General features: G+C 39.7%; 4 protein-coding genes across 4 annotated transcripts; 3 read left to right on the forward strand and 1 right to left on the reverse strand.

Annotated features, from left to right (window-relative positions):
* The first annotated feature begins 4,968 nt into the window (after positions 1-4,968).
* rpusd1 (RNA pseudouridine synthase domain containing 1) lies at positions 4,969-7,932 on the forward strand. The gene is made up of 6 exons (XM_037689528.1): positions 4,969-5,045; positions 5,428-5,646; positions 5,727-5,850; positions 6,504-6,606; positions 7,019-7,120; positions 7,262-7,932. The coding sequence occupies exons 2-6, from the start codon at positions 5,459-5,461 to the stop codon at positions 7,657-7,659; spliced, it is 915 nt and encodes a 304-aa protein (XP_037545456.1). The 5' UTR covers positions 4,969-5,045; positions 5,428-5,458; the 3' UTR covers positions 7,660-7,932.
* An 854-nt stretch (positions 7,933-8,786) lies between these two features.
* slc25a17 (solute carrier family 25 member 17) lies at positions 8,787-15,197 on the forward strand. Its single transcript, XM_037689529.1, has 9 exons — positions 8,787-8,915; positions 9,292-9,352; positions 9,447-9,513; positions 9,828-9,979; positions 10,135-10,251; positions 10,333-10,481; positions 11,675-11,770; positions 11,907-11,992; positions 15,038-15,197. Exons 1-9 carry the CDS (start codon positions 8,859-8,861, stop codon positions 15,189-15,191), a joined length of 939 nt encoding a protein of 312 aa, XP_037545457.1. The 5' UTR covers positions 8,787-8,858; the 3' UTR covers positions 15,192-15,197.
* Positions 15,198-16,178: 981 nt separating this feature from the next.
* Positions 16,179-25,005, forward strand: znf598 (zinc finger protein 598). The gene is made up of 12 exons (XM_037689530.1): positions 16,179-16,432; positions 17,726-17,838; positions 18,363-18,492; positions 18,927-19,138; positions 19,231-19,448; positions 19,523-19,616; positions 20,963-21,159; positions 21,998-22,073; positions 22,160-23,034; positions 23,821-23,977; positions 24,085-24,232; positions 24,335-25,005. The coding sequence occupies exons 1-12, from the start codon at positions 16,259-16,261 to the stop codon at positions 24,707-24,709; spliced, it is 2,769 nt and encodes a 922-aa protein (XP_037545458.1). The 5' UTR covers positions 16,179-16,258; the 3' UTR covers positions 24,710-25,005.
* A 9,060-nt stretch (positions 25,006-34,065) lies between these two features.
* Positions 34,066-51,807, reverse strand: syngr3a (synaptogyrin 3a). Its single transcript, XM_037689531.1, has 4 exons — positions 51,633-51,807; positions 41,515-41,749; positions 40,989-41,134; positions 34,066-34,583 (listed from the first exon to the last, which is right to left on the reverse strand). The coding sequence occupies exons 1-4, from the start codon at positions 51,732-51,734 to the stop codon at positions 34,374-34,376; spliced, it is 693 nt and encodes a 230-aa protein (XP_037545459.1). The 5' UTR covers positions 51,735-51,807; the 3' UTR covers positions 34,066-34,373.
* Positions 51,808-60,540: the final 8,733 nt, after the last annotated feature.

Consider the following 60,540-nt stretch of genomic DNA (forward strand, 5'->3'; position numbering starts at 1 on the left):
TACGACTTGATGTGAAATAAATAGAAAAGAAACGTTCATGGGCACACGTTGAGATGTCGGCGACTTCCAGCAGAAACATATTTACAGGGATGACTTTATCGACTCAGAAAGCTGGAGAAGCCGTTTGTGTCTCTTGTAACAATCGAGATCTCCGTGTCACATTTAGTGTCATGTCTTGTTTAATAAAGGACATCCAAACAGCCTCGGAGGCGGCTTTTATTTCAAAGTTTTTGTCCTGCAGAACCAAAACCAAAAGCTCACACTTTAACAAAAAAGACATTTTCCTCTCGTGGTAAAATAAAACCAAACGCTGCAATAATTTATCATTTTTTAAAGACTGAAAACTGTAAGTTTCGTAAAACATATATGATTTAAAAAATGTGGACTCTTTTCTATTTTTTATTCTGTTTATTGAATTATACATTATAAATAATAATAATAATAATAATAATAAAACACATTAAGAAGAAGCACAACGACCTAACTTCAAGAAACAGAATTTATTCACATACTGGGATGCTGTGGTGGTTATGAAAAGAAAAGATAAGAATTTAAATATCTATGTTTGTAAACAAAACACCCACAACAACAACAAAAATAAAACTGAATATAAGACACTTACTTGTCCTAAAATACACCATTTTCCATATTTCACGCAACAATAAGCTTGCATAGTTTTTAATATTTATAGCATTAAATGTTAGCTTTAATGGCTCAAAATGTCATTAATTTAGTGGATTTGGTGCATATTTACAGTTGTATTCTGGTCTAACATTAAAATCTGCTCTAAAGAAGGAGAGGACCATTGTGTTTTAATCGCTCTGTGCAGCTTGGACATACTGTATTTTTTATTTAATGGCCAGTTTGCATTCTTGAACAACAAAAGCATAAGAGAGTAGGGCGACTTCTTTCTAATCAGATCTAAAAAAATAAATAAATAAATAAATAAAAAGATCTATTTTTCACTGAAGGAATGTTCTGAACTTAAATCATCTTTGAATGATGTAGCTCTGTTACATTCATTCTGAAAATTTGCTTCTGAAAACTTTAATTCCTCTTTTTTCTGGAGGTAAATCACTTTTTTCAGATGATTACTTCCTCTGGTATCAGATGCTGAACAGCTGGAAGGATGTTTACTGAAACCATTTCTTACTTTTGGACATTCGTTATGATGCATAGACAACTGGGAGCTGCTGATTAACATCTCAAAAGCTCAAACAATACCTCAGCTACAGCTCCAAATCTCAGATGAGTTGAAAAGGAGGTGCTATGGATGCATTCCCATCTACCTGACGGCGGTGCTCGAGTGCCTGACCGCTGAGATCCTGGAGTTGGCAAGAAAACGCGGCTTGTGACAACAGGAGGACCAGGATCGTCCCTTGACACCTGCAGTTCCCTCCGTGGGGACGAGGTGTTCAGCAGGCTGCTGGGAGGAGTGGCCATTGCTCAGGGAGGAGTTCTGCCCGGCATTCAGGCAGTCCTGCTGCCCAAGAGGACCAAGAGGTCTGCTGGGTCCAGGTGGACGGATCGGCATCTGCGGCTATTTTCTTCGGATCTGCTGTGGAATGGACTGCTGCAGATCCTTCCCGCCTACAGACAGCACCTATAACAAGTCTTTAATGAAACCAGGATGATGAGCTATAACAACAATTAATTTCCCTTAGGGATAAATAAAGTATTTTTGAATTTAATTGAATTGAATATGAGTTGTGGGGGACTCTCAGCTACTACCACACCACTGAGCTGTGGCCACTTTGTGTTGGTTCATAGATTTCTTGCAGCAGCCATCGTGAACCATGTCGACTTCAGAATCAGTTCAACTTCTAAGGATTGTCTTCTAAGAGTTTCAATAGCATTCATCCAATTTTTCACAACATATTTTGCTAACACAGCAGACAGGCAGAAGCATTGCTTGATTTTCTGCAGTTCAGCTCCAGACGACTCAAAGCAATCCTCTGAGTGACTCTAGACTAAAAATTAAATCATGAAAACTCTCCAGTCAGATTGTTTCTCTTAAGTTGAATAAAAACAGTTTTGTTTAAAACCCATTTCCTCTGTCTTATTTCTATTAGAATATTTTGATGCTCCTGCCAAACCCTCACTATTTGAACAATTCACTGTCTTTTACTCTGTACAAGTCTTCAGCAATCAGCTCAAAATTTTTAAATTAAAGACGCTAAAAGAGAATATTGACGAAAACCTAATGAACAGTTTTAAGAGGGAGGACTCGATCCAGTTAAAAGGTTTGATTTTCACAAAGGCAAACAATCAAATATTTTTATTCCAATAATTATCCATCCATTTTCTTCTGCTGCGGAACACACGTCCACAAGACTCCAGCTCCTGAGTTGATCCTGAATCATCCCCAGACCACAGAGGGTACAGAACCCCTCAGTGGAACGGGTTTGAAGGACCTGCCCAGACCACCTCAACGGATTATTTTTGATGCATAGGAGCAGCGGCTCTACTCTGAGCTCCCAGCCTGCCTGAGGAGGAAGCTCATATCAGCAGCTTGTCTTCAGGATCTCGTCATACACCAAACCTCACGAAGGTGAGGATTTAATCAGAGATGGACCAGCTCTTGAAAATAATAATGCCTTGTTTGTGCTTTAAGGGCATAAAAACTCTAATGGATTAATTAGATGAACTCATGTGATGACTTAATATTAACAAAACTCTATATACAAAACACATGAATGCACCAAACTGAATACTGACATCATTTACTCAAAAACTGTTGCTATAGTCATTTTATCTTTCGTAGAAGGGATGCAAACAGTTCCCACAGGACTGGATGTGGTTTTGCTTGTCTTCTGATAAATGACGTGTTTCATCCATCCGCTCAGCTCATTTCTGAGTGATGGCAGCAGCAGCGGCGGTGGTGTTGTTGCTGCTCAGAGCCTGCTCCAGCAGGGCTCTCTGGCTGGTGGCAGGAAGGTACAGGAAGGAGTAGATGAGCAGCAGCAGCAGCAGAGCGAGCAGCAGAGGGAGGCCCCAGTCTGAGGTGAATATGGGCTCGTCGCAGCGAGCCTGCAGGAACGACTTGTTAGGCATGGTCCAAGAAATCAGCCTCATTCAGCAACAAATACTGACACCGTGCAAGTGATGTGAGGCTTTTAGGGTTGATCCACACAGCTGAATCCACAAAAAAAACTAAACTGGGTGAGAAGCCTGGATGAACATGAGGCGTTAAAGGCACCTTCATCACGCAGGTAACAAGGTTAAAGCCTTTAAAACATCCAAAGCAGCTTGCAAAAACACACAATCAGCAACATCATCCAGGTGTTTCTTCAATTAGGAAGGAAGAAAAATTTGAAACAGTATTTGCTCCAGTTTTTGTTGGGTTTTTAAAAAATAAAGAGAAAAAGTAGATCCCTCCTGAGCTGATCTGTATCTCTCTGCAGCAGCAGTCGATCTGCAGCCCTTCTCCTCTTCATCTGCTTTCTATTGTTTGGCTGCAACATTTAGGGTCTCCACAGCCGCTGCTCTGTCAGGTGCACGCTCTCATGAGCACACGTGTCAGCCCACGGCCAGATAAAGGCAACAATCTGGCACCTCGCACGTTGGATTATTACACAACAGGTGGGAAACAGAAGTGAGAGAGACAACACCTGATGCAAACCAACTCAAAGTGAAGCCGACCATGATACGAAATGTAACTTATATAATAATTCTGACTCGTCTGAGCCTTTAAACACACTCTGACTTGATGTGATAAAGGGATTTTTTTTCCCAGAACCGTTTGTTCCAGACAGACATCATTAAATATTTCCATCTTTACACCACATGAGGTTAGAGCTTGACCTTGAAATTATGTTTTCCCCTCAGAGATTATGCAGGAACCAGATGGATATTAATGCAAATAATCCCTGCTGTCCGATGATGAACATTTTTAACCCTTTTAAGACCAGTTGAGACCCTGTGAGTTTTCATCTTTCTCTGCTTTATGATTATCTTTCTAGTTTTCCTCAGATGACCTCCCTAACTGCTTTGTCAAATCTTTTATTTTTAATTTATTATGTCGACCCTATGGCTCTAAGTTACTGCTGACCTGTCTTTTTTGTGTGTGTGTTTGTAATAATGCAGGGTTGAAGGTGTTTACAATAATATCTGTGATTGAAAAAATAATGCTGGTAAATTTACAAATCAACACAAGATCAATAATTTGTGTTAAATTTAGATGTAAAAATGCATAAACAGGTCCAGTATTTGACTAAATGTCCCTCAGCAATTTGACTTTATCGGTGGCCAACTTTTTATTCTTTCTGACAGCATCAGTAGCAATACATTTACTTTGAGACCTTTGTGGTGCCACATTTTTTAAGCACAGTTTTGAAAACTCTGTTTATCTCTTTGCTCATTAAACCATCAATTTTATGTTGTTTCTACAACGTCCAAGTTTCAGCTTTGTATCTGATGAAATAAAAAATAAATAAATCCTGAAGTAGTCTTCATTTTAAAGCATTTTATCTACTCAGTCAAATAAACAGTCTTCCTCAGAAAATTATGCTTCGACTACAGTGTTCAACAGGTTGATGAGTTCTTATTTCAATATGGGTGTCTCGACACACAGGGCAACTTTTTAATCTAACGATGTTTAGCTTGTTTTCTGCCATCAGCCTACCAATAAAAAGAATAAAACCAAGCTACTGCAGTGGCTGATATTTAGTTAATGTGAAGTGGTTTATATATAGTTTATTTCTATTTAATCACCATACATACAGCTTTCAAAATTATTCCATTACAGTACTTTTAAAAATAATTGTTGTTTCTTTGGGGATTAAAGGAAATATAAACAGCAAACTGTATCCATTGTAAGAATACTACAATAATATCAGGAAAACTGTATATTGTACTGTAAACTTTTTAAACGTTGTTGTAGCTACTGCCCTCCATGCCAGTTGTTGGCGGTATGATCTTAATTTACAGAGGAGAAGAAGAAATTGTTGCGCAATGCGCATGCGTAGTAGTCGTCTTCGCGATTGGGGAGTTTTGTTTAAAAATCTTGGAATAATTTATCTCAGGTTTTTGTCAGCCAGTCAAAAGTAAGTGACAGCGATAACTTAGACTATTTATTACTGTTTTTTTTTTTCAAATCTAGAATATTCGTATTAAATATTTTTAATTCATGTAAACATCAGCTAGCCAACATAACGTCGAAGCTAACCAGAAGTTGCTCCTTTTACAAAACTCAACAATTTTGGAGAAAATAAATGATGAATAATAAACATTATCACCACATTTATCGCATTTTATACAATAAAATTTGTCCCAAGTCTTCATTACTCTGAACTTGATACTCAAAACAATAGGTTATCAAAAATACAAGTGTTAACTTGTAAGCTTTCCCCTGGTGGTATTGCATACATATTCAGACTTGAGTGCTCAGCTGTGTTGAAATGCTCAGTGATGTTCTCCTCCTGAAAGGTTGTGCAAGCTGCCTGATGATCTGTGCACGATGAGCACGGAGCCTGCGAGCATCGACAGCCTTCGTGTGCTGCACCAGAGTGACGACTTTATTGTGGTGGACAAACACTGGGACATCCGCATTGACAGCAAGCTGTGGTACGTGAAACAGACAGTGCAGATGCAGCTTCAGCACCACTTCCCTCATCTGGCAGACCCCAGCACCTATTATGGATTTAGGTTGGAAATCACCTTTATGCCTCTGTTGGAACAGACTGAATAAAAAGCTGTAGTTGCATCACTTTACTCTTCTTTACAAGGTTCTGTCATCAGTTGGATTTCTCCACCAGCGGAGCTCTTTGTGTCGCCCTCAACAAAGCTGCTGCTGGCCGGGTTTACCGCTGCTTCAAGGACCGCACTGTCACTAAAGCCTACCTCTCCCTGGTGGGAAAACAGAACACGAGCCATGCATTCAACACACTCGCTATCAGAGATCATTGCAATAAAATGTTTTAGTCACATAGGTCAAAATTTCTGTCACTCAGCAAAATGTAGGGCCTAGAAATGCAAATTATTCTCATTAATGCTAAAAATTATGTGTAAAACCATTTAAAAAAGATACATTAGGGATGGTTCAATTTTTTTTTTTTACTGTGCAGCAATATCATAAACATTACCTTTTAGAGAAAATAAAAAGGCCCTTCCTTAATGTAATACTACAGTTTGCACAGGAACATTTAAAGTTGTACTTTTTAGTAAAACTAGAAAATGGAAATAGGGTTGGTATAAAGGGTGCAAAATCCCCCCATCCATTAATTCGTTAACTATGTATTTGGACATGCATATCTGCTGGAATCCACAAAGAGGTGCTGCAGCACTCTCTGTGCCCCTACTTCTCACAGCCTTGTTAACTATTTATAACTGAATAACAGAACTGTTCAGGCAGGTGTGAAACTTTTGTTGTATTTGACCTAAAACATGTCATGGACATTTGATTTAGGATCTCAGAAAACCATTACAATTTGAGTGCAATAAGTCTGCTTTAAATGTTTATTACAAGCACCTGATCAGCTCATTACATTTGTATTGTGTCGCAGCTTCGAGGGTGGGTCGAACAAAAGACCCAAACTCTGGACTTCTCCATTGGCAAGAACTCCACCGAGGGGAAAACACACATGATGTGCATCGAAGGAACAGAAGGTACAGGAACCAGGTTTGCACTTTGTGAGATAACCTTAAACTGACAAAAGATGAAAATCTCAGGTGGCACGGTGGCGCAGTTGGTAGAACTGCCACCTCTCAACGAGAAGGTCGCCGGATCAAATCCCGTCCGAGATGCCATTCTGGGTGGAGTTTGCATGTTCTCTCCGTGCATGTGTGGGTTTTCTCCGGGTACTCCGGTTTCCTCCCACAGACCAAAAACATGCATGTTAGGCTGATTGGTAACTCTAAATTGTGTGAGGGAGAGAGTGAATGGTTGTTTGTCTTGTTTGTCTCTGTGTCCCTGTGATGGACTTCTCATTTGAAATATTTTTGCTTGTGATAAAGTCCATCATTATAAACCCTCAAGAACTTGACATGTTGCTTTATTTTTCCATTATTGTCCCGTCAGGTTGTGAGAACCCCAAGCCGTGCCAGACTGAGCTGACGGTGTTGGAATACGGGCTGTATGATGGAGATCCTGCCACCAAAGTGCTGCTGCAGCCTCTTACTGGTAACCACTCATTTGTTACCAGTCATATAGAATGAATAAAGGCGCGTAGAGCTGTTACAATTTGCAAAAGCGCCAATAAATCAAATCCAGGTAATTGTTAGTTTTCAGTCCTTTCTGGCTTCTCATCTTTATTTGTTTCAGGACGAACCCACCAGTTGAGGGTCCACTGCAGCGCCATCGGCCACCCTATAGTCGGAGACTTCACCTACAGTCTGGGAGCAGACAACTCTCCGTACAGAATGATGCTGCACGCCCACATCCTTCACATTCCCCTGGAGCCCCAGCACCTCTTTGTCACGGCTGAAGACCCCTTTGTCCCAGCTGTCGATCCTAAATGGGTCCCGCAGCGATTGCTACAGACATTAGCAGCCACTGTTGACGCCTTGCTCGAGCACAGAAAGACTAAAGAGAACGAGAGGGTGGAAGGGAGAAGAGATGAGGAGAGGAGGAAACAAAGCAAACATCAGAAGATTCAGGAGGAGAGCGAGGAGCAGAGGAGGGTTTGCCAGGAGTGGCTGAGTGAACGGGCTGGAGACTGATGGAGGATTTTTAACTGTTATTTATTTTTAATTTATTTTTGTGCCAGGAACACAACTCATTCTGATTTAGCTTAATTCTCACAAGCAAGTTAGAATCAATAAGATGCATATATGATGGTTTTATACTATTCAACATTATAATACTTTAATTCTTCTGAAGTTCAGCAAAACAGCTCAGAACCCAAGTCCAGTGATGTTGTGGTGCCTTGCGCATTCATTCAACCTTTATTTATTCAGGTTAGTCTCATTGAGCCTCTAAGACTCGTTTACAAGAGAGACCTGTTTTAAACAAAGAACACCGATGACAACAGTAGATAATCATAAAAAAGCATATAAAATGAACAGTAAGTGGAAGAAATGATATTAAAAAACAAAATGGCTATTGTAAAACAATATAAAATTATGCTCATGGTCATACTAACGAGCCCAAGATTGTATTTATGCTCTTCTTTCTTCTCTTTCAATCCTCAATCGTTCAATCTCATAAGTGTAAAAGACGCCCTCAAACCAATAAACTATATTTTAATGTTGTTCTTATGTACATAATTTGGTTCAACACGTCCAAGAGCTAACAGTCTAACTTGAAAGTAATGTGTGCAAATATTGTACGATGTCACCCCCAGAGTAAAGTAAGGGATAACTACTGCCACATCAAAATAAAGCTTCATAGTTGTGAATTAGACTTGTTTATAACTCCTTCTCACTAGATGTGACAGTCATAAATTGAGTTGACTTCAAAAATTAAGATGTATATCCAATTATATATCTTTTTACCTGGAAGTAGTTTTTTTTTTAATTGCAATCTGTTTTACTAACTTGTATCGAACAAGTGCAAAAACATTATCACCCGCCTTCGACCTGCACTAACGTGTTAGCAAAGCTAAAGTTCGCCGAAACTACATCCCAGTCCAATTTTGCATCTTTAAAATGTTTAAATTTAATAAACCTATTTTGTGAAAAATATACCTTGAGATTAACAAAGAGTGTTTAAAAACATTTTGGTCGGATCAGCACAAAGGCTTTTCTTTGACCGTAGTGCTGCTTGATAACAAAACTTCATTACCCATAATGCCACAGTGTAAACAGCAGGAAGTGAAGTATCAAAAGCTAAACTGGTCGTAGGGAACGTTAGTACATCTGCGAGCCGGCGGGATATTTTCTATAAAGTTTGTATTAAAAACAAAACAACCGAAGTGACAATGAGCTTCGAAGTTTTTTCTTATGAGAGCTTGGTTCATGCTGTGGCAGGAGCAATGGTAAGTTAGCTTTAAATGTAAAATGTATTGTGAGATTTACGCTGTTGTAGCTAAAGCTTAGAGGCTTTCATACAGTCTAATGTCAACCACTGTAAATCTGTAAATGTTACTTCTGTCCTTGATGGTGGGTTCCAGTTGCTAAATAAGCCTCTATCTGCTACACATGCCGATTTCAAGAATATACACATTTAGATCTTAATTTGAATAAACAATGTGTTTTGTGCTTTACTTACTTGGTCAATTTTAAATTACTAGTTGTTATTTCAACGACGTTTTGCACAGATTGAGAAACTCCATACACAGGGTGTATTTTTTTAAATTATTATTATTATTATTATTTTTATTTTTATGAATTGTGACTTTAATCTGTTTTTAGGGAAGTGTGACTGCAATGACTGTATTCTTCCCTCTTGATACAGCCAGATTACGGCTTCAGGGTAAGACATGACAAAAATATTTACAGATAGACTGTATTTGTTTTTTAAAACGCAAGCAATGTAATAAAACTTGTGCCTTTACGATTGTGTTCAGTGGATGAAAACAGGAAAGCTAAATCAACTCCAGCCATCCTGGCAGACATCGTCAAAGAAGAAGGATTGTGAGTAAAATTATGTCAGCTGATCAAGTTTGAAGGATAACAAAAAAAGCAATCTTTGAGCAACACAATGCGCTGCTCAGGGACAATGCTCAGCTACTACCACAACACATTTTAGCTCAATATCTGCAAAACTGACAGAGCTGTGGCCATTTTTGAGTTCACTAAGTTTGCTGTGGCAGCCATCTTCAACCGAGATTGCCTCTAGTAGTTAACATCTGGTGATTCATGAGCCATGTTGCTAATGATTCAGACCAACGAACTGACGCAGACGTGATGGACTCTGAGGCGTCTCTGTGCTTGCGCTCTTCCTGCAGACTCTCTCCCTACAGAGGCTGGTTCCCCGTCATCTGCAGTCTCTGCTGCTCGAACTTTGTCTACTTCTACTGTTTCCACTGCATCAAGGCCGGCTCGCTGAAGGGAAAACAGTCAACTCCCAGCACGGACTTAATCGTAGGCATCGCTGCAGGTGAGACCATCATTACTCGGATCATAAAGTCTAGTGTCCTACTTTTCTTTTTTTAATGGCTGATACGTCAATAAATTATTGTCACGTGTCTTAATTATTTCATCCGCAACACCTTAGTGAGTGTTTGCTTTTCACCAGTCTCCTCGTCTCTCCAGGTGTTGTGAACGTACTGGTTACCACTCCTCTGTGGGTGGTCAACACCAGGCTGAAGCTTCAGGGCTCCAAGTTTCACAACGCAGACATTCGGCCCACCAACTACTCCGGCATTCTGGGTAAATTCACTTCACACCTTCATCAGTATTTCTTTACACGTTTAGTGCAGCATAAACTACGGCCTGGCGTTGTTTTTGCAGACGCTCTTGTGCAGATCAGCCGTCAGGAGGGCGTCGGAGCCCTTTGGAACGGGACCTTCCCGTCTCTGCTGCTGGTGCTGAACCCCGCCATCCAGTTCATGATCTACGAAGGCCTGAAGAGGCAGCTAAGAAGAGAAGTCCCCAGGGAGGTGAGCAGCAGAGAAACCAGCCGTGATTGCATGCTGAGATTATCTGGATGAACAAACACTTCATATGCAGGCTGTAATTGAGTGCACATGACTTTTAACAGACTTAACTAGAGGTTTGAGGTTCATGCTCTGTTTCAAACCATGTGCTTTCTGGCACGCTTTAGATGACAATATTTAAAAAGGCATGGTGTGGTATTTTATTTGAATACTATAATTTCCGGCTTATAAGTCTCACCTTTATGCCTAATTTACATACTCTGGACTTATGCACCGACGCAACTTATTTATGTTTTTTCCCCCGTATTTATGTAGTAGTATGACATATACGAGATATATGCATACAATTTTCACGAGTTCCTCATCTTTCTGACTGTGTAATGTCGTGCATTGAATTTAACAGAAATGTAACGAGAGACGTTATTTATCTTTGACCCATCAAAATGAATGCGGTCATTTATTTTCAGAATCAAAGTTTAACATCAAACATTTACATTAATTTGGCAAAATATGAAAATAATAACAGACAAGTTTCACAGAGAATGGACATCAATCACACGGCGGTGATCGAGGACTTTGCTTCAGATATTTCTAATAACCCAATTTTTGGCTGAGATCTGACGATTTCATTCATTCTGACATGGAAAATATTGGACACTACCATTTTCAGCCACTAGAGGGCCCTCGACCATATGGCAAGCCAAGTGTCTCATTAATAGGTAAAAGTGGCTATTAATGAGACACTTGGCTTGCCATACAAGCCACCTTCATCTCGCTCCAGAACTCCTGGAGCAAATGTCAAATCAGCTGCATTTTGCCACCACCCAGGCAAAATACAGCTGATTTGACCATTAAAGTACATTTATTAAGAAAAAGTTCAACTGAGACACACCTTTACTATAATGTCGAGTAAACAAATAATTGTTTTTAGGTGGTTATCTTGTTAAATTTCGAAGAAATGCACAGCGACTCGTCCCACTGTGCGCTCCCACTTCCGCGTATCGGCTTACGAAATGCAGCTGATTTGACCGTCAAAGTGCATTTATTAAGCAAAAGTTCAACTGAGACACACCTTTACTATAATTTTGAGCAAACAAATAATTGTTTTTAAGTGTTAATCTTGTTAAATTCTTATTAAAATATGGTACATAACTGTTTTCTTTCAAACCACTCTCCTTCTCCTCTCCTTCCCTAAGCTGTCATCACTGGAGGTGTTTGTGATCGGCGCTGTCGCCAAAGCTGTTGCCACCACCGTTACGTACCCTCTACAGACCGTACAGTCCATTCTTAGGGTGGGTTCTGTGTGTCGTTCACATATTTAAAAGAACAAAAAAGTGAATATAATGTTTTGAAAATAGAAGCTTTAAATGTTTATTCCTTTAATTTTATGATTTTTATGATTGTTTGACCCTTTTCCATTAACCTCAGTTTGGTCAGTTCAACGCACCAGCAGACAAGTCCAAGCTGCTGTCCAGCCTGCGGACGATCAAGAGTCTACTTGTCAACAGAGTTAGGTGAGGATTTACACTCAAATTAGTTTTCAAATAAGATTGTTGTGGTTTTTTGCTCCTGGTTTTAGGTTTTTGATTTGAGTTAGCTGTGCAGACACAAAGCAGCAATAAAAGTTGTGTGAACTTGCAAATAACTAATGGGGGATTTCTAATAAAACTCATAAATTTGGGGCAACTCAAAACTGTTTTTTAGCATGATCAGATTTAAAGTGTTTGCTTTTGTTTAACATCTGTACAAATCTGTTTTGCTCCTTGATTACTTAAAAAAGTACAGTAATGAGGAAAAAAGTGCACTCTTGTTTAAGTGCAAGATTTTAGTTACCAAAACAAACAAACAAAAAAATGTCTGCTTATCTGTATTTTAAAATATGGTAATGCAACTTTAGCTTGATATAAAGTAGACCCTCGCTACCTCGCGGTTCGTTTTTCGCGGACTCGCTCTATCGCGGTTTTTCAATATAAGTTTGGACATGACACACAACTGGCTGATCGATGGATGAGCCGCACGATGGGCATGGATTTTTTTAATTTAAAATTAATTATTTAAAATTATTAACACCAGTGTGTAGTCCAATTTGCAGGAGAAGCTTCCTACTGCAGCTGATCAGCTGATTTCCGCTCTGTAGGGGAGAAGTGGGCGTGGCCAAGAGCTGGCAGGAGGCAGAGAGTTGAAATCGTGACATGATGTGCTCTTTTAGAGCGTTTAGAAGCATTGTTAGAGTTTGCAAGAGTGTGGGAAGGGTTTAAAACACCTTAAAAAAACATGTATATATTCAAGGTTCTTTATTGTCATTCGCACCTCATGTGGTACATGTAGTGGAACGAAATTATGTACACAGGGTCCCAGTTACATCCAACAATAAAATGTAAAAGAAAAACAGTAATAAGATCTAAGATATGAACTAAGAAAAATATAAACTAAAAATATGCCAAGCACTAGTAGTATAAAAACAATACGCCAAACAGCAGCACGAACATGAGTCTGTGTGAACAGATGAGCACGCATGAACACAGCAACATGAAACAGATCAGCAGCAACATGAAACAGAGCAGCAGCAACATGAAACAGATCAGCAGCAACATGAAACAGATCAGCAGCAACATGTGATTTTTCACAGTGATTATTCTGGTTAGAGATTCATGAGTCTAACAGCTTCAGGGTAGAAGCTGTTCCTCAGTCTAGTGGTTCTACACTTAATGCTCCTCAACCTCCTTCCTGAGGGGAGCAAATAGTGTGTGTGCTGGGTGAGTGGGGTCCTTCATGATGCAGGTAGCCCTCTTCCTGCATCTGGAGGTGTAGATGTCTGTGATGGTGGGGAGACTGATTCCAACAGATTTCTGTGCAGCCTTCACCACTCTCTGCAAAGCTTTTCTTTCTGCAGCTGTGCAGCCTCCATGCCACACATTGATGCTGGAGCACAGGATGCTCTCCACTGCACACCAGTAGAAGGAGGTGAGGACTGAGCTTCTCAGTCCAGCTTGTCTCAGCCGTCTGAGGAAGTAGAGTCTCTGATGAGCTTTCTTGATCAGGCTGGTGGTTGTTGTTGCTCCAGCTGAGGTTGTCAGGTGCACACCCAAGTACTTGTAACTGGAGACCACTTCCACTGCAGATCCTCTTATGTTCAGGGAGGTGTAGGTGTGTTTGTTCCTTCTGACGTCCACATCCATATATAAATACATGCTTAAATAAACTACTACTTGTACTACTATTCTTACTTCGTGGTTTTTCACTTATTGCGGGGCTTCAGGGTACGGATTCCCCGTGATAAACGAGGGACTACTGAATTATTAATTCAAAACACTAATGTAGAGCAAGATATGTTAAAAACCAAGTCCTCCAAGTCATTTAGTAACTTACAGACTCGTTTTTATCAGTTTTTGTTCTGAATGACCACATCAGTCTCCTGCATCTGTTATGGTGAGATTTTAGTTCACGCTTCTTTAAGGCTCGTTGCGTTCAGAAGGAATTGTTTAGTTCGGCCTAGAGCTGGAGTTTTACTGGATTATAGTAACACCTTGATTCTTTTCTTTATTTGCTGAACTTCCTGCTCCGGTTCTTTCTCCTGCTTCTCTGAACTTCAGCTCTGAAACTGATAGAGACTAAAATACTTTGTTGTACAGAGCAGTGTGTGGTCAACTAGATGACTGCAGGGTGTCCAGGTGCTGTGGCTGTAAAACAAGCCCACATCATCATCTCTCCACCACCGTGCTTTAGACTTGGTACGAGACGCTTGCGTTTTGCTTTATGATCATATTTTTTCCCTTTGGGCTTGTCCGTGCAAACGGTATTGTTCCAAGAGTCGTGTTTGTTCATTTGCAGCTTTGCGAGCGTAAACCGTGTTCTGTTAAGATAAGATAGAACTTTATTGACCCCGCAGGAAATTGTTTAATGAGAAGACGCTCTACAGGCCGCTCTCTGAAGAAAGCTTTTGGCTTTTTCTTGTTGCACCGTCCTAAACTTTGATTTGAAGAGCTTGAGATGGATTTTATGGGATGTACTTTTTAATTTTTAAATTACACAATCTAAACTCAGAGTAAATCTTGTAGAAAACCTACTCCGGGGAAGACTGGAAGCTACTTTTAAATCAAATAAATAATGCTATGTATCGATGTGACAGGTTTTGGTTAATTTAGTGTATTTATCAAAGTTTACAATTCTGTAATAAACCACAGACTTGTTTTATTTAAGATGTACAAAGATTATTGGAAAATGTATTTCTTTTTTTACCATGACTGTGCAGCTTTTTATTGTTGTTTGTATTTATTGTTAGTATCATTGTGTGTTAATATATATAGAAAACAAGTAACTTGATCTCCAGTGCTTTTATACTCGGCACAGATGTTTGGTTAAGCGTGCTTACCTGATGTTCTTTAACTTTTTGTAGCTTACATGAAAAGGATCCCACATAAATGAACACATCAAATTAATTGTGCAAAATTTTTAGACAGTCCAATAAAAACATTGCATTGTTTTGTTTTTAAAGCACCAAATATATCAAGGCCTTTGTCCTATTTAACACAGTTGCTGTGATTCTGTCTCTGCTGTAGGAAGTATGGCGTGTTGGGTCTGTTTAAGGGCCTGGAGGCTAAGCTGCTGCAGACTGTGCTGACTGCCGCCCTCATGTTCCTTCTCTATGAGAAGATCGCCAGCTGCACGTTTAAAGTCATGGGACTGAGCAACGGCCACCACAAGAAACGCTAGCTAACCAGAATCACACAATCATGGACACTTGATTACTTTAAACTACTGTGATAAACATTTGTTTACAGGCTTCATGAGAGAAGTTCAAATGTACCGCACACTTAGAAATGTAATTTCAGGTAAACCACTACTGCTATTTTATATTGATTTTACTTTATTTTAATTATTAAAATAATACATGATTATGTTGCAAATCAGAGGTCTGTCTACATGTGTAAAGCACTTTAGTTTTCCTTTTCTGGTCCATGGACATTTTTCCACCACTGTTGGCCTTTTTTTTTTAGGACTGGGAGTACAAAGGTTAAAAAGGTCCATCATCACTGAGTTCTATTTCCAAATGGTTTCCTGAGACAAGTAAACAAAGAATATTCTTACCCCATTATATAAACAAGTGGTTCACCATCAATATAGCTGAAACATGTTGCAGTATATCAAATCCACACTTTACTCTTAACTTTCTGAAGTATCCAACATTTTTCTTACTATATATTTGAATCTTTTTTTTTTTGTTCATTTAAAGATAAAATGATTAACTCAACTCCCCCAATAATAGAGATGAAACTATAAAAATAATATCTAACAAGGTTAAATCAGGTCAGAGGACCTGTTAGATTTTTCTACCTGGATTATTGGGCATGCATCAGTAAAAATAATTATAATTCTTATCAACCCTGAATTTCATGGATAAACATTTTACCACTTGTGTCGAACCTAACTGTATTTTGCGTAGTAATAATGTAGAAATCTGTTAGTTTAAAAAAAAAAATTAAGGCTTATTTCACTTTATTTAATTATTTTTATGTGTTTCTCCTAGAGCGCAGACGCCGGCGCACACGTGTAACAGTTTGACAGCCGGCGCAGATCTCAGACACGTGGGATGGGACTCAGTACCTCGTAGTGGTACGGAGGTCTGTCCGGCTACATGCCATATAGATCGTTTATGCGTCAGCCGTTACGTGACGCTACAGCCGGCAGTAGCTCACGCTTTCTTATTACGTAACCACCTCATAGACTGGCTCACCCAAACAGTACTAAGTCTGACTAATTCGGTTTTAATTTTCAACGACATGGATTCAACAACCGCCAAAGACTCGGAGAAGACGTGCGTCTTGTGCTGTCAAGAAAACGATATCTTCGCCTTGGGAAAATGCGACCACCCGGTGTGCTACCGCTGCTCCACCAAGATGAGGGTGCTGTGCGACCAGAAGTACTGCGCCGTCTGCCGGGAGGAGCTTGACAAGGTGCGCGTTCCTCCTAGTCTATGCCGAGGCTTGAGCTAGCTGAAGCTAACTAGGCCGCGACGTCAATGTAGCAATCACTATATGGCAAGAAGCAATTTTGATAAATTGTATCTTGACTGACTTAATTGTTAGGGAGAGATTATAGCAGAAAACGGTGTAAACCCCCGAACGGACTACTTTTTGACGCTTTAATTAGCTTAGCCAAGTAAACTAAAGCTAGCTAGCATAAGCTAAATTTGGAAAGTGAATTTAACATTAACCGTATGTCATAACAGGTAACCATAAATTTGCGTTTAACTTTTTAAACTGACTGCTAAAATATTAAACTATAAGAAGTACCAGCCCAACTAAAGTCCAAAAACGATTCATAATTCGTATGATACAGTGGACTTTAGTCAACCTGTCCGCCCAGGTGGTCAGGGACTATTTTATAGGAAGATTACACACAGTCGTCACCTTCACAGTTCAGTGCTAAAAGTCAAGTACTACGTTTAGGACTGGATTTCAGAGTTTATGATATTCATACTTTAAGCATTCAAGGTAAGGTATTCAGCATACACTAGTATCAATAAAATAAAAATTCACTTGGTCTCCAATTTTTAATCAGAAGAGCTCCACGTATCAAATTTGCTTTTAACTTACGGTTTCCCAGGAAGTTGTGATTGACCACACCTATCTGGGAGCTTGTTTTTTAAATTTACTTTCTTTTTCAGCACTCAAAGTTTGACCAACACGTCGCATAACAGGATGTTCATTAGATATTGGAGCTTAAATTTCGAGGCGGATGTTGCTGAACACAAACCCACTCTCCAATGATTGTGGAAAAACTTTTTTTTAATGACAAACTGACTGGAATCTGGTTAGTTTATAACACTAAGGTACAGGTCTGCTACATCTGTTTACAGTCAGAATGAGTCTCTTGGGTCCAGAAGAGGAGATTGCTCATTAAATCATCTTATTTTGAGCTCGGCAGAAGTTTAGGACATTTGCATAAAACCTGAACATCTAATATGTTTTTATTTTATTTTAAAATTATAATTTTACTTTTCAAAAGTGGCATTCACATCCATGAGTGTGAAATAAACCTCCAACCAGAGTTGCAACTAATCAAAAAGTTTAACATTGGTCAATTTAATAGAGCAGAAAATATGCCTCCAGTCCTCTTGATTATTAGTATTGTAAAACTTACCGTGCTATTCGGCAAATTCCCCCTCCTGCAAGTAATCGACTACTGTGCTTTCTCTTGATGTTTGTCATGAGATTAGTTCTTGTTTTCTGTCCTGCTGTTTTCAGGTGGTGTTCATTAAAAAGCTGGAGGCCTTTCAGTCTCTGCCCTATCAGCAGTTCCCCTGTGAGAACAAACACGACATCTATTTTGCTGATGAAATGATCTTTGCTAAATACAGGTATGGGATGGTCTCTGATTGTGTCGCTTCTTTACAACCAGCAGATACTCGTACTGATAATGTTTTGTATATTTGTCACTATCAGGATCATGTAAAGAGAGGGTTCTTGTTAATATTGGTGAACCTCAGTTTAGAAATGTAACGCAGTCAAAGCCAGACGAAGGGTTGCAATTATTGTCACTGTTCTTTGTAGAAAACCACAACGTGTATCTCATCAAGCAGCATCCTGATGAATTAGACTCGTGAAATCACAAGTAAATCTGTTGGACATGTCAGTTTGTGAAGGTGTTGGTGTCGTTCTGGACAATTTTATACAATTTTGGTTAAAAGGTTGTGTGCATTGTGTCCTGGTATAAAAAACATGTATAATAAAGCCATTATAAACTGTTTTTGCTGAAAGTTTAAGAACCTGCTACTTGTTTGCAAAGCTTACAGCTGCAGTAGTAAAGTGTTCCCTGATTAGTTTACCTGAATCATAAACATTTTTAAAATATCTATTTGTGTGTGTGCGTGTGTGAAATCAGGCGTCTGCTGTTGTCAGAGTGTCCTCTCTGCCGGGAGCCGAAAGTTTTCTCCAGATTTGAGGAACTGGAGCAGCACATGAGGAAGCAGCACGAGCTCTTCTGTTGCAAGCTCTGCCTGAAACATCTGAAGGTATTTTCATCTCAACCACTCGGTTCAGAGGTTTTCTCAGTCCCTCAGCATGGCCACCATTGTTTAAGAGTGAACACAGGCCGGTGACTGTTAAAGATTTGAGACGTTGTTAGAGGATAGGTTTCAGAGTTTATTCAGCCATTGTTATAAATCTTTAAATGTGCGTGCACAGTCAGTTGTTAGACAAGACAAACTTTGTGTGTCTTTCTTTGCTTAGGCATTTCTGTCCTTAGAACAAATCAATCCATAACAATATGAAATGCAGCAGAACAAATTTTTACTTCAATATTTTGACAAATGTCTTTTAAGAGTCTTAGAATTGAGATTCTAGTCCTGAGGATTTCTTTAATTCAGAGACAAACCAGACTTTACAGACTTGTGAGATTAAATAATGGTTGTTTTAATGTACTTAAAAACTCTCTAACTCCCACCAGATCTTTTCTTATGAGCGGAAGTGGTACAATCGTAAGGAGCTGGCGCGACATAGAGCGCACGGAGACCCGGATGACACCAGTCACAGAGGACACCCGCTCTGCAAGTTCTGCGACGATCGTTACCTGGATAACGATGAGCTGCTGAAGCACCTGCGCAGGGACCACTACTTCTGTCATTTCTGCGACGCAGACGGTTCTCAGGAATACTACAGGTGTTTACACCTGCTTCACCGCACGCCAAATAAAAAAAACACGTTTTGCTTCTTGAAGCTTGAACTGTATTTTTCGTCTTTTTCCTCATCAGTAATTACAGATATCTGAGTGAGCACTTCAGGGAGAGTCACTATCTGTGCGAAGAAGGTCGCTGCGCCACCGAACAGTTCACCCACGCTTTCCGGACCGAGATCGACTACAAGGCCCACAAAGCTGCCGCACACAGCAAGAACCGAGCAGAGGCTCGACAGAACCGCCAAATTGACCTGCAGTTTACCTATGCCCCGAGACAACAGAGGAGACATGAAGGTCGGTCACAGCCTTGCTGCGTTTGATTACAATGACTACGGCACTAACTCTAGATAAAATGCGTACACCTGTAGGTCAGGTGAGCGGCGAGGACTACGAGGAAATGCGCCACAATCGAGGAGGACGCGGAAGACCACAGATGGGACAGAAGAGCTGGAGGTATTCTCGGTGAGTTTGAATGTTTTTCAAAAGTCTCATTTCCCAGCAGATCACCAGTAAGCTTTGTTTGGCAGTGGTGACTGTTCCTATAGGGCAGATTTCTGTATCTTTGTTAATAAATAGCTCATTTAATTTAAACCCTGAAGGGAAGTTTTAATGCTGATTCAGTGTTGAAATGCTGGATACAGGCAGAATTTGTAAAAATACAAACTTGGTTCCAACTTAATAAATTATCATTAAATTTGAAAAAAACAAACTACATGATATTTAGTAATGGAAATAAAATAACCAGTCCCATTTTAAAATTGACAGTATTGAAATTCATAGAGTTAATGAAATAATATTTTGGGGTGTCGTTATTGATGAGAAGCTGACATGGAAATCTCATGTAAAATACTTAAGAATAAACATCAAAATCAACTGCATTACTGTATAAAGTAAAAGTTTTTGAATGACAAAGCTTTGTATATATTGTATAATGTAATGATTATTCCATATTTAATCTATTGTATTGAAGTTTGGGGAAAAGCATGTAAAACAAATACAAACCCTATTTTTATTTGACAAAAAGAGCTATAAGAATTATTAGTAGGAAGTGCTGTGGTCACCCAACAAATATATTATTTCATCATTCATTCATTCATTCAGCCTTTATTTATCAATTGAAATTATTAAAATTTTATGATTTGGTTGAATAGAGTGTTTTATAAGTAATGTATAAAGCTCATTAAAAATGTTACCCCCAAATATTCAATTAAAAATTGTTAAAAAAAAAGAGTCATTATAACCTTAAGGGAATGGAAATGTTTGTAAAACCTCCATTTAGAACTAGTGTGAAGGAGCTGCATTGTAATTCGGGGAACAGGATTGTGGAATTGCCTTGATATCACCATAAACATTTCTAAAACAGTTTATATGTTTAAAGAAGATGATTAAGTTGAAATTGTTTAAAAAGTACAATGTAAAGAATCCCTGATGTTTTTTTTGTTTTCATGTTGATTGTTCAAGTCTGAGTTGTTGTTTCTAGTTATTTTATTTATTTTTAAATAAGGGGCAGATATTATTATAAGAATATTTTTCTTCTTTCTGCACCCTTTTCATTCAATGTTGTTTTTTTATTTTGGATGAATTTGTTTTTGTTTCCTTTGCTTCTTTTAAATGAATGAATAAATAAAACCAAAACAATAAAAAATGTTGCCACCTGGCCGTCTTTAGATAAATAACTCTTGCTCTTTATTTTTGATCAAATTTATTAGATTTTTTTAATTGGATTAAAAATCCGTTCAGTCATGTGCCACAGGTCAGGTTGTTGTTGGTCTTCAGCTCGTGACCGCTCTGTCTGCTTCTCTTCACAGTGAACGAGAGGAGGAGGACAGGCAGATGGAAGCTGCTATGAGGGCTTCCATGGCGATGCGTAGACAAGCAGAGAGAGCTGCTGTGCAGGAGAGGAGCACTCCCAAACACTGCAGAGAGGAAAGGACCGAGAGAGTAGAAGCAGCTGCAGAGCCCAGACCTCTGACAGGACATTTCAAAGCAACTAATAAACCCCCAGGTAAATAATTTATTTATAGTTTTACGTGACGCTGGTATCAAAACATAATCCAATGTTTTAGCTATACCACGTTCTGAAATTAGTCAAATCTAAGCTCAAGTATTAGATTCTATCATGTCATGATAAAAAAAAAATACAAAAATTGAAGTCGAAACAAAACGACCGTTTGAAAAACTAAATCCACCCCATGACTCAGCAGTTTTGTAGAGCCACCTTTTAGTAGCAACGATCTGCAGTTTGTCAGTTTCTGTATGACTTTATCAGTTTGTCCACTCTTCTTTACTGCATCACTTCAGTTCGTTGAGGCTTGCATTGGTTTCTGCGCAGCTGTGTTAAGGTCCCAGCTCAGTAGTTTTATCAAACTGAGGTCTGGGCTTTGACTGGACCATCACAACACCTCGATTCATTTTCAGCCGCTCTGTGTTCACGATCATTCTTGTTGCATCATGACCCAATTTCAGCCAAGCTCAGGCAGATGGCCTCACATTTGACTCCAGGATTTTATGGTAAACTGAGGAGTTTACAGAGGACTGAATGACTGCAGGGTGCCCAGGTCAAATAACTGTAGAACAAGCCCAAATGATCGGCCCTCCACCACCGTGCCTTAGTATGAGGCGTTTGTGCAGACATTCGGTTTGGTTTTTGCTAATCATGGCACTGTACATGCAGGCTTAACATTTTTACTTTGGTCCCATCTGTCCAAAGGACACTGTTGCAATGTCTTAAGTCTGCAAAAAAAAAAAAATCAACATATTTAACAATTAGTGTAGCTGGGTGTGTTGGCGAAATCCCAGTAACAATAGCGGTTCTAATGTTTTGATTGTTCCCTCTTTTACAGTGAAAACTATGAAGAGCACCAATCCAGGAGATGAAGATGACTTCCCTATTCTAGGAGCCACAGCAGGGGCACCCATGTAACCCTCAGCACACCCTACAAACAGCCTGTAATGATCCAGAGTGGCGTGAGCTGAAAAACTTCATTGTGTCGTTGTTTTTCCAGTGTAAAACCAGCACCAGCAGCATCCACAGCAGTTCGTGCAGCTCTGAAGGAAGACGATTTCCCCAGCCTCTCTAGTGCTGCAGTCACAACCCCGATGACCCCAGCGTACTCCGGACAACCGAAGAAGACGTCCTCGTTTCAGGAGGAGGACTTCCCTGCTCTGGTCTCCAAAGTGCGAACTTTGAAACCCGCGTCAGGCGCCAACGTGGCGTGGTCCAGCCATACTGCTGCTCCTAAAACTGACACTCGTCAGCCTCCTCCCGCCAGAGCGCCCCCTCCTGTCTCATCTGCACCCTCCGGCCCTCAGCTCCTCTCGTCCCTAAGCTCTTCGTCTTCACGCAGGAAGAAGAAAGTCGGGGAGAAGGCAGCGTCTCAGCCCTCCCCTCCTCTCTCCGACGATGAGAGTGGAGGAATGACGCAGCAGGAGTTCCGCTCGGTGCCCACCATGTTGGATATCTCCTCTCTGCTCACTGTTAGAGGAGGAAACGCCAAACCACCCACTGTGACCTCCCCCTCTTCCCATCCAACCCCCAACACAGATCATCCTTCCACCAAGTCCAACAAGAAGAAAAAAACGAAAAACCCGACTGACTCCTCTGCGTCTGTGTCCACGATGTTGGGAGGGACAGCAGCTGTGGGCACAAGCTCCGTGGAAACGACGGCGCAGAAGGAAAATGTCCCGGAGAAAACTCGGAACAAACCACTTTCTAATGCTGCTCCAGTGCCAGTTATGAACGGAGTCACTAATGGCAGGGCTGACACACCACCAGCTGTTTCTAGAGAGTCGCTAACGGTGACCCCCTCCCCCATCACAGAGCCCCCTCCTGGACCGGAGGAAGAGTTCCCCGCTCTCATAACAAAGAAACCCCCACCAGGTAAAAAAAAAACAGCACAACCACTCAAATATTCTTTTCTCTTCACTTTGTTTGCACAAAGGATATTTATCAGACTGCAGTAAACCATTACTCCCACTCTGGATGCCAGTAATGTATTCAGCCAATCAGGTGGACCCTCACAACTCTATAGACACCCACACCTACTTAAATGTTCGTTGCTGAGGTGCAAACGCACACAGTAGAGGGGAAAATGTGCATTACTGTGTGCAGCTCGAGCTTGCAGTTATGGAGCAGGAGGCCTGGAAATGCTGGAGGGGAAAATATTTTAAGACATTGTATTAAAACTTGACTGATACTGGATGTTTAGGAGCAGAAACATAAAAAACAGCACTGGTTAATCAAAACGTGTGTTTATTGGTTAAAGTAGTAAAGGATGAAAAGACAGTGGTTTTTACTTTTCACCACTTTTTCCTTGTCACAGCTCACACTTCTTTATTTTAAACTGTGCTTCCCCCAAAGAAACTTAAGTTTTAAGATTTATGAAGGTCTTGGCTTCATGACGCAAAGGATTGTGACACCCTCTCCCTAAGTTATGCTAAAAAGAGGAAAAATGGGGTTCAGCCCAACTGTATAAACCCTCAGCACCACTTTCAAATCACGTTTATAACTTGCATGTGCAGGGGACAGTTCATGCAGCAGGCAGGTGAACGTCTGAGGGACCCCCTCCCTGATGGACCCTCTCCCTGATGGACCTGTCTGTTTCTTGACTAGCGCCACCTCTTCAGGAGTTCTGCAGTTTTGAGTCTGCTTTGTTTTATCTGTCAGGTTTCAAGACCTCTTTCCCAGTGAAGGCCTCAGCAGCTAACACACCCCCTGCTATGCCCAAACCTCCACCTGGTCTGGGACTCTCGGCCCCCAAACCGCCCCCAGGTTTCACAGGAATCGCCCTGAACAGCAATGTGGTGGAGCCTGTCGTCAATCAGTAAGCGGGAATTTTTAATGTCTGCAATAGCATCCGCCTGGTTTGTTTGTGGATTACAAACACATTTCAAGTACTTAGTGCTTGTTTCTTTTCTTTTCCATTTCTAGGCCTCCCAAGGTGCTTAGCAGTGAGTATCTAGTGCCAGACGACTTCCAGCAGAGAAACTTGGAGCTAATTCAGTCCATTAAAAAGTTCCTGAATAATGACGAGTCAAAGTTCAACCAGTTCAAGAACTACTCTGCTCAGTTCAGACAGGTGCGTGCAGCTCTTCTTCTGTAAGAAACTATAAAATAAGACGGCTTAAACGATCAGTTAGTTTCAGCTAATTCGTTTGTCTGTCCGCTCTCTTGTTCCCAGAGTTTGATCCCAGCAGCCCAGTACCACCGCAGCTGTAAGGACCTGCTCGGAGACGACTTCAGCCGCATCTTCAACGAGCTGCTGGTGCTCTTACCGGACACGGGGAAGCAGCAGGAGCTCCTGGGCGCCCACGGAGACTGCAGGGCTCTGGAGAAGCAGTCCGGTGCTGGGGCAGGGAAGAAGAGCAAGAACAAGAAGAATGCCTGGCAGGTGCCTGCCACAGCGCAGAACATGGCCGCTGAGCTGGACTGTCAGGTGTGCCCCACCTGCAGACAGGTGCTGGCCCCCAAAGACTTCAACTCCCACAAGACCCTGCACATCAGGGAGAACGAGGAGTTCCCTTCCCTGCAGTCCATCAGCCGAATCATCAGCTAGCCCCTGCTGCTTTGTTTGCTGTTGTGGGGGTAGTTTTGTTGCCCCCCCACCTGCAGTTCAGTGGAAGCCTTGCAGCAGTCTGTGGGTCAACAGCCTGTCTCCTGCTTGACCACGCACCTGGGGGGCCGAGGCCTGACTCACAACAGCAGGTTTATGGTGTTTTCTCTTTGAAGGTTTTATTGATGGTTCGTGTGGACGATGTCCTGATCAGACAGGAGGACGCCTAATGTTTGTGCTCGCATCCTTAGAGGGCGTCTTCACCCGACACTCGCACCAAATCACAACTCCGTTCCATCGCTGCCTGACACAAATCTACACATGTTATTGTTTCTCTTTTGCATTTTGGTTTGACTTAAACTGAAGATGGCGTATCGTTTCTGTAACAACGTGATCAAAGCTGCATGGCGGCGGTGCTGCTCGGCTCAGTAACCTGAAGACGTTCACTGTAAATCAGCATTGTATTTATTGAAGTGTAGACTTGTTTAATTGCTGACTTTTTAATGCTTGACTTAGAGGAAACGCCCGTTAGGGATGCGAGTACAGATTGTTGGACACCATGTTGCAGGTGACAGAAGGGGAGCTGCATACCAAGATGGAACAAATTTCACTTCTTAACCTTTTCTCACCCAAGCTTCAACTTCAGCCACAACGTGTCGTCGGCAAGACGCTTGTAATAAAAGGTTAATCTCAGTTCTTTGTACACGCACGTTAAACCTGCTCAACATATTTGTTGATAAATTGGCTCAGCTGAGCTGTTGTGTTGCACAATGGAAAATAAAACGAAACATTGTGATTGTGTGTCCTCAAATGTCCTACACAATCTGCACATCTTCTCATGAAGGCTTTCCTGCACTGTGGTGCTGATGTCTGGATGACTCTCACACAACAGAAAACTATTCGGTCACCTCCCAAAACAGTTCTCAACATTAAAAAGAAATTCAGTGAAAAATAAATCTAGTGAAAAAAAATCATCTCAAATGGCTTTATTGGATATTTTGGGAAACATTAAATTGTGTTTTTGGGAGTGGTGGTGCAGAGGTTAGACCTGTGATAGGAAGATAGCTGGTTCAACTCCCGGTACTGACATCAAAATGTGGGTGGGATATGTGAAGCACCCACACCTGCCTCCATCATCATTTGCCCCACTCTGGGTCCTTGAGCAAGGCCCTTAACCCCCCACCATCTGCTCCCCTGGGCGCCCTTGATGGCAGCTCTCTGCTCCACACAGAGGGCTGTGGTAGCTCGATGCTCTGTGGTCGTGTCAGGAAGGACGTCCGGTGTAAAAATAACTACCAAGTCTTGGTGCGAGTTCGCTGTGGCGACCCCTCGAGAAGGGAGCAGCCGAAAGAAGAAGCATTTTTACTGGACTTTGAGTGAGGTTAGAAAAATGAACTGAATCTCATGAGCAGGCTCATTTGTTTCTAAAACACATTATAGATGCAGAGTTTATGTAAACAGGTTTCAAGCACAATAATCACATTTTTAAAAAAATCACCAGTTAAGAAAAAGTTTATTAAAAACACTAAACAATAAAATTTAAATAATACACAAATATTTTGAAGTCCAAATAATTATGTGTGGTGTGCTGATGCATAATAAATGTCAAACTAAAGCTCGTGATGATGAAGTGCCAACTGAGTGGAAATAATCAACAACATTGATCTTCAGGTAGAGTTTAACCAGTTACTGTCATAACGGCTGTTTTTAACATGGAAGAGGTGGCACGGTGGTGCAGTTAGAGCTGTTGCCTCTCAGCGAGAAGATCACTGGTTCAAATCCCGGTCCGGAGGCCTTTCTGGGTGGAGTTTGCATGTTCTCTCTGTGCATGCGTGGGTTTTCTCCGGGTACTCCGATTTCCTCCCACAGACCAAAAACATGCATGTTAGACTGATTGGTAAACTATGTATTGTCCCTATAGGTGTGAGTGAGAGAGTGAATGGTTGTTTGTCTCTGTGTCCCTGTGATGGACTGGAGACCTGTCCACCGGCGACCCCCGTGACCCAAAATGGAAGAAGCGGGTAAAGATGATGGATGGATATCTGTATTATTAACGTCTACCAGGGGTCTGCAACCTGCGGCTCTGGAGCCACATGCAGCTCTTTGGTCCCTCTGCAGCGGCTCTTTCAAGCTTTGACCAAAACTGAAATAAAACTGAATTTAATTGGTTAACAACAACTAAAAGGGCTAGTTTGAGCAGTTTTCCTGTAATTAATTTAGCAAATATATGAATTCTAGAAACATTACAAGGAGTAAAACTCACTTTACGCTTTATTTCTTCAAAGTAGGATAAGTAATTTTTCAACAATAAAAAAATCACATATGAATAGTTTATTGTTTTAGTTTTTAGAAATGGGTAAAAACTGTTTTTTTTTTCTTTCTTTACAAGAATCTTGTCATTTATTTTTGTCTTATAATGTAAAAATATCAGTAAATGTTAAAAATCATTAGATATTTTTAGTTTTATAAAATCACCCCTACTGTCCAAAAAGCGCTCTCCAACAAACTTAAAGTGGTCTGTGGGCCACCAGTTGAGAATCCCAGTTGTAGCAGGTATTGTGGCTCCGGACACGTTTAATTTAGAGAACAAAGGGGCAGAAATGGCTCTTTAGATCGTAAAGGTTGCAGACCCCTGGTCTAGACAGTATTTCATTTTTCCATATACTGTACTGTAAATCATAGCAAATGGTATTTTTCTGAATGTACTCAAACAGTAATGTGTTTTTTGGCCAGCAGTCAAAATAAAATTCTGATTTTACCATTAAATAGAAATTATTGCCTTTTAAACACTGGAACCTTGTTGATAAACTCTTTTGCATCAGGGTTGTAAAAAACAAAACAAGAAATATTTTCTTTTTTTTTTTTTTAATCTGCATTCAATTTTAAAATGTTTACTTTGAGACTAAATATTTAATATGTTGAGGGAAGACCAAGAGAGGAGACTGAGTGAGGTGAAGCGTGACAGCAAGACAGTGATGAGGTCCTCAGAGGGACAGATTCAAGGTGGGGGTCTCTGAGCTCCTTGTGATGGACAGGTTGACAAATGGTGGACAACGCTGCAATCTGTAGTGAGATCAGGGAGAAGGTGGAAGAGAGCCCGGAGAGGTGGCGGTATCCTCTGCAGAGCATTGGAATGAAAGCCAGTAGAAGCAGGACAGAATGTGTGTGTGGGAACACGATGGAGACGTGGACTAGACGTACTGAACGTAGATGAAGTATCTGGGGCCAAACGTTTAACGACAGAGTGTAGAGATGACACATTGTTGTGTGTGTACCTGTTATACACATTAAACAATCATCACAGAAACAGGCAGTCCAAAACATGTTTTCTCTTTTATTGAAGTGATGGTCAGACTAGATTCCAGGTAATAGACAGTGACACACATCTCTGTACACGGCGACTTTTACACTGAAGAGGCCGAACGGCTTCAGAACAAGAAGAAACAATCGAGTAGAAACAAGTTAAAGGGGTAGCACGCTACAGAATCAGTGTTTTCTTGCTTCTCATTTCACAAGAACTTTATTTTTTTTTGTTAAACCACCAATATAACTGGGGGGTTAGGGGGTAGGTGTATTATAACATCCATGCAACGTACTGTACTGGAACCACACCACTGATGGTGCCAGGATTACTACAACTAACAACCTTTTTGTTACTTCCATTTTCACAAAACATGATGATCGCATAAAATGTCGACTTGGGCCCTTTTGCGATTGTTCTACAAAGTATTTGAAAAAAATAAAATAGAGTAGTCTATGCAATAAATAACTATTATTGATAATGTTTTCTTATTTTCAGGACACACCAGACCCTGGACAGCATCACACATGAGTTCCATTTACATCATGAACATACTGATGCTTTATTTTTACGGGTTTTATTTCTTTATTTTTCCGATCAACCAGTAGTACCACAGTAGTGTACGTGTGCCTGAGCACAAAACACAGAATGCTTGTATTATAATTTTTCATCTACCACACTGACTGAATAAAAGACCGAAGCACTGAGAACGATAAAACATCCTGAACTGACAGCCCCCCAAATTAACAATATTTTAAATACCCCCCAGGTAGCCTTATAGCCCCTGTCTTCCCCTGAGAAAATTAAATCCACCATCAAAATAAAGATGACTTAAAGTGCTCCACAAATGCTCTCATGTTCTTAATATTAGCACAACGCGTCGTGAGCTGATTTCTCTCTAGTTCAGATCTTTTTCAGTGGGGCTCTGTTGAATAATTAATATCTTACCTGTTGTAGATAGCTCCTTGAACATCAGTTTGGAAACAGTTTCATTCAGATTAAATTGATGAGCTAAAAGCTAAGCTAAAGATGGATTACCATCCTAAAATAGATTTTATCCCAATAATTTCAGAGCAATTCATGCAAATGTTGTTTTATCGTTAACAACACTGTGTGTTTCACATTACCAATTATTCTGGCAGAGATACCACATTCCAGCCAGAGGTCTCCCAGACTGCACTGGAAGTGCTACAGCTAGCTGCTACCACTGCTGTTAAGTCAAAATTGTTTTTCCTTTTGCTGCAAGCAAACTCACATGATAGACTGACACCAGAAGCCCTTCCTGAGGACCGTGGCACTGACGGCTGAGCTAGCTACAACCCACAATCCAAACATTTTATGTAATGATTTATATAACAGCATCAGCTGCTGGGATGCTTAAAAAAACTGGTGTTGTTTTAAAATGGTGGCAATCCCCCTTAATCTGCCTCACTCAGACTAGCTGTTAGCTCGCCATTACGCTCAGAATCAAACTGTTAATCCAAACTGAGGTCATTCAAAGAGCTATCTACAGCAGGTAAGATACTGCCTGCATATAAGTTTTCCAAAACCCACCAACCTTCATACCAATGTTGATGCAGAAATGCTTCATAACAATTTAAATTTAGGCCATAAAAAGTCCAAATAATTTTTAAACTCACTTGAGGATAATTTTATAAAAACTATCAAATAAAAAAAATCATGGCCTAATGCAAATTATCTAATCTTATAATAAAATAATCCAATCAGTTTGAGTGTGTCTAGTTTCTACCAAAACCCCAGTGAGGGTGTTAAAGGGAGGAAATCAGTCCAGAAACGCAGCCCGCAGTGAAAACAGATCTTCACTGTGTGCCACCAGAGGGCGTGCACGTGTTGAGAAGACACATCGTGGAGTTCTTTAACTCCAATAAAAAGGCTTCCTGGTAACAAAACCCAACAGAACATTATTCATCTCCTTCACTCAGCCAGCACCCAACAGTCGTACCAGCAGCTGCAAACAAATTAACCCGAGCTGAGTACCGTAATTTTTGGACTATTGAGCGCACCTGAATATAAGCCACGCCCACAAAAGAAAAAAGAAATGTGTATAAATAGGCCCACGTTGTAACATGAGATATTTACACAGAAATATATATTTTTAAACTTTTAATTAAATACCTACCGGTAAAATAAACAAATACATATTGTAAATGTATTTTTCTGAACAGTGCCTGTAACACAGCTGGTTAAAAAATAAAAAAAAAATACAGTAGCCTACCAGGAAGTCATTGATCATCCTCAATGACTCAATGAGAGGTGACAGGAAGTCACCTCTCCTCCCAGTTTCATTGGCCCACTGTGACCTGTTCGGTACTTTCATTGGTCAGATTTTTTCTTTTAACCTTTATTTATACAGGTAGTCTCATTGAGTCAAGAGAACACCCCCCCCCCCCCCCCCCCAAGAGAGACGTGTATTGGGCAGCTATGTGAGTGCCCAGGTGTGACGAGCCTAAATGTTTTGGTGGCATGAAGCTCGTTAGTCCATCAAAACAAAAACAAAAAAATCCATAAATTAGCCACAGCATTGTATAAACTGCGGTGTTCAAAGCCTGTATAAAAAAGTAGCGGCTTATAGTCCAGAAATTACGGTAAATAAAATGACAAAATAAGACAAAATCAAATAAGAACAGAGGCAAAGAGAAAACAATGTACCCACAGGTTAAAAAGAAGTCTCAAAACCTCAACAAGCAGAAACAATCACTTCAGTTACCCTAAATTTGCAGATTTTTTAAAAATTTCCACCACACTACTATTTATTTTTTAATTTTTTATTGTTTATTTTATTCTAATATTTGAAGATGGAACACAAACAGAACCTAAACTCTCACTGATGTTTACTACTAGCAGCTCCAGCTGCTGAAATTCTGCATTCGGGCCAAATGTGAATTACTGGATGAAGTTCTCTGGTGCAGAAATGTCAGACGTCTGTAGCAGTTTTACACGTTCATGAGTATAAATAAATATCTAAGATCACCAGGATCACAGACGAGACAGCAGAGAAGGGAGCAACACTGTTACTAGCTTTACTGAGTGCTGGTAAATCTTTGCAAAACAACTTGGGCTCAGCTGACAATGTAATGTAATATTCACTATATCTAAAAGATTCAAGCGTTATTATCATGATGGGTTTAAAAAGCAGGCAACATAATCTACTGATCAGATGAATCACATCACACAAACTTTTACGTTTACCTCTGTTAAGCAGAAATAAATAAAAGTGTGAACTTCATTCTTTATGTTTTCGGTAACCTGACAGTGAAGCTGTTAGCATGTTTAGCTAAAAGATTACCTTCATTTTAGGGAAACTTTAAATGCTGTGAGGAAACTGTGACAAGTACACACCTTTGACGCAGCACAAAACAAACAACAAAAAAGGAATACTTCTGCTCTTTTGAAGAGGCGTTCTGTGGTAACCTTATGAGCAATTAGCATCTTACCTGTTGTAGATAGATCTTTGACAGTGACACACATCTCTGTACACGGCGATAAAACTTCAGACCAGACTGAGGAGCAGATGGCTAGTCCGAGCAGGGACGAGACCAAATGTTCAAAGCTGCCATCTTAAAGAAACTTAGTTTCCCAAAATATCACAGCAGCACATGCTAACACTATTTGATAAACTTTTACACGGCTAGGGGTTTCACATTACAGTTATTTCAAAGGAAATATTACATTTTCCAAAAAGAATTCCTGCCATGCAGCTAACTACTGTACTCTTGTTGACAAATAATGGTTAAAATTAAATGTAAAAACCATGTAATGTGAGATTAACAGTAAAGACTTATCACTATAAATCTTTTTGTTTTAAAATGGCAGTAGTCCACTTTGGCCTTGGTCCTGCTTGAATTAGCCGTTAGCTCATTTGGTCAAAGGTTTACATTACTCCAGATATTTTTACAAACTCATATTTTTTCTCTAGTTATACATATTAATATATACAATATATGTAAAACAAAAGGGCAGCACGGTGGAGCAGTTGGTAGAGCTGCCACCTCTCAGCGAGCAGGTCACCCTGGTTCAGATCCCGGATGGGGGCCTTTCTGGGTGGAGTTTGCATGTTCTCTCCGTGCATGCGTGAATACAGAAATTTCTGTGAAAGCTGAGCTGATGACACCGAACCACTAGGTGGCGATATTGTCTTGACTAACAACAAAAAAAAAAGTAAGAAAATTTCAACATGCCAATCTGTGGAAAGATGTGTAATTATGTTAACAATTTTTACGGTTTACATAGGGGTCCTTGGTGTGGTTTTCAGTGCATGCACAGAAAGAGTTTTTATTTTGTTGTTACTTTTATATCAACTTAGCCGACATTTTAAATTTTTGATATGGTTGTATTTATATGCATATTTTATAAGAATATCTTTTATTATCAGGTCTCTCTTGTAAATGAGATGATTGTTTCTCAACAAGACTAACCTGTGTAAATAAATCATTTTTATATTTACACAGACACCTAAAACAGAAAGCTTATAAACCTCCTCATAAACTCACATATTTCTGCTGAAATGAACGAGTAATGACTCATTCAGGTTCAGTATTTGCCTGAACCTGAATCAACCTTTGAGATGAAAGTAGTTTTAAAACAGCAGAAACTCACTTTGGTCTCTGAACAGAGCTCAAGGAGCTTCCTGCAACAGCTAAGACACTAACTCATTCATTACCGTTCCTTGGAGCCTCACTTCAAAGCATCAGAAGCATTGTTTTAACTATATTCATCCACACCTCCCCACACTAACACTAAGCTCTTCTTGCATGTAAATCCTCGTGCGCATGTTGCATATGGAGATGCTCACACACGCCCAGATGGAAACAACAGGTTCGCCTGGGGTGAGTGTAATGTGGACACTGCTACACACTCAAATAGATGCCTACTATCTACATCAGGACCACTTCAGAGCCACATCCTTCCATGATGTCACCATGGCAACTAATTCTGACACACCCAAAAAAATGGATGAGCTAGTGATCCAAAACATTTTTTTTTGCCTGAGACTTAACTGAACCCTTCTTAAACCCAGCTTTTAACGAAGGCTCGTCTGTTGTTGCCCCTGCTGACGTTAAGACAGGAGGAATGAGGGAATAAGAAGACCGCGATAAGAACACAGGGCAGTTTGGCAGCTTTTATAAACATAAACCAACAGATTTTATAAAGAAGATCCCCACTTATTCACACACCTCTCAACATATAGCACACGGTCTCAAATCACACTCTGATATATACATTCTTCTGCACAGTAGATGGAGTCTACAACTATTGTTCACTTGCTTTTTTTTTTTGGTTTTGCATCTTTTGTTGACTTTCTATCAATAAATATATAATACTTCCTGGACAAAAGCGTCATTAGGCTCTTCCACATATCCATTCATGAACCACATAGAGATGAGACAGACAGAAAAGTGATTATTGATTTTAAATTAAGCCGTTTTTGATAACACGACTCCTCCTCGATGACAAAGCCCTGATCGTTTTTTGTTTGAATTATTGATTGAGCCAAGGTAGATCTTGAAAATATGATTTAAAAGCTTCTTAAACCATGTTAATTAGACTTTATAATTCAGTGTCCCCAGCTGTTTTTGTTTTCTGTTGTACAGAAACACCCACTATTATAAACTGATAGTAATCATTTACCAATTTTAGCCAAGAAATGTATTTATTATTGGCTTATTTGTTCATTTTAACCACTAGTATGTGATTGGAGACAGTGCGTTGAGTCCTCCTCACCTGACTCAGACATATTGTAGTTTATACCTGCCTACAGTTGCATGTGAGGTATTGCACTAAAGCATTTTTGTAGTTTTTACTGCAATCAGCTAAACTTAAGTCACTTTCTGAAACACGCAGCTCAGTATGGCACTTAGATGATCTCTAAGTTTGAAAACAGATTTGATGCAAATGAAACCGAGGGAATGTGAGGAGGTTTTATTATGGAATAAAAAAGTATTCCCAGCGTTTTGGCAAAAGAGACACCTGAATGAACAAACGCAACGACATGATGATTTAACACAACTTGGTTAAGGCGGAGCTTGATCATCTCTTCGTTTTATGACAAAATAATGTTTAAAAAAAAACTCAGAGTGGCCTCTTATTCAATGTTGCCTTCTCTAGTTTTTCATGTGTTTCATCCGTTCTGACGCTGGGACTTTTCTGAACCACAGGTCCAGAGAAAAGCAGATAAAGCTGGAATGTTCAGTAGGGCGAAAAACTAGAGGAGGAAACAACGAAGCAGAAGGCTCTTTCCTCTTTTAGGCGACTGAAACCTCTGACCAGATCAACCCATAAACAACTCGTAACAGAAATCACACAAAGCAATTTCCCTTTGTTTTGATCTCTTCCTCCATCCTGTCTCTAGTAAATGGGAACCTGGTACGTGGGTGCTGCGTTGTTCTCGGTGAATGGCGGGTTCTGGTAGGTTTCCGTGCTCTCCGTAGCGCCGCCTCCCGGTGAATTGGAGGGGTAAGGCTGGGTGGGCGCGCCGCCGTCCATGTGCTCTGTGGTGAACAGGGTCATGTCTGTGCCGAGCAGATACTTCTGGACCGCACGCACTGTGAGGCCAGCCTACGGGGCAGAAAAGACACATCAGTGAGGTGTAAAAATTGTAAATAAGAAACTACGAACTAACTTCGCAGAGTCGGATTTTTAGTTTTTTATGTTAAAAAAAAGAAAGAATTGGAACATTTTTGACAACTTCGTAAAGTAAATACAATACAAACAAAACATGAATATGTTGCTTTTAACTTAACATCAGAAATCTAAAGCTTTGGATTGGTATCGTGTTCAATCAATTTATAGGTGGAAGTCAGAAAACCTGCTGGATCTGCTACTTGTACTCCGTTAGCAATACAATTTAATAACAATGTATGTTTCTGTTTTTAACGCAAACAGTGCAGCTTCATGTTCACTAAAAGTCTGTTTTTGGCCAAAAGTGAAAATGAAAATTCTGTTGCTCATCCATCACAACATGTTATGGGAGAGGCAGTTGTTTTGGATCGTTTCAGGTCGAGGCGGTCGTGAATCTGACGTTTCAGTCATAATTCTGACCTGTTTATTTCTCTTTGCTTGGCACGCATCCCGTCAGGCGTACAAATAAAAATACCATTAATTTGGGTGCGACGTCTTTCACTGATTTAAATGAATGGAACAGCGTTAGCTTAGCACAAAAGGCAGAAATGCTAGCTTGGCTCGGGATAAAAGCCACACATCGTGCAAACTGGGAATATATCAGAAGGTTACTGCTCTTAATCATTACAGAATTTAAAGTTAACAAATATGAGAATTGTATTTTTTATTTTTAAGATTTAGTCTTTGGTAGCATTTATTTGAAGCTAAATTAGCATAGTGCTTATGTTAATAAATAAGTGTTAGCTTTGCTGCTAACCACATTTATTACAGAATAGGTAAGTGATGTCCCCTTTTTTCATGCTTAGCAAAAAAACAACGAGCATCTGTAGCACCAAACACCAAAATGATGTCAAATCCTCTGTTTGCCAAATATCCACTATTTCATCTTCAGTGTGAGAATTAAAAGCACCATAAAAATATTCACAATAAGCTCAGGGTTGTAAATATTTAAATATGATGCCATTTAAAACCTTCCTTGTGAATAACCACAAGTGACTAAAACATAAAAAATGAAGCATATATTTGTTAATTTCTCAGAAATTAACTACTGTTTCAAACAAGATTATCTCAGACTAACACAAGTTTTTCTAAATGACTTTCTTTTTCCTTTTCTCTTCAAACACACATAACTTGGGAGTGGGACGTAGCAGTGCACCTAAACGCCTGTGAGTCTTTAGAAGTTTCTATATTCTGTATAAACAAAAGTGTACTGTGTTTTCTGGCATATAAATCAGTTTTTTGCATAGATTTGTCAGTCCAGTGACTTACACGCAAAAGTGACTTATATACTTTTTTTTTCCATATTCATAACAGTTTTTGAGTGACGCTTTAAATTTCTAAGAACTGCAACAGTGAGTCCTCCCGTGCACATTCGCTTCACTCAGCTGGTGCAGGTGGAGGAACGCTGGAGAGCTAGAGGCTCCAGCCGCGATGGATGGATGGATGGCGCCGTGCTGCCCCAGCAAAATTAAGCTGTTTTGACCATTGAATAAATGCATAATAAACGTGACGGGTCAGAGGTAACAAAATAAATGTCTTATTTGCCAAAGTGACATATATGTTTTATTTTCCTTTTTATTATTCTTTTTTTGACTGATGCGATTTATACTCTGGAGTGACTTATATGCCGGAAAATACGGTATATAAAATATGTAACATCAAACATAATAAGATGTAAAATACATATGTAGGCATTGAATAAATGAACTTGTTAGATTTAATCTGAAGATGAATTTAGAACTCATGCCGTCAGTCTGCAGGATGAAAATCATGTCTGAATAGAATTTATTTTCATTGAAACAACAGAGATCTGCTCAAAGTCTGATCCCGACACTTTATAAAAGTTATTCATTTAAAAAGTGACCAACAGAGAACCTTACACTCACGAGGCTTGCTTACAAGACTGAAAAGAGTTACAGAAAGTTTCTAAAGAGCTTGAATTCCACAAATCAGTAAGACAGTAAAATCACTCCTGAGAACAAGACGTGGTCATTTTAGAGGTTATAATAGAGCGAGGCGTCAAATCTCCTCAACCCCCAAGGTGTTCATCAAAACACCAAAATCAGTGTCGCTCGTCAGCAATTTGCTAAAGATCATGTGGAACAGCTGCAAGGCAGAAAGCATAGACCGATGAAAACAAAACTGGGTTAAATGAGAAGGTTTATGTTCGTGAAAAAGAAAACACCAAGTAGATTATCTCAAGGTAAAGTGATCTGTGCATCAACGTGATAAAACTCAGCTCAACTACTTTTCCAGACACGTAAACCAGCAGACATGTTCAGGAAACAGAATGCTCCTTCATCAGTCAAAACGTTTTTACTTACGTCTTCAACTTTGTTTTCACCACTTTCATGGTGATTTAACTGAAAGTGTTGTGACACTGAGCTGTCCGGAAGGGAAAACCAGACAACATTCCAGTGATCAAACCTCTCTGGACAGAGGAAGAGATGGACGTTCCTCCCAGCTGATGTGAAATACTGATGTAGCTGTAATTACTGCTGCACAAGGAAGTCATACGATACTGAAACCAAATGTTCTTACTCACCCATGTGCACAATTTGATTGGAGTTTGAGTTTATATTTAACTATTTCCTGTACGTGCGCATCTTTTTGCATGTCTGTTAGCAAAATATCTGCGGAATCACTAATTATTTTTTAATGAAAGTTTAATGTCTTGGCTAAACTCTTGCTAAGTTTTGTCTAAAAGTCCAATGTCACAGTGGTAGAAAGTAGAATCCAGTGACACAGACAGACACAAAGAGCTTCAATAAAAAACAAACGTGGCAGCAAAACTTACAATTACTTAAGAATACACAGTGGAAGGAATGGAGGAGACACAAACACAATGCTCCAATGAGGAAATGGATCCAAGCTGAGCAACTGTAAGGACTGGGCTGATGGGAGGAGTGGAAACACCTGGCATAATGATAACTGGGAACAGGTGAGAGAGGGTTAGACAGGAGACGAGAAGCAGAACTGACTGAGGGAAAAACAAAACATTGGCGCGGGGCGAACACAGGAAGCTGATGTCAACAAAACGAGCACAAAGGAAACACAGAAACCAAAGTACAAAAGAAACAAACCTTAAAGCAGAAAACTGAACACTGAAAAAAAAAAACAGATTGTGATATCTAATTGTTGCATGATGTACAGACTTACCGTAGGTTGTGTGTCTTACTTAGACTTAGACGAAGATATTTGGTTCTAAAAATGGAGACTCAATTTAGGCCTGTCATGATAACAAATTTTGCTGGGCAATTAATTGTCTCAGAAATTATTGCGATAAACAACAATATTGTTTGAAATTTAACAATAATTAATTGTCAAATTTTACAAGAAATGTTGATTTGTTTGGAGTGTAGTACCTTTTTTGACCACCTGATGGCAGTATAAGGTTGTTTGAACCAGAGGATGGATAGTTGAGCAGCAAAAAATGGGAGGGAGGGCCACGCCCCCACCCAGTGTTGCCAGGTGTACGATAATTATCATATTTGTACGACAATTTTGCCCTCTGCACAATGTACGATCAATGATCCCAAAAAAGGCCAAATATACGATAATTTGACCATTCCGTGAATGTGTGGTTGTAATCGGTTGTCATCAGCCTGTCGCAACTGTCTGTTGGAGCTTTTTTGTGAACCCTGAAGGCATCTGTGTCTGGAAACAAATTCACGATTGGCTGAAATTTCCAGCCAATCGTGCTTTTCTAAATGTGACCTACGAGTGACGTGTATGCGTTTGCCTCAGAACAACGGCCATGATTGGCTGAATAGTCCGCTGCGCCCGCCCCATGAGTGAGAAACAGAAAAAAGAAGCAGCAGAGCCTATCCCACCTTTAAATTTTACAATAATTAAATTTGCTAACAGGAAATGAAGTTTTAAATTATATTAATAACAACTTAATCCTTATGGTAAAAATTTTTATTCACAAAAGCCATTTCCTGAAAATCACCACAATGTTCAACATTTTTAAAAATTAAATAATTTTATTTAAGGAAGTGCTTAAACACTGCAATCTTCCAAAAGCCCAATCCTTATACCAGTATACTAATAGCTTATTTTAAGACTTGAAACTCCTCTTTGTAACTTTTATTTTGCTGTTCCTTCAAATTTTTCATTTTCTTTATTAATTATATTTCTATTCATAATTTCTGCTTCGCTTTTTGTCATATCAACTGTGAACATGTTTTTCTTGTTATGCCTTGATACATTACGTTTTTTTTTCTTTCAATAAAGACAAAAAAATAATAATAATAAAAAAAAGAAGAAGCAGAGCCGGTCTGGAAGAAGAACGATGAAAATGAGTGAACAAATGAAAGGGGGGCTTATTAGTTCCCACCTGTCATTGTTTATGTAGGACACATTAGCCTAACGCAACTGTGGGGCTGCTGATGAATCCATTCTGTACTGACGCCACAAAGCTGTGAGTGCCTGTTAGACGCTATTCAACACTGGAGTGACTATAGCGCATCGACACACTTGTTATTTTGGTTATGACGGGTGTACGATAATTTCGCTCAAAATATGATAATTTTATGTCTCTAGTACGATAATCCTACATTTCTCACCTGGCAACACTGGCCCCGCCTTGACGTGACATGGGCTGGCATGGTGACATGAAGTACGCTCGGTGGTTTGAGCTCTTTAGCATGGCATTTTTCACACAAGGCTTTTAGGGGAGTGGTGGCGCAGAGGTTAGAGAAGGTGGGCCTGTGATCGGAAGATCGCCGGTTCAAGCCCCGGTACAGACAACATCAAAAATGTGGGTGGGGTAGGTGAAGCACCCACACCTGCCCCCACCCTCATTCGCCCCACTCTGGGCCCATGAGCAAGACGCTTAACCCCCATCTGCTCCCTAAACAGGTCTCTCTTGAAAATGAGTTCTCGTGGCTCAATGAGACTACCTGGATAAATAAAGGCTAAATGAAAATAAATGAATTAAAAAAATCAGTAAACAAGTTCTCAGATTCTTTTTGCAGAGAAAAACAACTTTTTACACAAAGGCACGGGTTTCAACCGTGAATTTTGGAGCTTTGATAAGACGGAGGTTTATTCCCGAGGTCGGCCTGTTATCTTAGCTCGTAGCTTAGCTTCTCAGATTAGCTGCTTTTAACGATCCAAAAACGTGGTTTTGGATCGTTAAAACAGATTTTGAAGAGAAAAGAAAAAGGGAGGGTCAGTGAAGAGCACCGGAGTTGAGCCTTTTTTCATCCAGTGTCTTCAGTAGAAAGAGAGACACAAAGAAACGATAAAGCTGATAAATAAAAATGAGATCCATAACTTTCATTCATCATGTGATTAATTGATTTATTGTTTATCGCGACAGACCTAACTCAATGTTGAAATTACATCTATTGTTCTGTCAGATTCCTCAGGCAGGAAACTGCTGAACTCCCAGTATGAACAAGAGAACCAGTTTAAATTCAGTAGCTGTTCTTACTGAATATATGAAAGAAGAAATTAAATTATGAGATACTTTATAAACCTATTAATTTTAACACTTCTTTAAATGTTACTCAAGTCAAAAAGTATTTAGTGCTTTAATTGTCATATTTGTATAGAGATGATTACAAGGGAGATATATTTGTTTTTAACGATTTTTGAGGGTTCAGGGTTTGTTTCAGGTGAGCATAATCATTTACAAACACAACTGAACATTAATTTTGGTTTCTCAGTCCAACTAAGTTTGTGTTACAGCAATTTATAATCCATGTTTTTGTTCCTTTTGTTGCAAAAAGCCTTTACCTGAACTGTATGTGCACGTTTGTGTGATTTTTATATTCTTACTAGAGATGTACTGATATTAGTATTGGCATCGGAAAATTCTTGATCGTGACAGTGTGACCGATCCATAAGGACAGGAGCTGATTGCTGTTCATTTTAATTATCTGCCAACCAAGATAGTGAAGTTACTGGTTTTTCCTCTTATTTCAGCTCCTTTATTATTTATTTTTTACATTATATTTAGAATTCCTGAATCATTGGAAAGGTTAGTTAAAGTTTATTTTTTCATGTTTGACCAAAGTTGTCAACCTATTATTATTATCAGTTTCAGGTTCTTTATTATTATTATTTATTTTACATTGGATGTTATGCTCATAACTGCACTGACTGAACAAATTAAAGTTGTAGTTTTTACATGTTTGAACAAGCTTGTGAAGCTGGTGCAGTTTTCAATAAATTTCTAAACCGGTACATTTATGTCTGCGTTTAAAAAAAACCCTAATGTTTTAAGTTACAGTAACTCAGCACAGTTCTTCTGTATCGGATCAGTATAGACGGATACAAAACCTCGGATACCGGTAGTGAAAAAAAGCGGATCGGTGCATCCCTAATTCTTACCCAGGTGATAATAGAGAAGAAAGAGAAGGCGATCGCTGCCCGAGCTGCGTCCGCTCCCTGGTTGAGGGGCAGATCTTCTGTTTTAGTTCGGGACCACTGATTGGCCAGAAAGCAGAAACTTACGAAGTACAGAAAGGCCCAGAAACCTGCAAAACAAACGAACAGTTATTTCCAACTTAACTCATCTGAGGTGAATAAACACAAGAAGCTGTGGGTGAAATATTCTGAAATCCTTCTTGCTTGAAGCCTGAATGTTTCTTTTAGAAAATTAAAATGATCTCATTTCTCCAACAGTTGTCGCCAAGTTTTAGTTTCATTTCTCCTGATACAGTGTTCTGTGAGAAAACTATCATCTGAAACAAAGATCAAGCCCAGTCAGGCCAAACGTTTGATATTCTTGGGAACAACAACCTTTGAGTGCTCACTTCTACTTCTATATCATGACGTAGAAACTTGACACATATCATTGCTGCCTTTAATTGTAATTGTGCATTAATGATTTTAACAGCATTTTCTTCTGCCACACCTGAGAAGCCAATTTCTAGCATCACGGCCTTCTTTCTGTCTTTAACGGAGCTGATGGAGGAGAACTTGTAGTCGAGGAGGAAGAAGAAGGAGCACGCCAGCAGGCCCACCAGGCCCACGAACACGCCGTAGTTACATGCATCTGCGTTTTGGTTGAAGACGCAGTGAAGGCGCTGGCTGCCCATGTTAACATAACCTTCGTTCACGATGGAGGCGAAGACGACCAGGGAAAATATCTGTGGATGGGAAGAAGAGAAATGAAGTCAAAGTAAAGATGGGCAGAGGTTCACCAGTTTGAGAAAAACTATGTTTGAAAATAACAGAACAATTTCAGAATAAAGTTCCTGAAGGAAAGCTGGGAAGAAATATCATCTCTAGTTCACAATTTGATCAAAAGATTAGAAGAATCTGGAGGATTCGCTGAGCTCAAAGATGAAAGTCAATATTTAAAAGCTGTTGGACGCTCAGGCAGCGCCGCATTAAGAACACGTCCAGTTCTGTTATGAACATCCCTGCATGGACTCAGGAACACTTCCACAATCATTCTGCAAACACAGCTCCATGTGCCATTCACAAATCCAAGTTAAAGCTCTATCACGCATAACAGCCAAATATGGACACCAAACAGAAATGCCACCATCCTCTTCTTGTCAAAGCTCACTTTAAATGGATGAGGCAAAATGGAAAACAGTTCTTTGATCAGATGAATGCAAATGCAAAATTCCCATTAGAAAGCATGAATGACAAGTCCTAAACTAAACTAAAGTGAAAAGAGATTAAAAGGCAGGATAAATGCTTATAAGCCTCACTGATGGTATGGGGATGCATTAGGGCCTGTGGTATGGGCAGCTAAGAATGCAAAAAATATAATCATCAACTTTATTTATAAAGCGCTTTAACACCAGCCACAGCTGCTGAAACAAAGTGCTGAACATCAGTAATAAATAAGATTAAAGAAAGCATAAAAAGAAAGTTACAAAGCTAATCACACATTTCAAAATACAATAAAAGGACGAGTTAAATAGATAAAATCAATACCAATAAAAATGAAGTGAAATCAAGTCTCAATTGGGTTGAAGGCCATTGAGTAGAAAATGAGTTTTCAGACAGGTTTTAAAAATGGACAGTGAAGGGGCCTGTCGAACGTGCAAAGACAGAGCGTTCCATAACTTAGGGGGCACTAAGTACTATGTTTAAAAACAACAGAACAATTTCAGAATAAAGTTCCTCAGGGAAAGTTAGGAAGAAATATCATCTATAGTTCACAATTTGATCAAACAATTTGAAGAATCTTGAGAATAGTACATTATATACTACTATACATACATACATACATACATACATATATATATATATATATATATATATATATATATATATATATATATATAAATGATTTAGCACCTCCTGTTGTGTCATGCGCTCTCTCTGCCCCGCCCACATTTCTGCTCCGGCTGCATCAGCTTTGTGAAGGGTTAATAACCCGGATGCACCGATCAACTTTTGTCTTCCAACTTAAAATTCAAAGTATGTCACATCGTCAAATCGCCATGATCACAAACTATAAAATTGTTAAATGTTATTTTTAATTATTTTAGAACCTCTATGTTCAGTTGTTTCAGTGTAACTGATCAAGAAGTACATTTCTGCTCCGCGCTGCAGAGCTGAAGCTGCGTGAAGGGTTAACGCTTTGATGTCCTGCGGCGCTTCTCTTCTCTACAATTTAAATTCAAATACTGTAACATTTTAAATAAACAATGTTGTTTATTGAAAATATGACAGTATCTAAATTTAAATTGTTAATTTACACAGAAGGCGTGAGATTGGGAGCAGGTGATGAGTGTGACTGCAGCAGAGAAGTGGGCGTGGCAGAGAGCGGAGAGCATGACATGTGCTCTTTTAGAGCGTTTAGAGTTTAGAAACATTGTTTAGAATATTGCAAGAGTGTGGGCAGGGTTTATAAAGCCTTTATATATATAATAAACTACTACTTACTACTACTACTTGTACTACTATCCCTACTTGGTGATTTTTCACATCGCAGGTGGCATGGACCCTAAACCCAGCGATAAACGAAGGACTACTGTACTGGTTTTAGAATTGTGCATATTTCAGAAAGCCAGTGGTAAACCTCATCCATTGCAACAGCATGGCAGGAGGGTCTGCCTGCAGTTCAGACTTCTCACCAAATGAATGTATTTGGTGCATCATGAAACACTAAGACTCAGGACTGTTGAACCACTATAATCCTCCATTAGACAAGAATGGGACAACATTCTCCTCCAAAATCTCCCAGCAGCTGGTCTCCTTGATGCTAAAGGTTTACAAACTGATGTTAAAAGATTAGAGTCCCAGTGGGAAACGTGGCCCTGTAGCAACGATTTTGAGTTGGGTTACTGTCATTAAATTCAAACTTACCTTATGTTTTCCTACAAATAGTAATTTTTTCCTCTTCATTTAAACATTTGAAATGTTTACTATGTTCCTTTTCAAATTAAATATGGGTTTATAAAATTTGTTAATGCTTGCATTTGGGCTGCAGCGAGAAAATCTGGCTCAGACACTGATTGGTTGAGTTTTCGACAGATGAGGAATAAATGCACAACTGCTGTTAAAGCAGCAAAACGCAACTATTTCTTATCTCAGACCTCCAAAAATCTAAATGACCCTAACAGATTCTGGAAAACCATCAAATCTCTCTCAGGCACCCCCAATCATCTGACCTCCCATCACAACTTCTCGTTAACTCTGTTCCTGTGTCAAATAAGCACGAGATCCTGAACTGTTTCAACAAACATTTTGTTGCTTCTGGTTCTTTATTTGACACAGTTACTAATGGAAAATCAGTCACTTCACTTAATAACCAAACTTCTACAAATCAAATCCCTCCTACAAGTCAATCCTCAGTTAAACACACCTTCTCTTTTTCTCCATTCTCAGTCAGTGAGGTCAATAAACTGTTAAAAGTTCTTGACCCTAATAAATCTGCAGGACCAGATGAACTTCCACCTTATTTCTTAAGGCTGGCTGCTCATATCATCACAGTCCCTGTGACCCACATCTTCAATCTCTCCATAAGACAAAACTCCATCCCAGACACTTGGAAAACAGCCTTTGTTCTTCCTTTGCTGAAGGGAGGAGACCCCACCTCACTGAACAACCATCAGCCAATCTCTAAACTCTGTATTTTAGCCAAGGTTCTAGAAAAACTGATAAACTCTCAAATCAAAGATTACCTGGACTCATTTAACATCTTACCTCCACATCAATCTGGTTTCAGGAAGCAACACAGCACAACCACTGCTTCACTGAAGGTTCTTAATGACATCATTGAAGCACTGGATGCTAAGGATTATTGTGCTGCACTTTTCTTAGATCTGTCTAAAGCTTTTGACACTGTGGATCATAACATCTTGTGTCATAAACTCTCAGAAATTGGTTTCTCAGATCACACCATTGGTTGGTTCTCTAACTATCTTTCAGACCGGAGGCAATGTGTTCAACATAATGGTACTTCCTCCAGTTATTTAACAGTCAACAATGGTGTACCACAAGGCTCAGTCTTAGGACCTACCCTCTTTACAATCTACATAAATAATGTAGGTAAAAACATCCCTAATGCATCCATACATTTCTATGCTGATGACACAGTTGTTTATTGTCAAGCTAAAACAGTTGCTAAGGCTTTCCAGCTTTTGAAATCTGCATTCAACATCATCCAGACAGATTTGTTCCGCCTCAAACTTGTCCTAAATGCCGACAAAACCAAAGAGATGCTTTTTTCAAATAGGAAGTTGGTCCCAGCAGTTCTTCCTCCGATTTTATCCTCAAATGGTGTCCCCATTGAGTTTGTTGATTCCTATAAATATTTGGGTATCTTGGTCGACTCACATCTCTCTTTTAAGCTTCATGTGGAAAACTTGGTAAAGAAACTGAAAGTTAAACTGGGTTTCTTTTTCAGAAACAAATCCTGTCTAACTCTGAATGCTAGAAAACGCCTTGTATCTGTGACTTTCCTTCCCTCAATTGATTTTGGTGATATTATTTACATGAACGCTCCTACAAGAACCCTGCAGATGTTGGATGCTGTCTATCATGCTGCACTAAGATTCATAACTGGCTGTGATTATCGTACCCACCACTGCACCCTGTATTCACTGGTTAACTGGACATCATTAACTTCACGCAGACTCTCTCACTGGTACATTTTCATCTTTAAATCACTTCTTGGTCTGCTGCCTTCATACATCTCCTCCTACATGTCTCTGCGTGAGTGCAGCTACGGAGTGCGCTCTCAGGACATTATTACCTGCAGTGTTCCCTCAGTGAGGACTGAACTAGGCAAAAGGGCCTTCTCCTATTCCGCTCCTGTTTCCTGGAACATCTTACAAAAAGATTTGAAGCTCTCGACCTTGACCTCTCTAAGTGTCTTTAAGAATCTGTTGGACACCTGGCAGGGTCCAATGCTGACATGTTCCTGTTGTTAGTTTTCTACATTTGTCTTGGAATCTAGCTGTTTTTTGTTTTGTTACCTTTTCCTTTTAGCCATCCTATTTGTTAAAAAAAAAAACTGTAGCATGTTTTTTTTTTACAACTGTTTATTGTTGTTGCTGTTGTCCATTGTTGTCATCTTTCTTTGTTGAAATCAGGTCTCTCTTGTAAATGAGTCCTCAAGGCTCAATGGGATTTACCTGTCTAAATAAAGGTTGATTGATTTGTAGAAAATCCCAACTAGTCTAAATCATCGTTGGACTGAGTTTCTCTTCTTTCTTTCAGTCTCGATTAAGCAGAGTAATTGTTGCAGGCGCAGTCGATTGTGGCCAAATGACGCTTTGAGAAAACTCAGACCAAAAACTGATCTCAGCTCTGCCTGACCAGAGGTGTGATGCTTCACTTCCTCTCGGTAATGAAACACTCTTGAATTGTGCACACACACCAAAACTTTATTGTAGCTACAGCTTCACGGTTCTTCTTAACGTAACGGTTTAAATTTTTAAGAATAAAAGCCTATTTTTTGGTTTAAATGTTCAGTCTTTACTCCTCGTTCAGGCCTTCCACGTGGACAGTAATCAGCTGACTAACCTTCAGTGGCAGAAGGAGACCATGTGACACAGACACACATACTTGTACTTGGGGGGTCTGGGTCATATGATGAAGGAAGGAGACAAAATGGGATAATGTCAGGCCAACATTCAAAACTAAGCACGAGTTGATATGATCTGAACACACATGCACACATGCACGCATGCACGCACACAGACACAATGTGATCAAGCATCACTGAGCAGCATCCCTGTGTGAGAACAAAGGAATTTAATCTAATTTCTTTTACATAATCTCATAAAAGACACTTTTAAACTTCACCATTTCCCCTACAAGTCTATTGTTTTTAAATGTACTTATTTAAAAAATGTAACAAAAATCCGTAATTATTGAATCTGTCAAAAAGTGTCAGTCAGCTCATGATGACAGTTTTTGGTGCCAGACTTCGTAACAGTCAAGCACGTTGTTTTGTATTAGAAAGGTTGCAGGTTCGACACCCAGCTGGGGTCTTTTTGTGTGAACAGTTTTCACGTTCCCTCTTATGAATGAGTGGGTGTTTCTCTGGTGACTCCAGTTTCCTCCAACTATCTAAAAAGCTGCACATTAGGTCAATAAGGGACTGTAAGCTGACCTTATGTGTGAATTTGAGCTGCACAGTATTTAAAAATGGCTGCCAGTACAATAGAAGTTTGTGCAATGTCAGTACTAAAAAGAATTACAATACATCCAGAAAGACTACCGTATGTTTTGCCACATAAGTCACACCTTTTTGCATAAATTTGCATGTCCTGCGACTTATACACCGCAGCGACTAATATATGTGTTTTTCCCACATATTTACAGTATAACCCAATTTTTGGCTGTGATCTGACCATTTCATTCATTCTGACATGAAAAATATTAAACATTACCATTTGCAGCCGCTACAGGGCCCTCGACTATTATGGCAAGCCAAGTGTCTCATTAATAGGTAAAAGTGGCTATTAATGAGACACTTGGCTTGTACAGAGGCCACCGTCGTCTCGCTCTGGAACTCCTGGAGCAAACGTGAAATCAGCAGCATGTCGCCGGTTGTCTTGTTGCATTTCGAATAAATGTTCTCCTGCACACGCACCCGCCAATTGGCAGCCAATCGATTTTTGGCACACTGGCCCACGTTTCCAGGTCGTCAGCAGTGACACATAATAGATGCGACTTATACAGCGAAGCGACTTATTTATGTTTTTTCCCACTTTATTAGACATACCTGTATTGGGACTGATGCAGCTTTTATGGCGGTGCGACGTGTACAGCGGAAAGTCCGGTAATTTGTCAGTCAGGTGGAACCCACTTCCCTAAATGCCCATAGCACACCGAGAAAGCATCGTGATGACAGAACACATGCGTTTACCACAAATGATGTTGTCATTGCAATATTCAACAATATTATAGTAATTAAATGGTTTCCTATTACTGTGCAGTCCTAGTGTGAGTGGTTGTGTGCCTCTGCATTGCCCTGTCCTGGGTGTACCTGACTGCTGGCCTAACCTGAAAAGGATGGAGTAGGTACTGAAAATAAATGCAAGACAAAGGCCAGACACGACTGTTAAATGTGCAAAAGCTTTGACACGTTCAGACGAGTATTTTGGACACAAGGATGGACAAGAACTAGAAGTGTGTTATTATGTCAGCAGGACAATGTCCGACCTCGTTCTGCAGGACTAAGAACATGGCTTCTTGGACATGGGTCGGGCTCACTAAACCGGTGTGCTTGTTGTCCAGCTCAGACTCTGATTGAATGAGCACCACGAGTTGAACAGTTCCAAGTTTTATATTCAGCAACAACAAACACAGATTCCACACGCAAAATGGCAACAATTACTGTCCTATGTTTCCAAAAAAATTCAAAAGTGCAATAAATAACAAGGATGGATGAGTGATGCAACGTAAAGGTCATTATTGAAGCAAAAGGTTGTGTTTGACAATCACAAATCAACTACTTTGAATATCAAGATGATCAAACCCGTTTTATCTTATCAGGAATAATCGGTTTTTGATTTTCTCATGATCATGAGCCGATTATGCTGCAACAAATGAGAGTTATTGTGTCCCAGTCAATTGTAGTGTTCAGTATTGCTGCTGTGACACTTTAGGATGATCTGAAACAGGAAATCAAGTCATGCACGTGTTACTCTGTTTGTTCCTTGATATGATATTTTCACCTTATATCAGCGCAACTATTCGCATCTCTGACAAAAAAAAATAACCTGTTTTTTTGTGCGTTTGAAATAATTCCTAGTTTTCACAAAAACAAACAAACTTTTCTGGTCACAATAATTTAACATGTTACTTTGAGAAAGCAAGTTCTGTTGTCTTGAGACAATGACTTAATTTTAGGGATGCACGATATTATCGGCATGGTATCGGACGATATTAGAGAATAATTTAAATATCCGACATCGGCCATTCCATCAGAATAACTCACATATATATGAAAGACGCGTTTTTTGTATGACAACCCAGTGACAAGGATGTCTGCAGCGCCAGCACAATGTTATGACGTCACGTGCGCTGTTGAGTTTAGATATGTGAAAATTTACAAATTTGCACAGTTCAAGTGTTGTCACTGTGTTGGAGAGAGTAAATGTCATGAATAAATGTGACATTAAACATAATCCAAGTTGAAGTGTTGCATCATTTTCAGTCCCCTTTTTGGCATCTGGTTAATTCCACAGCAGAGAAGCTGTAGTCTCTGTAAGTAGGTCTAGGGGGAAAAATATTGGTTATCGGCCAAATAAATTTTAACATATCGGCATATCAGATATCAGCCAAAAATCCAATATCGTGCATCCCTACTTAATTTAAATATTATTACAATAAACGAGAGTAACTGTCATGAACATGTATTGCATTGAATTTATGTAGTTGTGATTTAAAGGCTTACACAAATTAAAAATGTTATTTTGTATGTTAAAACAATAAATGGTAAATGGACTATACTTACATAGCGCCTTTTTACCTAATCATGATGCTCAAAGCTCTTTACAACACAATCTGTGTCCTCATTTACCTCCACACACACATTCATACAGCACTCTGCTACATCTCTGCAAAGATAATCTGAATCTATGGAGACAAATCAGCGCTTTAGATCACATTTCTACAAGACACACATCAGAGGCTATGAGGGGGTCAGTGTCTTGCCACTTCAGTATGTGACTGCTGGTGGAATCGAACCCTCAGCTCTCCTGTTGGGAGGACGACCGCTCTAACCACTCAACCACAGCTGCGCCAATCGTTAAGATCTGTCTCAAGTGGGGTTTTGTTGAAAGTGTATTAACAGTTATTGTCTTATCTGTTGCTGATGACAATTTGAATGACTTCGGTTTTGGAGAAACGGAGATCAGTTTTGACCAAAAGCCAAGACCAAAGAAAAGAGCAACTGCCTTAAAACAGCTCCAGTGTTAATAATTTCATCCCAGTTCATTTAAACTTTATTTAAATTCCCATTAATTTTGTATTATTCAAGCAAAAATATTATATTTTACAGAAAGTGTCTCAGACTATAAAAGGTGTGAATGGAGTCGTTTTCAAATGTCAGCGATCCGTGTTAGTGTTGGCCATGCATTGAATCATCAACCCGGTCAGAATCAAAGTCTTTCTCCAAACTGTGTCCGTTTAAAGACCTATCAACAGCAGGTAAGATATTATTTGTTCATAATATTCCCACAAATTCTGACTTCAAAAGATCTGAACTACAACTTTAAAAAATAGTTTGGATAACTCTGGATCTAAATACAAACAGACAAGTTTTAGTGTAATCAGTCACGACAATAAAAACCACCTGCCCAGTGTTGTTTAGATCAGTGGTTCCCATAGATGGGACTGGGACCTCACTGTGGGTCACGAAACGCCAGGTGGAGGTCCTGGGACAATCTACAGAAACCAAATCAAATCAAATATAAAAAAAGTAATTCCTACCAGCTATTTACAAGACAACAACAATAATCATAAGAGAAAAGAAAAAAACCACACAGTATAATACGTTTAATCTATCTGCGTTATTATGCTCTCTTTTATTTATTAATTTATAGTTTACTGACATTTGTGTAGTTCAACCAAAGGTATTTAAGGTTGCAAGTCTTTGTTCATAAGTTTTTTTATATTTTGGGGGGTCAAAAGGTAATAAAAAACGTTTGGGAATCCCTGATCTAGAGTTTAATTTCATCAAACAACCCTGTAAGGGCATTTAATTGGTCAGAAACCATTGTTGTCCTCTGGTATGCACCTAAATGTTATAGCCTGAAGCATCGCTGCAATCAGCTGATCTATTCTCTTATATTATTATAAATTAATTATTATTCTGTTTTGGCAAGTACTTTATGAATTGACAGAATACTTTGCTGATAATACATAGATCTGTTCATATAGTAAAACAGATGCATTACTATGAAGTGAACTGTTGGTTCGTTTCATAAATCCCTGCTCTGCTGAGTGAGAGCTTCTCTGTGGACCCGGACGTCACAACACGACGTAAGTCGGCGCGTGGCCCTGCGTGCGTAACGACGGACCGACCAATCACAGGTGAGATGACGAGCGACCACCGTGTAGGGTAAATCAGTGAAACCATCAGCTAAAACCTGGTTAGGAGATAAATATGAATAAAAAAATGTAGCAAATGACAATAACCGACACAAATGATAACAGCTGGACGAACATAGTGATGAAAGTGGTCAATAATTAGCCTAGGTCTGTGTTTAACCGGGTCCGGTCTGCCGAACCGTTGTGTTTAAATAAGGCGATGTGTAACCTGAAAAGAGGCTAACTGCTAATGAGCGGTGACGGTTCGGTTCCGGTCCAGGAAAACATCTGTGTGGTGGAAGCAGTTCCGTGATGAGAGACAGGCAGCAGGCCTGGTAACACCCAGCAGGACATCTCTCTCATTTACATCAAACTCGCCGTCGTTTTGCCTTTGACAACCCGTTGATGATAATCTCATTTATTTAGTGTCTATTTTTACAGCAGGGACAGCGGGTCACTGGTTCCCCGCGCGCAAACTCACACGCACAGGAGCAGAAATAAGAGCGTCTCTCTCACCCAGGACAGCACTCTCAGGATGGTCTGCGGCTGTTTGGCGAATGTAAGCGGGTCGACGGTGGACCCGGTTCGGCCGGCTCCGAACGAACCCACTCCGTCCATGTTCCGTGGCTCTGTGTGCGTGCGCTCCTCTTCGCTGCTCCCCACAGCAGGATGGATGCGGCGCTCGCGCTACTGCTTCTGAAGGGACGGGTCCTGCGCGCTCCCGGCGGCGCGGGGACGAGCAACACTGAGGCCAGCGTTAATTTTGCCTTCGATAAAAGAGAATTAATCCTTGATTGATAAATTATTGTTTTTATTTTTCATTGTTGATTTACTACTATTCAAACAATTTTTGCTCCAAATTATTATTTGTGTTGTTCAATTTTATTATTGTTGATGATTCTTAGTCTAATTCATTATTATTGTAATATAACTTCAAACACAAATTTTGTCTCCTCTTTTAGGTGAATATTCATTTGTTATAGAATTCCTTCAAGTACTGAGTTCTGATTATCAAAGGGTGAATTCATTAATTAAGTTGCTGTCAGTAAACTGACCTGCTTTAATGCAAGTGCAAAACAGTTAATAAAAGTGTAGTAAAGTGAGGAGCACGTGTCACCCTTCCTCATTCACTCATATATGCTATAAAGCAAAATCATCTGAGTTGGACAATGGACTTCTTTTTTTTCTTTCTTTCTTTTTTTTTTTTTGACAGTGTTATGAAAAACTCCATTGCAGTAGTGGTATTTGGTCTTTGTAATAATTTGAATTTAAAAGGAATCACCATTAAGCAAAAGCGGCTGACCAATAGAGGGTGCCAGGGCGCTGCCCCAACACTCACCAGATTACTTTGAATAAGACATTTAAAAAATTTAAATAAAAATGAAATAATAAAATAAAAATATTTCAAAATATATGTATATATCTTTTTAGATGTGTAAGATAAATATTTTATAATTAATGATGAGTAAAGTTGTTTCATTCAACGACTTTGTCTGATTGGTGACGTATATCTGCCCTTTGGTGCAAAAATCTTTGCCCATAGACTCTCGCTAAAAGTCGTACATGCACAGTTAACTCCTCTTCAATAGTAGGTATAGGACCATTCTGGGCGCACCTTTCCTGCGCCCAGAGCTGAATGCACGGTACGGATTGTGCTTCCGGAACAGATCGTGCAGTGAAAACAACCAGACTATGTGTGAGAGGCTAGCTGCTGCAGGTAGGCTTTAAGTCATTGTAAGCCCTTTATCTAATGCCTATGTTGCCATTTCTGACTGATATGCCTCTCAACTTTTAGATGTCTCTGTGAAAAAACTTTCAGCTGACTGTGTCTTCTAAAAGTGGGAACTGGTGAGTTCGTTTGGTTGTTTCTGGAGCTAGCATGCTAGTGCTAGTCTCCAGATTATTGTATTGAGCTCTGTGATAAATCAGTGCTATTGCTACATTTATTTAAATGTGCTTATAGAAAATATAATTATCAAACATTAATACTTTTCTGTACTAAATGTCTCTGATGATATTACTTTTTCTGAACACCTGTATTTGTATTGAGCTGGATAATGAAAAACAAGGCATCTTGCAATAAGTAAATAGTTCCTAATGTTAACACTGAAGCATTTAAACTGAAGGTACAGTGCATTGAGATGGTGAGATGCTATTGATATATTGTGTGCTAAGGACCAGTGCAATGTTAGGACCTTTAATATTAGGAATATTTAGGAGTACTCAAATAATGAGCTTGATTCTATTTATATTATGAACTTATATTACTATAGTAATGATGATAAAACATGTACGTGTATTGCTTATCATGGTTTTTGAGATTGATAAAACTAAGGGTTAATGATTTTCTGCTTCACACAGGCCAGGTTCCTGTTTCCATGTCTATTGCTGAGCTGACCAGGCTGGATGGAAAGCTAACCCTAGTTCAGAACCAGGAGAACGGTTGAATCCCCATAACTCCTTCAAGTGCGGTAGGTGGCGCTTTTAGCCTACAGCTAAAGTCTTTCATCCATCCATCCATCCATCCATCCATCCATCCATCCATCCATCCATCCATCCATCCATTTTCTTTTACCCGTTTATTCCATTTTGGGTCACGGGGGTCGCTGGTGCCCATGTCCAGCAATCACTGTGCGAGGGGCGGGGTACACCCTGGACGGGTCGCAAGTCCATCACAGGACCACACAGAGACAAACGAGACAAACAACCATTCACTCTCTCACTCACACCTAGGGACAATTTAGTTACAAATCAGTCTAACATGCATGTTTTTGGTATGTGGGAGGAAACCGGAGTACCCGGAGAAAACCCACGCATGCACAGAGAGAACATGCAAACTCCACCCAGAAAGGCCCCTGGACCGGGGTTTGAACCAGGGACCTGCTCGCTGAGAGGCAGCAGCTCTACCAGTTGCGCCAACGTGCTGCCCATGGATAGATCCCTGTTCTTTAAATCAAACAGGGTGCCCGCTCAAACCTGATCATCATCCTACTGATTGAAAACAGCTGACTAATTTCACCTTCAAATTGATGCTAATCCAAAAGGTTCACATACTTTTACTACTCACAAATATGTAATATTGGATATTTTTCCTCAATAAACAAATGGCCAAGTATAATATTTTTGTCTCATTTATTTAACTGGGTTCTCTTTATCTACTTTTAGGACTTGTTTGAAAATCTGATGTTTAAGGTCTTATATGCAGAAATATAGAAAAATCTAAAGGCTTCACAAACTTTCAAGCACCACTGTATGCACATGTTCATGGACCAGGATTGGGACAGGACAGGATTTTTTTTCTGTGGGACCAGGACAGGACAGGAGTGAAAATCCGCTCAAGTGTCATCCTCTTTAATTCAGGCACAAACATACGCACGCTCACTTACATTACACCCCTTCCCCCAGTTTTAGTACTACTACTACTACTATTATTACTTTATATGTTTTATTACTATAGGAAATGTTAACAACAGTGTGGAGAGGCACATTCCTGCTGCCACATTTGATTTTTATTGTTTAAACATGAATAAATATTTTGAAATAAATGAAACCGGAACTGTCCTTGTTTATTAATTTCATCTTGGTAACATAAAAAAATTTTTTGTCTCCAACCTGGAAACGTCCGTTAAACTGCAAAGTTTTACAGGAACGCAGGAAAGAAAACAAAGAATACTTTTTTTTATCCACAGTTTATCTTTTTAAATACAAATATAATAAAATTTAAGCAAGTATTTGTTGTTATTGAGTTTTGCAGCATTTGTTTTGAACCCAACCTGTCGTTACAGTTTTGTGACAATTAAAGTTTCCACTAAGGGGTGCTGTTGATCAGTTACACTTTGAAAAGTTGTTCAAACTTAAAACAGTTTAGTAATAAAACAATAGACATTTATTGTATAGATTCGGACTTTATTGATAAATTAAAATATTGATATAAAGTCGCTGAATAGCTCTTTAACAGGCATGTTGCGAAACAATAAAACAAAATCAATGTTTCTCAAAAGAATTAATTAATGTCAGTTTCTTTTCAAACTTGCAAGGAAGACATTTAATTAGTGTCATATTTATTGTTTGTTTGTGTAATTTATTATTGAATAGTGATTACTTTTATCTTGATCAACAATTGCTTATGTTTGAGTTTGTTTGTTAGTAAAATATCTCATGAACAAGTGAATGGATTGTTAAATTTCTCAGAAAATATTCATTGTATTCATTTTTTTGAGTCATCCTGATTTAAGATGGCAACAACTAACCAACTTCAGGAAACTATCACATTTAGTTTTACAGAAACTAAATTTAAATGTGGTGTGGAAGCTGAGAGTCATCCCATTCTCATGCTCCGAGTGCTATGCTTTTGGTCCTGACGGACCCCCTGGAGGTCAGACAACTTCCATCTCTTTTTATATTTTTATACAGAAATGTATGAGTTATAACATCCTGCTTAAACTTAAAAAATGTTCGTTAAAAATCACTAATTGGTGAAAAAAATAGGGCGAAAGGTTTAATTTCAAGATGAAAAGTTTACATTAAGTCAACAAAGTCCATGCTCAATAATCCAGGTATACAATCCAACAATTTTCAGTCAGGTCATCTGGACAGTTTCTTTTTTTGTGCTCAAACCTTTCACCTTCCATCCAGAAGGCTTCATCAGTCAAGGAAACACACAACACAAAACTGATTCTTCCCCCAACAGCTTACTCCAAAGTGGAACAAACCAGTTATGTTAGTGCTAAGATGGTGTCTGTGTCACGCCCCCTCCTCCGGTGCCGGCCCTCTCCCTCGTTGACAATCATGTCAAACTGGTCCAAAACCAGGTTTGTTCCACTTTCAGGTGTCAGTAACGTGTTACTGACATCACTGAAGGAGAAACTAACAAAGTTAAAAGGTATGCAGCTGTCATCTCTTGGAGCTTGAAAGGTGTCTTGTTATGTAGATTATAGCCTGTTGCAAGATAAACTTACTATTAATTAATAAGAACTCTGTTCACACTCTGTTTAGCTGCTTAGAACCACATATTTGATTTTCAGCTGAAATTATTAGTTTTATATGTTGTTAAGCACTTTGATAACAGTTTCTGTTTTAAATGTGCTTTATAAATAAAGTTGACTTGACTTGACTTAAAGATTAAAATTATTCTAAACCTTAGCTACTACATGGGAAAGTAATTTTAGGCTACTATTATTACTAAAGGCACTGATCTTGTGATGTAGCTCTGACCGTGTTAAATAGTCTTTAACTGGAAGATGTATTGATTTGTCTCTTTTTCTGAATATTTCACAAATTGGACATTTATGTAGGCCTGTTTGCTTTTCTCATGGTTGTCAGCTGAGTCCCAGAGTCCTGAAGATCTGTGCAGAGCATCTCTGTGGGGTTCTGCAGCACCTCTTCAACCTTAGCCTGATCCAGGAGAAGTTTCCAGTGCTGTGGAAAAAAATCCTGTCTTGTTCCAGTACCAAAGAAAACTTACCCATTGGTCCTCAATGACTATAGACCTGTTGCCCTGACATCCCACATCATGAAGGTCTTAGAGAGACTTCTGCTGACCCACCTGACTAAACAAACAAGCACATATCAGGACCCACTGCAGTTTGCTTATCAGCGTGGACTTGGAGTTCAAGATGCCATCATACACCTGCTTCAGCAAACTCACTGTCATCTAGAAAAGTCAGACAGCACTGTGAGAGTCATGTTCTTTGATTTCTCCGGTGCATTTAACACAATCCAGCCTGATTTGCTTTGTCAGAAACTCCAGAAGACTCAGGTGGAGGCCTCAACAATCACCTGGCTCAAAGACTACCTGACAAACAGACCACAGTTTGTGAGACTGAAGGGTTGTGTGCCTAACCAGGTGGTCAGTAGCTCAGGAGCACCACAGGGGACTGTACTCTCACCATTCCTTTTCACTCTGTACACCTCAGATTTCCAGTATAAAACAGACTCCTGTCATCTGCAGAAATATCCTGATGATTCTGCAGTGGTCAGGTGTATCAGAGATGAACAAGAAGCTGAGTCCAGGGAACTGGTGGACCGCTTTGTGGCATGGTGTGGAAACAATCATCTCATTTTGAATGAGAACAAAACAAAGGAGACGATTGTAGATTTCAGGAGAAACAGGAACAGGTCCAACACTATTTCCATCATGGGAGAAGAAGTGGTGGTGGAGAAATATAAATACGTTGGGGTTCACCTGGACAACAGACTGGACTGGAAATGCAACAGTGAAGCGTCTACAAGAAGGGACAGAGCAGACTGTACTTCTTGAGGAAGCTGAAGTCCTTCAGTGTTTGCAGCAAGATGCTGCATATCTTCTATAAGTCTGTTGTAGAGAGTGCTGTCTCTTCTGCCATCATCTGCTGGGGGAGCAGCACCAGAGCAAGTGACTTAAAAAAGATCAACAAGCTCATAAAGAAGGCTGGCTCAGTTCTGGGTACTCCTCTAGAACCTTTGGAGATGATTGTACAAAGAAGGAGTCTTCATAAAATGAAGAACATTATAGACAACTCAGCATCTTCTTCATCAGACTGTCATACAACAACAAAGTGTCTTCAGTTAGAAGCTTCTTCAAATCCGTTGTAGGACAGATCGCTACAAGAGATCCTTCCTGCCCACAGCTATCAGCATCTAGAACAACTCATTAATGAAACCAGGATGATGAGTTACAACAACATTTAATTTCCCACTGGGATTAAAAAAGTATTTTTGAATTGAATTTGAATTAAGTAAAGTCCATTTACTTATTATAGTTATTTAACCTTCAATTCTGTATAAATAACGTTCCAGAAGAGACTGTGTTGGGGGGGGGGGGTCTGGGGGTCCTCCCCCAGAGAATTTTGATCTAAGTAGATGCCATTTCCTGCATTCTGGTGTATTTTACAAAAGTTTATTACAGTAAATTAACATGAAACAAAATATGTAAACTCTGTTATTATTGAAATATCTCTGACTGCAAAGCGTTGATGCAGAACCACTGCAGCTCTGCAGGTAAGAGGTGTTCGTGAAAAAAAAAATCATAGATTTTATTGACCCGCTTGAGACAGTCATCATTTATTACATATTTATTCAATATTTTGGTGATTCTTAGGTTTGAGAACGGTTTTCTTACACAGTCCTCCAGTACTGGGTGGGGTCTTCTTCTGAAATCCACGACCGTCTCCTTCATCTTCTTTACTTTGATGTGGATGTTGTTCTTCTTGCACCAGCTCTCCAGGTGTTCCACCTCCTGCCTGTAGCTGGACTCATCGTTGTTTGAGATGCATCGCGCCACCGCTGTATCATCTGCAAACTTTACAATATGACAGCCTGGATGGGTAGCTGCACAGAGCAGACTGAACAGAGAGCAAAGTGATATTGTGAATATAAACAATAGTTCACAGATTATTTGTGTGAAATCGCTGAAAAATAATACAAAAATGAATCTGCATAATAAGGAAGATGAATTAGTTTAGACCAGGGATACTCAAAGCGCGGCTCCCGAGCCACATGTGGCTCGCCATGCTTTATTGGTGGCTCTCGTGACAGGTTACAACAATATGCCAGTACATTTTTAAAACGTGCTGGAGCATTGCACAATAATTGCACGTCGGCTCGGGCTTCTTTTTTGCGGTTTTACGAATCATACAGTACAAATAAAACTAAATAAGAATGCACAATATGAAATTGTGTTAATCTACTTGTTGAGGAGAAGGCAGGTCCATCCGATTGGTAGAGGTAAAAAAACAGTCCTGTTAAGCTTCAGATGGATCAACTGATCATCACCAGCCGCGTGCGTCTCTGCACCTGCTGTCATCTGCAGAGAAGGAAGTAGGAGCATCTTACAGGGCCGGTTCTAGGCATGGCTACATGAGGGGGCAGGTGGAAATGTGAAGGGGGCATCTTCATTCGTACACATATTACAGCATATTCATTGTTGAGCATGGACTTTGGTGTTCATCGTTATTGTTGACTTGTGTTTTCTTCATGGGACTGGGGTAATAAAAGCTGAAATTTTTACACCCGCGAGTCAAAATTTTCAACCATGAACACTATGAAGCACAAACAGAGAAACCCACTGACCCATGCCCATCTTGAATGTCTCACTGTGGTTGCAACAACAAATTACAAATACAACATGAGAGTCAAGGACATGAACCACAGCTTCCGCTCATCTCAGTACTAAGGTACATTTTGTGAGCATCTTTCAACACTTATCTTAACACATCACTGCTAAAGTCTATATTTTGTTTTATTATATTATTGTAATTTTTGATAAAATTTTTAAATATTTGAGGAAGTAATAACTTTCTATGAATTCTTTTTTAAGTACATTGCAGTATTTGTCTTTTACGCTGTCTGTTCCCGTACATCTCAGGTGAATCTCGTGGAAGTGTTACTAGAGATGAGCACATCGGCCAGGTGGCTCAGGACATCCAGAACAAGCTTCCTGAGTTATTTGACATGGATGTCATTCGTAAAAAGTTTGCTACAGACATTTCTCCAACGTCAGTAGTTCTACTTCAAGAACTGGAGCGCTTCAACAAACTAGTGGTTCGCATGCAGCAGTCTTTGGCTGAGCTGCAGAGGGTGAGGACAGGAACTGTGACAGAGATACTGAGGGGGAAATCACTCAGGTGTTGTGTTGTCTTCAGTTTTTTAGATTTGTACTTGTGTCTTGTGTCTCACAGGCCTTGGCCGGTGAGGTAGGTATGAGCAGTGAGTTGGATGAAGTGGCTCGGGCCCTTTTTAATGGTCACATTCCTGCCATTTGGAAGAAGCTGGCACCTGAGACTCTGAAGTCTCTTGGGAACTGGATGATCCATTTCAAGAGGCGTTATGAACAGTACAGCTACTGGGTAAAGACACGAGCCAGCAAATAAAATGTTTTTAGTTTATGTTTGTTTTATTCTGTTATTATTTGTAGTTAACAAATAAGTTTATATTTGTGTGTCTGAATTATGTGTGTCTATCTTTTGTTTGCAAGGTGAACAAGAAAGAACCAAAAGTTATGTGGCTGTCAGGTCTTCACATACCCGAGTCGTACTTGACTGCTCTGGTTCAAGCTGCATGTAGGGAAAATGGCTGGCCCCTGGATCTTTCCACACTGTACACAGAAGTGACCCACTACTGCAGTGAGGATGACGTGACTGACAGGCCAAAACAAGGTGATGAAATGAGAGTCATTGGTTGCAGCATGCTTGGTGAGTAGATCTAAAGACTAACAGTCTTTTTGGCATTAGGCTGCTTTGTGTCTGGTATGTACTTGGAGGGAGCAGACTGGGACGTGGAGAAAGGCTGCCTAGTGAGGAGTAAACCCAAAGTCCTGGTTGTTGAGTCCCCATTCTCAAAGTCATCCCCACAGAGGCACATCACCTCAGACGAAAGGTCCAGACAACAACCAAACAACCACTTTTACTTGAATACAGTTCGAATGTTCCTCCCTGACTGTCAAGTA

Source organism: Nematolebias whitei, chromosome 15, assembly GCF_014905685.2.
Source record: "Nematolebias whitei isolate Nwh7 chromosome 15, NemWhi1, whole genome shotgun sequence".
NCBI lineage: Eukaryota > Metazoa > Chordata > Actinopteri > Cyprinodontiformes > Rivulidae > Nematolebias > Nematolebias whitei.

Excerpts from the sequence above, each read along its gene's own strand:
- rpusd1 (XM_037689528.1), top strand. The coding sequence starts at position 5,459 with ATGAGCACGGAGCCTGCGAGCATCGACAGCCTTCGTGTGCTGCACCAG. Across the intron at positions 5,647-5,726 it reads AGCACCTATTATGGATTTAG|GTTCTGTCATCAGTTGGATT; the intron begins GTTGGAAATCAC and ends CTTCTTTACAAG. Across the intron at positions 5,851-6,503 it reads CTAAAGCCTACCTCTCCCTG|CTTCGAGGGTGGGTCGAACA; the intron begins GTGGGAAAACAG and ends ATTGTGTCGCAG.
- znf598 (XM_037689530.1), top strand. The coding sequence starts at position 16,259 with ATGGATTCAACAACCGCCAAAGACTCGGAGAAGACGTGCGTCTTGTGC. Across the intron at positions 17,839-18,362 it reads ATGATCTTTGCTAAATACAG|GCGTCTGCTGTTGTCAGAGT; the intron begins GTATGGGATGGT and ends GTGTGAAATCAG. Across the intron at positions 19,617-20,962 it reads AAGAGCTGGAGGTATTCTCG|TGAACGAGAGGAGGAGGACA; the intron begins GTGAGTTTGAAT and ends TTCTCTTCACAG.
- syngr3a (XM_037689531.1), bottom strand. The coding sequence starts at position 51,734 with ATGGACGGAGTGGGTTCGTTCGGAGCCGGCCGAACCGGGTCCACCGTC. Across the intron at positions 41,750-51,632 it reads TCCTGAGAGTGCTGTCCTGG|ATATTTTCCCTGGTCGTCTT; the intron begins GTGAGAGAGACG and ends TCCCATCCACAG. Across the intron at positions 34,584-40,988 it reads TCTTCTCTATTATCACCTGG|GCTGGCCTCACAGTGCGTGC; the intron begins GTAAGAATTAGG and ends TCTGCCCCGTAG.
- slc25a17 (XM_037689529.1), top strand. The coding sequence starts at position 8,859 with ATGAGCTTCGAAGTTTTTTCTTATGAGAGCTTGGTTCATGCTGTGGCA. Across the intron at positions 9,353-9,446 it reads AGCCAGATTACGGCTTCAGG|TGGATGAAAACAGGAAAGCT; the intron begins GTAAGACATGAC and ends GATTGTGTTCAG. Across the intron at positions 10,252-10,332 it reads CAACTACTCCGGCATTCTGG|ACGCTCTTGTGCAGATCAGC; the intron begins GTAAATTCACTT and ends TTGTTTTTGCAG.